The sequence below is a fragment of the Thamnophis sirtalis genome, unplaced genomic scaffold, assembly GCF_051295495.1.
Source record: "Thamnophis sirtalis isolate CommonGarterSnake01/CBP01778 unplaced genomic scaffold, rThaSir2_p1.2 scaffold_9, whole genome shotgun sequence".
In the NCBI taxonomy this organism is placed as follows: Eukaryota; Metazoa; Chordata; class Lepidosauria; order Squamata; family Natricidae; genus Thamnophis; species Thamnophis sirtalis.
In genome coordinates, this window is record NW_028261389.1 from 28,822,426 (window position 1) to 28,894,514 (window position 72,089).

At 39.0% G+C, this 72,089-nt stretch overlaps 1 protein-coding gene across 4 annotated transcripts; it reads right to left on the minus strand.

Moving 5' to 3' along the window:
- Window positions 1-7,562: 7,562 nt before the first annotated feature.
- On the minus strand, window positions 7,563-55,663 carry CARD10 (caspase recruitment domain family member 10). 4 transcript variants are annotated; one of them, XM_087723161.1, is made up of 22 exons: window positions 55,641-55,663; window positions 52,294-52,427; window positions 47,061-47,279; window positions 45,974-46,111; window positions 44,471-44,796; window positions 38,368-38,547; window positions 34,244-34,399; window positions 33,504-33,629; window positions 32,639-32,836; window positions 31,424-31,561; window positions 29,719-29,834; window positions 28,329-28,369; window positions 26,911-27,034; window positions 25,462-25,642; window positions 20,461-20,584; window positions 19,991-20,231; window positions 18,732-18,789; window positions 17,515-17,596; window positions 15,801-15,953; window positions 13,278-13,399; window positions 11,898-12,013; window positions 7,563-8,702 (listed from the first exon to the last, which is right to left on the minus strand). In XM_087723161.1, exons 2-22 carry the CDS (start codon window positions 52,346-52,348, stop codon window positions 8,495-8,497), a joined length of 3,102 nt encoding a protein of 1,033 aa, XP_087579287.1. In that variant the 5' UTR covers window positions 52,349-52,427; window positions 55,641-55,663; the 3' UTR covers window positions 7,563-8,494. The 4 variants fall into 4 exon arrangements, with proteins under 4 accessions (XP_087579287.1, XP_087579288.1, XP_087579285.1 ...); XM_087723162.1 differs by lacking the exon at window positions 55,641-55,663 and adding an exon at window positions 55,157-55,542 and having other exon boundaries at window positions 26,911-27,031; XM_087723159.1 differs by lacking the exon at window positions 55,641-55,663 and adding an exon at window positions 55,157-55,542.
- Between the last annotated feature and the right edge of the window lie 16,426 nt (window positions 55,664-72,089).

Consider the following 72,089-nt stretch of genomic DNA (forward strand, 5'->3'; position numbering starts at 1 on the left):
ACTTGAGCCATGGTGAGTGCAGTGGTTAGAATACAGTATGGCATTTGATCCTGACCGGCTCAAGGTTTGGCCCACAAAGTTCTTTATAACAACCTTCCAAGGTCGGTAAAATGAGCACTCAGATTGTTGGGTGCAATATGTTGACTCTGTAAACTGCTTAAAGAGGCTGTAGATCAGAATTGTCAAACTCGCGGCCCATAGGTCAAAAGCGTCACACACTGGCCACGCCCATGCCCAGTTTAGCAAAGTGGGGGGAAGTCCCGATATGTCATGTGACACTGCCATGACTACGTGAGTTTGACACCCCTGCTGTAGAGCACTATAAATGCTATTATTATGAGGTCATTAAGCAAGTCATACCTCATCTGATGTGATGGAATGGAATAATGTAGAAGGGAGGGGTGCATTCCAGATGAATAAGAGGCAACTCAGTCCAGATATTTGAATAGGGAAAGAGGGTGAAGACAGTCCCTCCCTAATGTAGTGTATACTTGATATAGATAGTAGAGCGTTTCAAAAAATCTGCCTATGGGTATGGAAGAATGAAGAAATCTGCTTGGAAAAATCACCATGTGCCTTTCTTGGTTTTGGGGTCTGACTTTTAATGTTTTTTCTTGTTGCAGTCATTAAGTGAATCCACCCCCACCCACTCCCAACTATGTTTGTCAGAAGCCTCCCAGGAAGGTTGTAAGTGGCATTCTCATGACCCCAGGATGCTGCAACCATTGCAAATACAGTTCCCAAGTACCTGAATTTTGAACATGTGATCATAGGGATATTGCAATGGTCGTTAAGTATGAAAACCACTCCTAAGTCATTTTGTTTCAGTGCTGAAAGACTTTGAACAGTTGCTAAATGAATGGTTATAGGTCAAGGACTCCCTGTATAGTAGTCTTTCTAAAACATGGCAGATGTGAATCTGGGGGGTTTTCCATTTTCGGAAACAATGGAACAACATTTTATTGAAAACTATGCTTACCACAACTGTTTGCAACTCTTTAAAACTCTAAGACATTGCCTTAGGACTACAAGTAAAAGAAAGGTGCATTACTGTAAAGAATAATAAAATTATTGAAAAGAAATAGCCGAGTAATTATGTTAATTATGTCCTGTCTCAAACTATTATAAACAGAAAAAGTTGGGAGCACATTTTCTGTGTTCTTCTTTAGCTTGCTCCAAATGGTTGATGGGCAACTGTTTTTTTTTTTTTTAACTTTTGCACAGCACTAATTTTATCAGTTCATATTAAGAAATGTAAAGACAACTTTGATGAAGAAATGGATGAATTGTTAAGGGGATAGCAGCAATAACTTCAGTCCTGAAAAAGTGACAAGCATGAGAAAGCAGCTCAAGGTCATACATCAAGTTAGAGAGAAGCTGGCCTTGTATTGTTCCTCTATCTCTCATGAGCTATATTTAATGTTAAATGTCTATTTATAACCAAATACTTTCCATCCTTGAGATAGTTGGATGAGTATCCAGATTCTGATTTCCTAAGTGAATCCATTTCGTCACTTTTACCCATCAGCTGGTTCTCATCTGAAGGCAGCCGTTGATGTATTCCCAGGTAACTTGTTCATTTACTTCAGGGATGCTGTTTGTATAGGGGAACTTTCTAGCCAACATGCCCTTAGGGACCTGAATCCTTTTCTTTTTCTGCCAGTTTAACATCATCAGATTGGTGAAGGCGTATTCTGCTTCTTAAACTGATTGGTCTCTGAAATTTTCTTGGTTGGCATTTGTTGACCTACCCATTGGCACATGTTTTTGGGACTTCGTTTTTCCATGATTCATCTTTACTTTATCCTGCCATCCTCCCATATGTACTGTTTTCCCAAAAATAAGACAGGGTCTTATTTTCTTTTGACCCCCTAAATAAGTAGTTGGCCTTATTTTCAGGGAAGTCTTATATTTTTTTAAATGAAGGAGGTGGCAAGCATGGTCACTTCATGGCTGCTGCTGTGTTGCAATATTTCCAGGGAGGGCTTCTTTTAGCACATGGGTTAAAATACCAATTGAGCTTATTATCCGGAGAGCTCTTATTTTCAGGGAAACAGGGTAGCTCTGTCTCTCAGCTTTAAGCATGCTTCATTTGGCAAGTATATGTAGGCCTTGCAACCAAATATTCTTTAGGTGGATTATGGTGGATTTTGTGCCACGCCATAGTTCACATAGTTTCTTTGCAGTGGCTAATTTTGTACATATATATAGCTGTCATCGTGATTTCTCTGGAGAACTGAATGAATCGGTTGGCACACCAGTATGATTCTTACCACCTGTGTCAAAAACAGGTTTTCAATGTTTTAAAAAATAAGTCTGAGAATTAAGAAAATGGCAATCACTGTGAGCCCAAAACTGGTTGATTGTGGGAACAGAAAATGCAAAAGTAAAGAACTCCAACAGCTTCCTGGAGTTTCCTGCAGTAATACGTCTTCCTCGACCAATGTAGAACATTCATAAATATGATTCAATAGTCCCCCCTCAACTGTACCCTAGGCATTTATTCCTAGGATTTGGAGAACACAGCAGTGTGCACCCTCATTCATTGACATTTGCAGATGTATGTTGTGGAGGAATTGACTGGGAGCCAGAAGCCTGCACCGGGCTACTACCAGTGCTGTTAATTTACTATATCTGCTGCCTATTTGATTTACAGACAGCAAGCCTATTGCTGGGACCATTTACTGTATTGTTCTTTATTGACTGTTCAGCATCTAGTTGTTTAAATGAGTAATAAATTATTATTATATTACTCTTCCAGCATAAAATCATCTGGATCCTTCATTCTTACTGCTACAGTAAATATCCTTCAAACCTTCCCGGTCAAACTCAACTGCTATCTTCCATGCTTTGCTAAACTCAAGGGTTGGGTGTAATGAGGTACTTTAAGAAGAGCAACACTTGGAAGACTGTCTGGAAAAGCAAATTTTTGCAGGATGCCACAGCCTGTCTCCTTGTGCAATTAAAAGAAAACTTCTGCTTATTTAGCTTGATCCAGCAAAGCCGCATGGATTCACAACATCCTGGTACCATTCGCTTTGTATTTGAGAGGCTTGAACTGAGCCTTGCATTTATCCCGTTTATCTTCCTTCTCCTTAAAAGATGTTGGCATATTAATATAATTTAATGCTCTGGACTCACTGGTCTTAAGAAGACCTGTTCAAGTAATGTTTGTTCCTTCTATGACTTCAGACTGTGGCAAGTCAGCTCTGCTATGGGTGACAATCCTCCTGTATAGTTTAATTGGGTTCCTGAACTTCTGCCTATAGTAATAGTATCACTATTAAGTTCCACTGGAAGGTAAGTAAGATCCTCTCTGCTATGGCATTGACATTCTGGCACTAATATGCCAGCATCCCTTCTTTTAAGGGATTTGTTTTATTATCCAATAGATTTTGATATTTAATCTGGATGCAATTTGCATCTTTTAAAGTAAGATCTGATTTTTATTTATACTCTTATATGATTAGCCACACTGTGTGGTAAAGAAAACAGGGATATGCATTTTTAAATGAATTAAATCTCCAACCAAGGCATTGAGATGCAGGGCTGAAACATATATGTAACCAAAAGTAGAAGACGGCCGGCATCTCTCCTCTCCAGCATGATGCAACCCAATACGACCTACAGTAACTTTACATTACTTTACATAACTTAACATTCAACAGCAGAATTACAGTTAGAACCACAAGAGGCTACTCATTCAAAACCTATGATCTGATCAATTAGAACTCCCATCATCCAAAACAGCATGGTAAATATACCTAAGCAAAGTTCAAATTGCAAAGTCCCCACCTGGAATGAATTCTGATGAGTCCTTATGCATTCTGACCCTGAATTCTTCAAATGTTGGCAAAATTTCAGGCAAAACCACAGCCAGGATTAATACCATTAAATTATTTCTAGAACGTGGAAAACGAAGCATCTCATGGAAGAGGAAGGGACAAGAGAGAGAAATCAACTGAACGATTTTATTTTTGCTATTAATGAAGATGCTTGCCTAACCATGGAAGACATTTTTTTCATGTTATCTTTAATGACTTTTATTAAATGACACTAAACTCTTATTTCAGCTGCTATATAATCAATTACGCATTCTGGAGTGTGGATGGTTAATCTTCCTTTACCTGTTTTTGCTTTCAGCCGAGAGGGACCTGAAGGATTTCTTCCTCAAGCCCTCAAATGCTGACTCGGGTTTCTTAGTCTCATAGATTTGTCAATATGGGGAAAACATATGAAATATGGTGCATATGCAAAGGTTTAGAAATGGGAAAATGCATGGATACAAAGAACACCTGCAGACAGATCTCCTTAGACAAAAAGAACTAGAGCTGTTTCACATGGTAAACCTGCAAGACAATATAGTTAACCAGCCAAAAGCAGCATTTAAGGCCTCCCTGGTCTTCTGAGTAACAGGAACCTACATGATTCCCTTTAAAATAACAATCTGCATGCTAACCGGACGTCTACATTTGAGCCCTCTTGCATCCAGGGCCCTATGGAATACTATCTTGTGTGTGTAAGACCACTGCTTCAATTTTTAACAATGGCCTACAGATAGGCAGGAACGTGAGTGTCCCATTTAAGAAATGCTGGTTTTGCCCTATGCTTCACTGGCATATGCTCCGATGACTTTGTCAAAGTAAAATCTGAAGGTAAAAATTGCACTGTCCAAATGTCGAATTTTATATTTTGCTTAAATTCTTACTCTGTTTTGTTTGCCTTCCTTTGTTGGAATGGGGCAAGGAGAGTCCCATTTCTTTTGAAGCGATTTAAGTCACTTCCTTAACCCAAAAGGTGCTTTAAACAATTTTTTACATGATTTCTATAAAGTACTTCCAGCAATTGGTCTGTTGCAGACTTAAATATTCTTAGCAGCCATGATTGTTTTTATTTTATAGCAGGCCAGAGTAAGCAATGAGTTAATATTTTTCAGAGACTTCTCTTCTGCCTCCCTCTGCACAGAGAATCGTACCGTTGACCCCGCTCAGAAATGCAACATCTCTAGTAAGTAAGTCCTAGAAGGATCTATGAAACCAATTAAAGAAAAACAGGCAATGCAACTCTTGCCCAAGAGATTATATTGAGCAGCTTTAACTTCCTTTAATCTTAGTGGTGCTATGCTTTTCCTAATTTGTACAACCATGAACAATTCATTTTCACTGCAAACGCTATTTTATTTTGCATCAGGTCATCAGAAAAAGGGAGAGCATGAATAATTTACATGCTGTAAAGCGCATAATGAAAAGACTCTCTCAAGCTTATTTTTATACCAATTGAAGGGCATTGCCTGCTCAAATGTGTGAATGCAGTGCCTATATACATGTCCTCCAGGATAACCATGCCACAATCACCTAACCATGCTGTTCTCTTGAAGTAAAGGAAGAGTTAGGAATCATAAGGAACATGGAAGATGAAAAGAAAACTTGGGGGAGTTCGAGTAGAAGCCTATAGGGCCAGCCCAAAGACTTGCAGTTCTTGGAAGGGGAGTTTCACTTTAATAGAGCTCAACAAAGCAGTTATCAGCCCCATTGGTTAACCAGACTAGGAAATCCATTCCATAGGGAGATTAAAACAATTTTATTGGGATTATTATAACAGAATTTGCAAATCTGACTGTGCTGTCTTTCTGCATAAGAATCAGGCCTGAGCTACTTCTGAATGTTTGTTGCAGCCCATTTGCCTAACAGTACCTGCATATTTCTATCAAGGTCATCTTGATCATCTTCTTTATGCTCTACAGCACCCCTTTGAAATATTCTCTGAAGCAGTTTTAATCAGTGGAACAGTCACTTTGATTCACTAGGCAACAGTGCCTTCATTCACAAGGCAGATCGGCCAAAGAAAGCCGATCAACTCTGCTTCAACTGTTCATTGAGGTGGCCCAATGTACCTCTTGCAAACATCCCTGTCACAATCTAGAAGAGATTTTGTTAGCTGAGATAATGCAACAAATGATCTCCTGATCTCCCTAAATAAAGATAGTCAAGACCTAGATTTTTTTTCTTAGACTTTGGGGGAGAAAATTTCGAGCTGATCTCAAGAGCAAAAGCGAAGGTTGTCGAGCGTGTGGTAGCACATCAGCTTCCCCAGTACCTGGATGAAGCTGCCTACCTGGATCCGTTTCAGTCGGGTTTCAGGCCCGGGTATAGCACGGAGACAACATTGGTCATGTTGGTTGATGATCTCTGGCGGGCCCGGGACAGCAGCTGCTCCTCTGTCCTGGTCCTATTAGACCTCTCAGCGGCTTTTGATACCATCAACCATGGTATTCTACTGCGACGACTCAGGGGGTTGGGAGTGGGGGGCACCGTTTTACGGTGGTTCTCCTCCTACCTGTCAGATCAGTTGCAGTTCGTGTTGACTGGAGGACAGGGATTGACCCCGAGGCGCGTCACTTGTGGGGTGCCCCAGGGGTCGGTTCTCTCACCCCTCCTGTTCAACATATATATGAAACCACTGGGTTAGATTATCTGTGGTTTTGGGGTACGGTATCATCAATATGCTGATACCCAACTTTTCATCTCTACCTCAAGCCACCCAAATGATGCCCTCGACATGATGTCCCGATGCCTGGAGGCTGTGCGGATCTGGATGGGAAGGAACAGGCTCAAGCTCAATCCCTCCAAGACTGAGTGGCTGTAGTTTCCGTCATCCCAATTTGTGCATCTTGTTCCATCTTTGATGATAGGGAGAGAAATTTTAGCCCCCTCAGAGAGGGCCCGCAATCTGGGAGTCCTCCTGGATATGCGGCTTAGTTTAGAAGAACATCTGACGGCCGTGACCAGGGGGGCCTTTTACCAGGTTCGCCTGGTATGTCAGTTGTGCCCCTTTCTGGATCGGGATGCTCTGTGCACAGTCACTCATGCCCTCGTCCTTTCTCACCTGGATCACTGCAATGCTCTCTACATGGGGCTGCCCTTGAAGAGCACCCGGAGGCTTCAGCTGGTCCAGAATGCGGCCGCATGGGTTATCATGGGGGTACCTAGGTGCTCCAATGTTACACCCTTTTTAGGCGGCCTGCACTGGTTGCGGGTTGTTTTCCGGGTGTGATTCAAGGTACTAATTATGACCTTTAAAGCGCTCCATGGCTTAGGCCCAGGGTACCTGCGAGACCACCTACTGCCACCAGTAGCCTCCCATCACCCAGTGAGATCCCACAGAGTTGGCCTCTTCAGGGTGCTGTCGGCCAGACAGTATCGGCTAGCGACCCCCAGGGGGAGAGCCTTTCTGTGGGAGCGCCTTCCCTCTGGAATGAGCTGCCCCTGGAGCTTCGTATAATCCCCGACCTCCGGTCCTTCCGACGCACCCTAAAAAGTTGGCTTTTCCAGCAAGCTGGCCTGGCCTGAACAGAATAAAATAAATAATTAATTTAATTGTTAATTTTAATCTAATTTTTAAAATTGTATTGTTATTAATTGGGTTTGTTTTTGGATACTTTATTTAATTTCCTTTTTAACTTTTGTAATATGTGTTTAATGTTGTACGCCGCCCTGAGTCCTTTGGGAGAAGAACGGCATATAAATTCAATAAACAAACAAACAAACAAACAAAACAATGAATTGAAAATTGCAATTTTATATATAGCTTGTTAGAATTCCATGATTATCTTAAACTAGATTTTTAGAAAAGTAACCCTACTCTGCCTGATGGTAGAATCAGCCCTGCTAATCAGACAATAATCTTGGAAATAGTGACAATTCTAAGTTCCCATATTAATGCAAGCTTCATTGGGCACATTTAATGCAAGATAACACAAACTTCCTGAATTGGCTCTATTGCTGGTGATTTCGTTGACATATTCAAGTGTTTTTTTCGGGAACAATACAGAAGTGGTTTGTCATTACCATCTTTCAGGATTTTTTTAAAAGAAATTGAATTCCCAGAGTAGCCTATAGCCTTAGGATTTTCTGGTACTCTTTCATCTATCTCTGCTTAGATATTCAGGATTAGCTAGTATCAGCTACATGTTGTACCAATGCAAGAATAAAAAAAACAATTATGTATTAATTTGCATGTCTCCAGATTTTTCAAAATGATTCTCCAATTTAATTACCTAATAAAACTATTAACAAAAGTGTATATAATCCACATGTAAAATATGTTGTGGAGAAGGACTAGCAAAAATATGCCTAACAAGAACATATGTGGAAAATGTTTATGTATATGTTTGTAAAGCATATTAAAATTATCAATTGATCGAAGTGGAAAAAATTAATTATAATTAAAAAATATGAAACTACACAAAATCAAAACCAATAGTTTTAGCCATAGTTTTCCTTTTATTTATATCCATTCATTCATTCATTCACCCCCAATTTTTTGGCTTAAGAAAAAAAGAAATGACCCTGATCATGAACATGCTGCATATACCAAATGTCCACTTTATGTGAGGTAAATGACAAATACAAGGCAATGTTGGTGGGTTATAGAGCCTATGCCTCTGTCCAGCAGAGGCCATTCTTCTGTGTGAGTGAACACACCATGTCATCTATCACATATCATTCTCCTCAACCCACACCATCCTGGTTTGTTCCTGGAAGATGTGAGCCCGTACCACTTTTACTAGGTCCTCTGCGCTGCTCCAGGATTGAGGATCTACCCATACCCATGAACAGGGTAAAGTATGGAGAACCCATTCATCTCTCTGACATTTCTTCAGCACCTCAGATTCTCGCGGCCCTGGCTTCCCTAATAGGCTCCTAGAAAGAACACAAAAGAGAAATGCAGCATTAATCATGTAGCTTTTTAGAGACTGATGACATTTTTGTTGATGGAGGTTTAGTAAAGCATATGTTAAGTCTAATGTTCTAACCCCAAGAACTGATGGTGTGATGTAATGTCTAATACAGGGGGCGTTAAACTCGATTTCATTGACGGCCACATCAGGGTGTTTTGACTTTTGAGGTTTGGTGGGTGCGTCGGGGAGCTAAGTTCTAAGGCAGTACTTGCCTGAGACCCTCATTCACTCTCATTATACAGATAATCCTCGAGTTATGAATGTAACAGAGCTTGCAAATTTGATTGAATCACATTAAATGAATGTAATCACCCCTGCTTTCCCCAATGCATTTGTTAATCGAATGCGTAGGTCATTAAAAGCACATGAGGTATCTCAGAGTCAGAGTTGTTCTGACCTAGGCTTCCCAAGAGCATGAAGCAAACTCCTTGTCCCAACAAAAAGCCCTTTTATTAATTTAATGTGCATTCTTCTCATTCACATAGAGCAAAGTCTTTCAGGGGAGTATTTATAGTCACAGACCTTATCTGTCGTAGAGAGCTGCCAGGCCAATATCTGCAAAACTTGGCAAGGAGTCTGGAGAGTCATGAGCCAATTAATCAAACTAATTGTCTCCTGCAAACCCCACTCCCCTTTTGCTCCTCTTTTATTTCATCTGGAAGGGGCCATTCATCATCAACCTGTGGCCTTACTCCCAAGTCAACTCCTGTTCTTCAGCTGTTCCCTTCATCTGGCAACTCTGTTCATGTGCACACTGGGAACAGGCTCCAGCTGTTCGTCTGCCTCACTGTTGTCTGCCTCTGAAGGCAGCCGATAACTGGCAAACAGCTCTGGCTCCCTCTGCCTCCGACACAGAGCTCTCATCAGAACCTTCCCCAGATTCCAGGACTGGCCCATGTTCCTCCCCAACCTCCTTACTGTCCAAATCTGCTGTCAGCTCTGCTGGCTGCTGGCAGGCCATAACAAGAGGACGCAGGGACTAGTGCTGGTGCCGGCCCCATTTTTGCTAGCAGAAGCACTGCAGCCAGTCCTTTGCTATTTCCAGGCCGGCTCTGCGGGCCAGATCTAAGCATCCAGCCTGCAGTCCTTGAGTTTGATACCCCTGGTCAAACTGATCATGAAAGTTAAGGAGGAAACAGTGTTGTTAAAGAAGCAATTCCTTAGGCCAGGAAAGAAGGAAAAGGGCATTCAGAGCAATTCCACCATAATTACACTAGGTAACTGTTGATTGGGAAAATTGCTTTGACAGGCTTTCAGGATTATGTTGCATTACTCTAATAGCAATAAAAATCTTTCCAGAAATCCCAGTAATTCTAAATTTGCAATCCTTGTACTGCTTGACAGATGGGCCACTGTACAAATTCTTTGGCTGCTATTAGCATCAATAATTATATTAGTGCAATATTACAAATTATAATATTGTTATTGAACAATAATAGCTGAGAGCAGCCTTTTGCTCTGACAAGTCAAGTCCTGAAAAAGCCAGAGGGAACCTGGTCATTCATGATATATTGGGGGAGGTGCTTGGCTAAATAGAATATATGTCCCCAAGCAAGAGTATTTAAATTTTGGGAAAGTGCTAGTAAATGTTGCCAATACCGGTACTAAGCAAGATGGATCAGTAGTCTAATTTAAAATAAAAAATAATTTTTATTTCTTATCTGGAGTGGGGTTTTTTTTTAATATAGAGATTAAAACATTTCCATATACAGAAAGAATGACAAGGAGAACTGGCAATAGGTGAGGGATATTTATATAAAGTCAATATTAATTCGTTCAGATCTCTAGCTAAGCCAACTGTTTCTTAGTGCTCCTTCCATGCAACTGTAAATAAACTATAGCAAATGCATATTGTTGAGGTGGCAATTTCCGGACAAAACAGATAAGGACAGTCATATATCATCCAAGGAAAGTTAACTGCTCTTACTCATTGGCTAGATTCATTCTTCATGCTAACTTATCAATTGCTTAACCACAATTTCTTAATTAAGCTACATGTCTGGCTTTACACTTATATTAAACTAAGCTTAAGCCAAGTGTTTTTGTACGTATTTTGTGCTGAACACAGATATCAGAACATCTCTTTCCTTGTCAGAAATATTTGGTTCCCAGCCGTTTGGATCCATCACAACACATATTGAAAATTCAACCTGTTGGCAGTAAGCTGCCTGAACATCTGAAAGTCTGTTGCTTGATGAATCATTCCAGACACTATTTGTACATTTTTGTACATTTCATGCATATTATACTCTTTTCATTCATGCATAAAATGCCATAATGCCATTTGCTATTTAAAGGACCTTTCCACATTAGTCCATGAAATTGAAGGTTTACTATACTACAAACTGTAAATGCCAGGGTATAATTGGTAGTCAAATATCGCTGTTTAGGGTTCAGTAGTAATTTTTCTTCTTGTATTTAATTATATCCAATTCATGGAGACTGCCTTGAGAAGTCCCTGCAGTTTTCTTGGCAAGGATTTTCAGAAGTGGATTGCCATTGCTTCTTTCCTAAAACTTAGGATAGGTGACTAGAGACAGATCTAGAACTCACCTCCTGCTAATATCTAGCCTGATGCCCTCACCAGTCCACCACTGAATATCCTGAGAACTGTTTCTTTTCTAATCACTTCCAAATGTACTGGCTGCAGAACATGAAAGATATCTTTGAAAATGTTGAGTTGAAAACTAGCATGGTTATCACTATGCTATACTGTATTTTTAATTCATCATATTTATTGAGAATTACTTCAACTGCAACGAATACAACCGCCATCCAAATAAGCCCTATAAATTAGTCAAGATGAGATTTGGAAGGGGTGGAGAGAATATTGATCTAAAACGAATAGATCTTTGGTGATGTACAATGCATTGATTGATCTGGGTATTTATATATTTAGGTGGCAGAATGAATTTGGCATGCAGATTTATTTCCTAGCATCCATCTAATATTCATCGTTTGTTCCAAGATCTTCTTAATGAATCTTAGGGTATTAGCAGATATAAAATAGATTCTGCAAGATTAAATTCTGCCCATCCATCCTATAACACTTGTTTGATAGCAGTTTCTCTTCTACCCTTTAGCTCTGCCTTATATTTGGGAAGACAGTTGCTCTTTCCACCCACATTCCAATTCTGAGAAGAGCTTTCATTCATACCTGACTCCTTTGATCTTTTTCTCAGTGACTTTAACATGGATAATGATGGGATATATTTCACTTTTGATTAGGTCCTTTACCAGCTGGACCTCCAGTTCCAGCAGACAGTGTTGGTTCTGTGAAGAAATCCAACAGATTTAGTGATTCAGATGGAAAAGAAATAACCTATTTCAGATTAGTTATATTAAATCAAATCCCATAGTATGAAAAATCATTGCTTTTCCAATAGTAATTCCATTAAAAGATGGCATTTACAACCAACTTACAAGGAAGAAAAAAGAACTGAAGGGCCGAGCCAATTGATATAATAGACACAGTATTGTCTATTATATCTCTACATTAAATTTGGACTCTTTCAGAGACAAAGTGTCTTCTGAGTTATCTGAAGACTAAATATTCCCACAGATGCTGTATATATGTCCCATGAGCTCAGCAAAGGTCAGAGAAAGAAAAAATTAACAAGATGAAATCATGATCTGAGCAGTGCTGGTTCTCACACAGAAATCAGTAACCAGGCACAACTTAATAGGAATTCATTGAACTTCTGCAAAGTGGTTGCCCACATTCTTATGCTTTTTATGTAATTCCATGTATCAGCCACTCAATAGGAGGATTTTAAGCAGGATAAATGTTCTCAATTGTCATCCAGAAGGCTGGGATAGCTTCATCTTAATAAATTTTGGCTTGCTGTCAGAACCATAAGATCCCTGCCACAAATAGTTACCAATCCTTTTATTTGTTACCTTCATTCTATTTTATTGACTGAATGCTGTAAGGTTGTCCAAGATTGGACCACATTTTTCTCCCATTCACACGGGGGGGGGGGGGGTCCCTCTTGTTTTTCTCTATTCTGATAAGCTTATACTAATCTTCCTGAACTGGCATCCCTCTGATGGCTGGTGGATTATATGCACTGTCGTCAGATCCGAAAAGCATACTTTGAGAAGGCTGCTTTATACCTTCCATTGTCTATTTTGCTGATCTTGCATTTTTAATCTACCAGCAAAGAGCCTATGGGCCATCAGTCTCTTCGTGACATTAAATTTGCAACATTAGCACTTAACACGAGCAGTATTATAGCAAATTATAGCCCATTTGTTTAATTTATACAGTTCCCACACTAAAGCAAGCCCATACAACGCATCAAGTCTGAGATCCCAATGCTGCACTGGTTCCAATGCACAAAGGCATGGGTGCAGGGCTAAGCCATTCTCTCACAACCCAACCTACCTCACAGGTTTGTTGTAGTGGATGGGAGGAGTATACACTAACTTGAATTCCTGAACAAAAGGGTGGATATAAATCTAACAAATATAAAATCAATTCACCACCACCACCCCACCTCTCAGTAGTGGGGACTGCTAGTCCCCGTTTCCTTACCTTTTTAATAGCTTCTTGGATCGTGTGGATCATCCCACGGTCCCTCTGAGCCTGAGAGAGCTTCTCAGCATTAACAACATTCTTGGAAGAAGCACAGAATCCTCTTTGGTTTGCAAGGTTATCTGTGAAAAGAGGTGACAAAAAAAGATGGATAATAAAACATATGGAAGGGGGAATAGCACTAAGAAGCATGGGCTGAATGCCACAAAAAGCCTCCAAGTTATAAGTTAAGACAGTCACCCTCAATCCTCCTATGCATCTTTAATCAGAATAAATGGTATTTACTTCCCATTAAGTATTCAGAGGATTAAAACCTAATCCTGCAGTCTGGAATGGAGTCTGCTGAATACTAGGATTGGGGGTGGGGGTGAAATGGGGTTAGCCCAAGACATTTTTATTGTCTTGAAACAAAAGGCAAAATGGGATCATCCCACACAAGGTCAATTGGACACATCTTAAAATATGCAACACGGATGATTGGATAATATCCCATCATATGACATACAAAGCATTCCTGTAAGATAATAGGAGCATGGAGATTCAGAAGAAATGGTTAAGGGGGTGGCATCATTACCAATACCTTTGCTATGACTGCAAAGAAATAAACTGCAGATTAGTTTATTCAGTATTTTAGTTTTTCCTCCAAAGGATGACTCCCTTTATTCTCACACATTGTCATCAGGGAAGGAAAAAAGTTTGTGTTGAGAAAGACAGCAAAAGATAGCAGCAATAAAAGAAAGCTCTTAGAAAGACTGGAATTAATAGAAGACAGGTTGTCTAGATAAAGAATTTGTACTACATCGTAATTTCCAATGTTTTTTGTAAGAAGATCTATGAAGTGAAAGCCATTTTTCTTATCCAAGACCTATCCAAGGATTCTGCTCTCAGAAGGAGTTTCCTATGTGTTCTATTGTGCATATGGTCTAAATATTATCTCAATTGTCCCCCGGCCACGGGTGGATTTCAACCTGCCATGCAAATGATTGTGTTGTGGCCTGCCTGCAGCCAGCAAAACTGGCAGCAGAGTCAGACAGTGAGGATGTTGGAGAGGAACATGGGCCAGTCCTGGGGGCTGAGGAAAGCTCAGACGAGGGCTCTGCATCAGAGGCAGAGAGTGAGCTAGACAGCAGTGAGGCAGAGGAACAGCTGGAGCCTGTTTCCAGTGTGTGCATGTGCAGAGCTGCCAGAAGACAAGAGCAAATAAGAAAGCAGGGTTGACTTGGGAGTAAAGCCACACCTTGGAGGTTATTAGCCTATCCCATAGGAAACAAAAGGGGAGCAAACAGGGAATGGGCATTTGCAGGAAACAATTTGTTCCTTTGGTTGTTTCAAGAGTGGAAAGTTTTGTTTGTGACTATAATAGACTCTGTGCCAAGTGTTGCCTTGTCCTGCATTTGGAAACTAGTTATCTGGCAGCTTGCCAAGTGAGATAGTGTTCATGTTTATAAACCTTGCTGAATTGTGAATGAAAAGAATTCACTGTCACGTAAATAAAAGAGATTTTGCGGGGACCAAGACTCTGCTTCATGCTTTTTAAGGAAGCCTAGATAAGAAAATGTAGCATTAGCAGATGAAGCTCTTAGGAAAAGAAGACCTTTTTGTTGCCAATCTCGCAGGGCATTCAAATGGGCTGATGTGGTTTCTATTTTCTATAAATGAATGCAGTGTCTCAGAATTTGATTTTTCGGGCCCAGATGGTTAACTTTTTGCACTGTGGAAACAGCAAGCATGGGCTGAAATACAAGAGGCCTCCTTTGAAAGTATGTTCTGCTTCTCTTCAAGATGCAGAATGGGGAGCCACTCTCAGAAACAAACAAACTGCTTATGTGCTTCCTAATAAGAAAGGGAAATTACAGATAGTCCTTGACTTTCAACAGTTTTGCTTAGTGACCGTTCAAAGTTACAACGGCATTGCAAAAAGTGACATGACTTTTTTCCACACTTACGACTTGTTTGGCCACATGATCAAAATTCAGACACTTGGCAACTGAATCATATTTATGACGTTGGAGTGTCCTGGAGTCATGGGATCACTTTCTGCAGCCTTCTGACAAGCCAAGTCAATGAGCAAGCCAGATTCACTTAACAACTATGTCACTAACCAAACAGCCGCAGTGATTCGCTTATCAGCTGTGGCAAGAAAGGTCATAAAATGAGGCAAAACTCACTTAACAAATGCCTCCCTTAGTGACAGAAATGTTGGGCTCAATTGTGGTCGTAAGTCGGGGGCTACCCGCATTCCACTCAGAAGTTCACATCCTGGAGTGACTCTGAGTTAGAAATCCTGATCTTCTTGTTGTTGTTGTGCCATATCTGTCATAGGATGTTGGCAATCACGTTGGCCATCCTATTTTTGTCAACAGCCACATGAAAAAATGCTGCTGAGTTCTGTCCAAACCAGTCCCTTAGATTTTGAAGCCATGATGTTCTTCTTCTGCCTGGAAACTCATTTGTCTTCAAACTTTCCCTGGAGGACTAAGTGAAGGATAATCCCGATCTAGGACACTCCGTATGTTAGCTTACCTGCTGGGCTGAAGCAGAAATCATGGCTTGAAGAAGGGAGGCCCAGAAGGTTCCTTAGGAGCAGAGGGGCTAAGCATCCAGGGGAAAGCATGACGGGGCGACGGTTCTGAACCACCACAGGACGGACCAGACTGTATGGCTTTTCAACTCCAACTGTAGGTAGAAGGCAATGATTGATGGGAGAGACTTTGCTGGTTTTCTATATACAAGTTTAGCCAGGGAAGAATCGTGATACCATATAAGGAGGATTCTTGTGTTTCTAATATAGGTAGTCCTTGACTTACAACTATTTGTTTAGTGATTGTTCAAAGTTGCAAAGTCACTGAAAAAAATGACTGATGACCAGTTTCCACACTTATGGCCATTGCAGTATTCCCATGTTTAAAGGTAAAGGTTCCCCTTGCACATATGTGCTAGTCGTTCCCAGCTCTAGGGAACTATTCCCATGGTTACGTGATCAAACTTCAAATGCTTGGTAACTGGCAAGTATTTATGGCACTATAATTATCATTTGTAACCTTCTCAGCTGGCTTTCAACAAGCAAAGTTAATGGGGGAATCCAGATTCACTTAATGACTGCATGATTTACTTAACAACTGCAATGATTTGCTTAACAACTGTCGCCAAAAAAAGCTTGTAAGATGGGGCAAAGCTCACTTAACAACTGCTTTGCTTAGCAATAGAAACCTTGGGCTCAATTATGGTCATTAAGTCGAACACTACTTCTAGTTGTATATCTATTTGCAAAGAAGGGGTGGAGCTGTTTGGGTCATGCATTACTTCAATCACTACTGTCTAAATGCTACGAATTAAAGCAGCCATGTTCCAAGATTAAAAACAAATAAGCAGCACCCTGTTCAACATACATGAAGGAATGTGTGGTACCATGAAGCAAAGATCTACACTCTGGTAGCCACTTGATATACTGAAGTACATATCTATTGTGCCCAGGCAGCAGGTCGAGAGTAACAGGATTTTCAGAATAGTATATTTGGAAAGCACTAGATTGTAGAAACCTCTGAATATGTACATGCATATAAAGACAATGTAAATTGTTCCACTGAGAAATAGTGTATTGCAAGAAAGATCCTAAACTCTCAATTACACATAGTAGTCTACGTTTCCCATGTAGTCTATCTCCCCATGCATGCACACTCACAGACAAAGGTACTATACACACTGGATTTACAACATATTCTTATTTTGGATCTTCATCGGAGCCTCTTCTCCCCAGTCATTTGTGATAGTTATTAGGAGAAAGAATTCTTCATCAACTGAGCTATAATGGCACTGAAAATACTTTCCCGGGAAGATTCACCTGCCACCTAATCCAATGTCTTTCTGGTGCCTGCTGATTTTTCTTTCTATTACCCCTTTAACTTATTTTAGGATGTTTGATACAGTGCATTATTTGTATGCTGATTTTAGAAGACTCCCTGGTTTTACATTTATTTGCGTATGTTAATTATTTACCAGGCTTTTAATATTTTATTGTAAACTGTCCTGATGGCATGATTCAAAGGCAGGCTAAGAATCTTAATAAAGCATCGATTTTTAACTTCTTATGAACGTGCAAAGGTTTAATGTCCCAAAATGTAGAGTACACCTCCTGGTAGGAGAACTGTCCCTGAGACGTTACTAATCTAAAATGGAAGTACAACTTTAAGCTTCTTCCATCTATCTGTGAACGGACATAAGAAAAATCACAGTTCACCTGGGCAAGAGTCCAACCAAGGGTTCTCATCCTGTTTCTTGAATTTCACCAGGCGAAGCTGTTTCAAGGTCCGTTTCTTCAGCTAAAAGAACCAAGAGAAAGGGAGAAGAAAGGAAAAAGAAGAAACACAAAGAATGCTTTATTCAGATGCCAGCAAAAATTACACCCGCATATTTATTATTGGAAGCTAAGTAGACTGTCGTGATGCAGCTCACTGAGAAAGGTAGGGCATAGCACTAGTTTTAGAGGAATCTAAAGAAAAAAAATGTCCATCTCTAAGGAAGATGGGCAAGTTAAGAAATACAAAAGGTAAATAAATAAAGTAGAAAAATTCATATTTTTTCAGCTCCAGAAAGAAAATACACCACAGAAATAACTACCACTAATGTACTACCATACAGAGTTCTTACTACCTCATAAAGTATTTTTACTTTACCAATATGGTAGGAAATCAGCTTTCCGGTTCCTTACTTCTTTATTTTTAACATTGATTATTAATCCAATTCTTGTTATTGAATTATAAGATAAAATAAAATATAAAATAGGAAGCAAATAGGAAAACAGTGGAATAGGAATAACAGATTATAACAGATTATTTATCAGATTCTAACAAATTGGCCCCTGCACTCAACTGAGGATGAAAATGAGTTTATTTATATAGAATAAAGACAAAGTAATAATTCTGACTTTAGTTCAACTGGACTTCATGTGTTATGATGTAATAGATAGAATACAGAACTTAGAATAAAGAAAATGGGTTCAAATCACCCACAGTTAAATAGTTCCTTTGATGACCTTGGGCCATTCAATCTTTACCTCAGCCCATTTCACAGGGCAGAATAAATTTGGATAATCACATTTATGCCAGGTTGAGACCCTTAGATGAAAGAACAGATTCAATTATGGCTAACAACAATAAGGATTTGTACCCTAATAATATGATGTAATAATAAGAAAAAAAGTCCTTCTGAACTTGTATAAAATACTCTTCTCTCGCTGTTCAGTATTCAAGCTACATTTATCTGGGTTAGTGGAAAGAAGAGCAATATTTGCAGTCACCTTTCATTGTTGGTGATGCAGAATATAGATGAGTAAAATTAACCTTCTCCACCTTGGTGGCCTCCAGATATGCTGGATGGCAATTCCAATCAATGATGAACTATTAGTTCTTTCTAGGTAACCCATCCATCGTCCCCAGTCTCTCACTTCCAGCTCACCTTATTCCTGCAGCTTTTCTGCCACATTGCTACCTGTATCTTCAAGAGCTGGTAAGCCCTGAAAGAATGACATCAGTTGAAAATCAGACCCTTGGCAGCCTAAAATGAAACAGAACAAATGCCAAGTACTCTCTAGAGATATCCCAAAACATACCAACGCCAAAAAGCTGTCATTTTTATAATCATTTGGTGACTAAAAGCTATGACTATAGCTCTCCATTTTATATAACACCAGAACAGGAGGTTGTTACTAACTCCAACCCCCATTTCTCATAATGATGTGCTAGTTCCTATTATACCTCCTGGGGAAATGCCTCTTAATAAAGAGCTATCTTGTGTCTTCCATGTAATAGTATTCCACAACAGGGTACCTTAAATTTTCATTTTCAAAACATTATATAGAAGACAGCAAAATAGTTTCATCGGCCCTCCCCTCCATCCTTAAAATGCTGCCATGCATGTCACAAAGCTGGAAGTCCTGGTCTTTTGCCAGCCTTTCTCCTTTGTCCTTTAGATCACAATGGAAACCATTGAGAATCAAGGCTGCCTCTATTTGCATAGATCTACCCTTCAGGTGAAAAGCTGAATTTTATGTTTTCCCATAATACAATGTAACACTACACTAAGATAAAGAGACAAAATCCCAAATGGGATTGGAGTAAGACAGTTACCAACAAAAGGCATCTGAGAGCAATTCCATCTTGTATTTTACACTACAGAAGGATAAAATTTGCTGGCAAATCACCATTTTTTAATCTATGCCTTGAGAGAATGGGAAGTATGACAGGGCTACATTGATTTCTTCCCACCGAATCAGAGGTGGGTTGCGAATCCCGGCGCTAGTGGTTCACTCGTGCCACTACCATTTTGCCTGATCCGGGCCGAACCAGGAGCAACCGAATGACTACCGTAGTAGAGAAATCACTACATTAATCTCGGAGTAATATGAAGTCAGATGATCAGCTGCCTATTTCTGGTATGCTCAGTTTAATGGACCATGTTTTTCCCTCACAGTGGTGGCAGAATGAAGTAGCTATACAATTTAACTTAACCTGGATCCCACCCAAATGTATGAATTGACCAATTTCCCGTTTGTTTAAAAAAATTATACAGCTGCTCATCCTGTGGTACACAATTCTGAGGAGCAAACAACAATGATAAAGGGGGGGAAGTGGTGTGGTCTGTTATTTTCCCCCTTTTGGAGCACAAAATAGTAATTGTAATGCGTGAACAAGGGGCACATGCCCCAGGATGATTACCTGTTGTAGTTGGGTACTGTGCCTTTGTCCAAGTCTCGAAGTGTGAAAGGGTCCACCCGAGCGCAGTACCATTCCAACTGCCCCTTATACAAGGTGTCAGTAACATGAAGGATCTCTCGACACTTCACACATAGAGCATAAGGGTTTGAGAGCTCCAGGAGGCTCAGGTTAGTACGCACATAAAATGAGTCACCAAGAATTTTCTTTCTGGAATCAAATGCTTCTTTGAGAGACTGATAACCTAACAAAGAGAAGAGAGTACAAGAAAGGAAGGAGTTTTTAAGGGTCCGTATAGACCAGCATCCTACCAGAAAATTAGATGCTCTTTAGAGGTGAAAAATAAATAATCAGGTGTTCATTTCTATATATTTTAATGTGGTCAACACAGATACAGAATATATTCAAGTCTGGTGTCCATATGGATCAAAGATGAATAAACACAACACAACACCATATGCTTAGCTACTTACCTCTGAGGTCATGTGAGAATAGAAGAGCAGATGGTTCCTTCCATTGCAACAAGCTTAAGTGAGCAACCTCCAGTGTGCAGTTCTCCAAAGAGAGCCCCTCTCCAGTCACCTGTGTCTCCCTAAGCTGGGAGGGAGGGAGGGAGGGAGGGAGGGAGGGAGGGAGGGAGAGAGAGAGAGAGAGAGAGAAGATTCATTAGCTTCAGAATAACATTTCTGGGCTTAAAATAAATGTTTTACCTTTTTTGTAACTGTAAACTGTACAAGAAATCAAGAGAAGATTGATGAATATAAGCTAGATAGGAGGTTTCCTTAACAGATCTTTGAAATAAGCTGTTGCTGGGTTCTTAGATCTTCCTTTAAACAAGGAATGAAAGTCTTGTAAGCTCTTAAAACAAACAACTCCTCCAAAGTTTTCTCAAACAGGCTACAAGCTGTTGTTTACTGGTGGATGTGTGCTCCGTGCTTGGTTATTTCTGCCCAATGTCATTATATGAGAAAACTACACGCAGGAGAAACTTGTGTATGCAGGCTACATTAACATCAATTTTATTTATGACCAAAAGGTCCAAAATGTTTTTAAAAATGTTTTAAAAACCTTTTGGCTGTAAATAAAATTGATGAACAGCAGTGACTAAATCAGACACATGGAATAATCTAACATCATAAACAATTCCACTTTTATTATTCTCTTATTGTGATGGAATATCTAACAGACCTTGGAAATATAGGAGGAGGAGGAAGAAAGACTATTATAGGAGAAAGATTAAAGATTTAAAACATACCCAGCAGGGCTGTTATAGATTTAGGGGAGGGGGAAATATAAGAAACAGACCCAGAGTAATCCCATCTCAATTATGCTGGGTATTAATTGAGCTGAAGAATTGCTTTGGCAGGTTTTCAAGATTCTGCTACATTATCCTACTAGAACTAAATAAAGTTTGTTCCAGAAATTCAAGTAATTATCTTTTTCTGAATTTGTCTGTCTCAAAGGGCTTGCCACCATCAGGGCATTCTTTCAGAACAACAATCCAAAACTTTGCTCAACAGAAGGTACTCAAATATTGTAGAATTGACTTGCTGTTTTTAAATGAATGAAATAATATGTATTACCATCCCGAGGGAGAGAGAAGGGGAGATAATTTAGTTCAAAATCAAAAATTACTAACTGCGCTAGGAATTCCTCAAGCTAGTATAACATACACTGAAAATCAATCGGTTGCTGAGAGACATAACTTTTAATCTGATACTCAAAGAGAAGGTCAATCAGTAAGAAACATAAGCAACTCCATTATGTTTGGTATAGTCCAATGATCAGAATCAAAAGATAGAACTTGGAAAGGAACTTGGAGAAGTTTTGTTCCCAGAATTCTGTTTTCACTTTGGGGATAAAAACCTATCTAATAAATTTTGCTTGTTTTAGTGCTTTAAAAACATAACAACAGTTGTGTTGGATAGACCAAAAATGTAGCATTCATATTTTGTAATAGTCAAATAGATGATGTTGAGCAACCAATAAGCTTATATATGCTTCATTCAATTCAATGTTGCTTTAAAGTATTAAGGAGTTATGCCTCTAAGTTATAGAATGCAGGAATAATATGCTGGTTTCCAAAGTAATCACTAGACTGAGGTTGCTAACTACCATAGAATAGTGTGATGGTTCCACCACAAAACTGCGAAGCCCTTATCCGCGCCGACATAAGTGCGGAGGCAAATCCGCGGCGTCCAAAGTGCTAAGAAAAACACGACCCTACCGCCGCGACAACAGCGCGGCGACAGAAGGGCGTTCTACATGCTTCGTTCTTTGCCTCTAAAGGTAGCCCTCCTCCTCCAGCTGACAGCGGCAGTGGGCACGGGGCAAAGCAGGCTGCCCAGCAGCAGCAGCCCGTGGGAAGGGTCCAGCTCAGTCGCAGGGGGCAGCAGGAAGCCCGCGGGGGGGCGAGCGGGGCCGACGCCGCCCGCCCTGCCTCTTCCTCGGGGGAGGCGCCGGCGGTGGTGGAGGACGCAGCAGCGGCGGCGGCTGAGGCTCTCCCGGGGCCGGCGAAGCGGGCTTGCCCGGCGGAGGCAGGCCGCCCTCTTCTGTTCTCCCTTGTTGAGGAAGAAGAGGGCGGCCTGCCTCCGCCGGGCAAGCCCGCTTCGCCAGCCCGGGGAGAGCCTCAGCCGCCACCGCTGCCGGGCCCCCCGCGGGCTTCCTGCTGCCCCCCGCGGCTGAGCTGGACCCTTCCCGCAGGCTGCTGCTGCTGGGCAGCCCACTTTGCCCCGTGCCCGCTGCCGCTGTCAGCTGGAGGAGGAGGGCTACCTTTGGAGGCAAAGAACAAAGCATGTAGAACGCCCTTCTGTCGCCATGCTGTTGTCGCGGCGGTGATGACGCGCGGTGATGACGTTGCGGCTTTAGCGACGCGGTTTAATCACCGCTATTTTATCGTGCCACATAGTGTGATTATGTTTGCGGTAAAATAGATCTGTTGTACTTATACCATATTGGCCAAAATGTGCAAAACTGATTGTTCTTATCATTAGCAAGGAAAGCTACATGTGACATAGAAAAGGCTAGCAACTTCATCTAAATTTCTTTAGATTACTAAACAATATTCAGTAAAAGCCCAAATTAACCAAATCTATGATGTGTGATGGAAGTTAGTATATTTGGGCAACTTTGCGATAACCACAGCACATAAAAGACTATGAATTAGAATATATAAAAAATAAGCATTAACATTTATATCAGAAAGTATGAATTGGTTTCATCTACAGTAGGTTGCTATGTGTGCATAGGAAGTTTGGAGTCCATAGATTGTTAATAATTTTAATGAATTGTGTTAATGTGAGAAAAGCAGAAGAAAAAGACTTTGGTGGAAATTGTGCAATATTCTGAATGAGTGTGATGCATGATAAAAATTACTGTTAGGTTTCCTGAATGGATAGACGAGAGCAAGAGGAAAGAATACAGAAAAAGAGACTGGATCTTCCAGAAATTGAAAATTAAGAATGGTGACTATATGTTGAGCACCTGCTTAGGAAATGGTCTGTTTAAAAAATGTGATTTAAACATTTATACTTATATAAATTTTTCAGAGTATAAGACACACCTTTCCCCCCCAAAAAAGAGGGTGAAAATTTAGGTGTGACTTATACAACAAATGTAGCACCAGCCACCCCCACCCAGAGGCCAGAAACATGAGACATGGAGGCAGTGATGGTCTGTGGCAATCCCTGCAGCCTAGAACAGCTGGTTGTGGGTATTCCGGCAGTCTGATTCACCCGCCAATCAGCTGTGTTGAATTAGGCTGCAATAAGTGCTGAAGCTGACCTGGCTGGTCAGTTTGCAGCAGCAATCACATTCAGAAAGCACACACAAGTAACTGATTCAGCAGAATTCAAAATAATAATAATAATATACAATACAATACCAAAAGCAGGCTTTCCATGGTAGCAGTAAATACAAGCAGTTTCACTTTCAATTCTCAGCTAAGCCAGGCTCCTTCTGGTCTCCGTGTTGCTCACACAGCAAATACTATTTCAGAGTCCAAATAGCCCTCATTGGCTGACTTAGTTGCTATTCATATTCATTGGCTGATCTTGTTACCATGTGGTCCAAATCAGGAAGCTAACCAGCTGAATACCATGGATGCTGGTAGGCAGAGGCAGGTTTTTTTTCTTATTATTTTCCTCCCCAAAAACTAAAGTGCGTCGTGTACTCTGGAGCGTCTTATACTCGGAAAAATACGGTAAGTCCCTTCATGTACATGTACCAAAGGTATTAATACAAATCTAAATTCATGATTATTTTGATCTTTTATGATGAGAATTAGTGAAGGTTATAAGAGCAATGAGCAACTCTGAATATGGGACAGATTTATTTTTGCTGTCAGGAGTAAATCTTGAGAGTAAAATTGTCATGGAATAAAAAAGAAAGCCATGAAAGATGTAAGTCTGAAGTTATAAAGTCTGGTGGAAAAGAAAGTATGAGCCCTACATGAAAAAAAGTATTAGACGATAGATTAATCTTCCAAGAGAATGAATCGAAAGTAGATATAAGTTAAGAGGATATAGAAGATGCCTGAAGCAGAGAATTATGTTACTAAGGACCATAAAAGTAGGTAAAGATACATTTAATGGGAAGTTTAGAATGGACACCTGGTTGAATGATAACCTGAAAGAGTTTGTGGACAAGGGGGGGGGGGGGAATCCATATAAGAAAATGATTGCTGCAGCAAAAATGAGAATAGAAGTATTTATGGCAAATAGTGTAATAAAAGAAAAGGAATTGTTATGAAGAAAACACAGAGCAATTTTGATGGATTTTTTTAAAAAAATTCTGGAATGGGGCAGAAAATCAAGACAAGGAGCCTCATTGATGAATGAAATCTGTGTGTGTGTGTGTGTGTGTGTGTGTGGTGTGTGTGTGTGTGTGTGTGTGTGTGTGTGTGTGTGTGTGTTTTCCAGTGTAACCATGGAACACCTTGAGCAATTTCAACCAAACTTGGTACACTGATGACTTACTCCCTGGAAAAAATACTGTGAGGGATAAGACATCCCTAACACTCCTCGGGGTGTGTGTTCTGTTAAGATACAGCCTGTTGTGCCTTAAAATGGCTTCTACTGTACAGCACAGTACCATAGAGTTGCCATGGTAACAGCTTCACAGTACTCCACAAGGGGGCTCCCTCTGGTAAGGGGGAAAATCCAACATTAGAAATTACGTTTGGTCCAGACATTTTCCCCCTATAAATAAATACCCGGGCAACACCGGGTTATCAGCTAGTTAAAAATAAAAGTGATAAAATGATTTGAGATTAACTAAAAATGTTAAGTGAAAGAGAACGTTAGAAAGAGTATTTTAAAGTTGTGTATGGGGACGGCAGACATATGTTGAAAATTGGAACTGAAATAAATGCTTCAAATATTAATGTCCCAAACTAAAGTGTTTCTCCCTTTCTTATCCAATTCTTCCTTTATAGAAATTAGCCATAATTTTGCCGAACTGAGTTCCATTCATACTTCTAGGAGCCGACATCCCTCTCGGAGTCCTGCTTTCTCAGCTTCTGAGCCCGGTTTCACCCACTGGATATAAATCCCAGTTCTGTTTCCCCCAAGGATGGAAATGTCTCCAGTCAGCCCCCTGCTCTGGGGTCCTGGAACACTCAGGGAACCTGTGTTGGGCAAATGCACCATAACCGATCTAAAAGGGAAAGCAAACAACGAGAGGGATTTAGATTCTGGTCTCTGCATAAATGGAGAGATGGATATGACTTCTGTTTTACAAAAAACAATAGAGGCACATCCAGTAAAACGTTCTAGTTTACATCAGGCATCAATCATACAATCATGAAAGGCTGGATTTTTTACAACTACTGCGGAGTTTTCATCTGAAGAGCTGTGCAATAACTAAATTCATGGCACTGCTAGGTCCTAGGGAGGCAATATATTTTTATTGTACAGCCTAAGGACACACGAATCCCAAACTTAAATTTTTGTCGTGACACAATAGTACCTTTTTTTTAATAGATCTACCTAATCTCAGCTACAGCAACATCTTGGGCAACAGCCTCCATTTCTTGTGCAAGAAAGATTGTTGCCCGATTTTAAGCTGGAAATTTTCCAGCTTTTAACAAGCTGATATTAGGATATAATGGACCACTATTCCCATCACCCCCCAGCTACTAGGCCTACTGGCAAATATGAGAGTTGCAGTGCTCATGTTAGACTGCATTTGGAATATGCCAGATTAATAAAAGTTCTATTTTAACTGTCAACAAGGTTTGCTTTGTTTTGTTGCAAATCTTTGGATCTAATATAATTTCCATGTTAACTGGGGGTGGGGGGTGCATCTTTTTTCTTTTTTAAGGTGAACTGCCCTGGAGAAGTATATTGCAGAGTGGCAAGAAAATAACTGAAAATATGAAAGATGATTGCAAATCTGAATTCCGTTTCCTAAAAAGAAAATACTATATTCTAATACTAGGGTGAGCCATTCTCATGATGTTGGTGCCTACTCATCTGAACTGGCAATTAAGTAGAAGGTGGTAGCATCGTAAATATTGCCTATAGGTTGCAACGTCAGGGGGCTGAGCAGAGGTGGTATTCAGCAGGTTCTGACCAGTTCTGGGGAACTGGTAGCGGAAATTTTGAGTAGTTTGGAGAACTGGTAAATACCAACTCTGACTGGCACCGCCTCCATCTATTCTCAGCTCCCGAGTCTCGAATGACTCAGGGATTTTGCAGTATCCTCCCCCTGGAGTGGGAGGGAATGGAGATTTTACAGTATCCTTCCCCTGCCACACCCACCAAGCCATGCTATGCCCACCAAGCCACACCACAGAACTGGTAGTAAAAAAAATTGAATCCCACCACTGGGGCTGAGCTTTGATGGTAGAGGACAATCTTATTATCTATGACACTTTTGTCAATAATGCTGTCTCTAGAAACCAAGGAGGAAGCCAAACAGACCTTCTGGCAAAGTTTTGTTGATCACCATCATCAGACAGGCAGGCTTCTGATTTTGCTCTGGTGTGTGCACTGCTGGAAGACGAAGGTGACCTGGCAGAAGAGGCTGTGGTGCTGGTGCTTCCTGCTGGGGAGAAAGATGGAGAGCAAGTTCGTATTATTTATTCTTATGTTGCATATAGAGAGCTGGGGAGGTTCAGGGGAAGAGAAACACTGACATAAATATGGGAACCAAATCCCAATGGAAGGGCTCTTTCCTTTGCAAGTCTACTGTGCCATTGGATGGGTGGAACTCAGTAAAGGACCTACACACCTACAAGCTTGGGTCACTTGGGTCAAAAGCTTGGTGTCATGCCTGCAGCCATCTTTTCTTTTGGATCTTTGGCCTGCCACACTTTCTATTATTCTACTATGCATTTTCTATTGTGGAAAAATGGGAGAGGGGATGTAGTCATAACAAAATTCTTTCTAGAAAGCCAAGGTCATCCATGGTCTTTGCATCTCTGCACCTGACCGGAATTGGATGGGTGGAACTGCCAGCATGTCAGTGGAAGATTAGACCATGTGATGGACTTGTGGGTGTGGGGGCAAGATCTTGAACTTTCAACTAGGTGGGGAAAACTGGGAAACTTTCAGATTCGGGTTTTCCCAGATGTGCCAACGTGGCTCTCTTAATCAATTGGAACTTTGGGCAATACTTTGCCTTGGACTCTGATTTACTTTTGGATGCTATTTGGAACCCTAACATTGGAACCCTGACACTTGGGTGACACCTGTCCCCCAAAGATAGCAAGTCATGGAGTAAATATGGGCTCTTTAAAGAACCCCCATATTACATTAAAATCAGGGCTGTGGATGTCCATTTGTGGAATCAACAGAGAAGCTTGAATTGAATTTAGGCATTGAACGATTGGGTTTTGGGCACACCTTTGGCATACTTAACATCTAAATGCAAAAATCCCAAGAGGATCGGGCTAAATACCAATCTTCCTGTTGGATGCCTTAGTAGTGAATGCCACAAAACTATCTGATCTCAGGATATACAGTGAGGCAGGCTCTAGAGATTTACAACCTGTCACCGATAACCAATAACAGCCAGAAGCTGAAACATTCATCTTTTCCAGTTTCTACTCTTCTGAATCTGAATCACATTCATTGTCTAACCACTCCCCCTCCCCAATAAATTAAGTACGCCAAACAGGAATAACTTTAGAGTCAAGCATGCATGCAGGACACCAGTGAGCCCCTGGATAATTAACCCACAGCTAGCAACTGAAGCATGGGGCAAGTGTGCCCCCATGTGGATGCATATCCATGCAGGTGATTTTGTAAGAGGGAAAGCTCTTCTCTGCTTGCCCCAATAATCCCTTTTGTAGTTTTCAAGATGAAAATGTTTTATAGGAAACCATGACTAGCAATACCTGTTAAGTCTTCCATGCTACCAAAGGACCCATAAGACCAACTGAAGACAGAAAAAAATACAGAACACAATGAGGAAAAACATTACTTTTTACAAAAAAAAAAAAAATCAAAATCAAATCTCTTATATTAATATTCTTTCATTTCTTCAAATAATTCATAGGACATATAAAATAGTGGGAAGATCCTTTCCAGCATTCATTAATCATCATGTTATCATATTATCTATATTGATAAAAAATTGTATCCTGAGCAGGGTAATTTCATTATCACTTTGTCTGTCTCATTAATCCTAGAGTTTTGTCATTGTTAGTTGCGAAGTTGTGTCCGACCCATTGCAACCCCATGGACAACATTCCTCCAGGCCTTCTTATCCTCTACCATTCTCCGGAGTCCATTTAAGCTAACGCCGACTCTTCGGTAACTCCACCCCAAAACCTCATTCTCTGTTGTTCCTTTCTTCTTTTGCCCTCAATCTTTCCCAGCATTAGCTCTTCTCCAGTGAGTCCTTCCTTCTCATTAGGTGGTCAAAGGATTTGAGCTTCATCTTCAGGATCTGGCCTTCTAAAGAGCAGTCAGAGTTGATCTCCAAGAAACTCACAGGAGTCTTCTCCAGCACCATAGCTCAAAGGTCTCAATTATTTGGCGCTCAGCCTTTCTTATGGTCCAACTTTCACAGCCATACATTGCAACTGGGAAAACCACAGCCTTGACTATACGCACTTTCATTGGCAGAGTATTGTCTCTGCTTTTTAATATGCTGTCTAGGTTTGCCATAGCTTTCCTTCCCAGGTAAAATCTCTTATTTGGAACAGTTAAAATCTCTGGGGAGCAGGTTAGAATTGAAAGTCCCCCTGTCTCTTGCCTGGCCTATTTTTGTTCTCTGCCATGACTTCATTCCCTTTCCAGAAGATAAAATGTTTTATTTCTCATACAGAAAACTGACAGAGAAAACCTTGAGAAAGAGGACCCTGGATTGTTCAAATTCAGCACTGAAAGAATATCTCATATGTTTCTACCAAACATTTGGCAATCTGAATTAAATAAAGTCAAAGGGAATCAATCCAGAATTCACGGTAACACTGCAGTTCTACATGTCTGAGGTAATATATTCCTCCACCAGTCATACACTAATGCATTGTTTCTCAACTTGGACAACTTAAAGATGTGTGGACTTTGACTCCTAGAATTCCCCAGCCAGTTTCGGGAATTGAAGTCCACATATATACCTTAAAATTGCAAAGGTTGAGGAAAAAATGCATTCATGTTCAAGTGTGTTCCACAGAAGGAAATATTCTTCCGAATGAACAAGTCCAAGTTCATGAGAGTAACAAGTCCAAGTTCAGGAAGGTAACCAAGAGAAACTCCTTTACAGCCTATTCTAACTGATACCTCTTGAAAGGCATTGGCCCATCTTCACGCTGCCGTCGGAGTATGGAACCTGCACATGGTGGAAAGGGAAAGATGGAGAGCCGGTTTATTTCTTTCTCTCTGTCTGGAGTCACTTCCTAAGGAAAGCAGAAAACGTATGTTGAATTTAGACCAGTTCTTACCTCTCCATCCCACATCCCCTTGTCTCAATCATTCTTTAGCTAGGCTTGATATCACCCGCTTGTGATTAATTTTAATCACAAATTACTCAACAAAAGGCACATACATATAAACAAAAATTCTGTAGACAAAACTTTTTTTCCTGATGTGGTTTCATAATGTCAGGCAGGTTATCATCTAACTGAGGCATTGAGGTACCATTGACAGAAGTGGGGTAGTATATTTTTGTTTAATTATTTCTAACCCATCTTTATATTTTTACAAATAACTCAAAGTGGAGAAAATATCCAGCACACCTCCTTCCTCTTATTTTCCCCACAACAACCCTATGAGGTAAGTTGGGCTGAGAAGGAATGACTGACCCAATGTCACGCTGGTGGCTTTTGGGACTAGAATGCATTCTTCCAGTTTCTAGCCTGGTACCTCAACTACTGGCCCTATTCTCTAACCTGATAACCTCTTAAGGCTTAGGGGTGGCATTTTCCAGAATTCTGAGTGGTCATAATGGGTGGGGATCCAGTGGACTATAAACCCAACACTTCTAAAAGATTTCAAATTGGTGAAGATTAGTCCAAGTACCAGAACTCTAATCAGAAGCTAATATATCCAGTTTGCGTAATATTTAAGACAGAGTACAAGGTTCAAGTTCTATTTATATTTATATCATCACTAGCAACATCATAGAAGATTAAAAACATTCCAATCAAAATCCATCCTGAGAGGAAGGAGACAACTTCAGGAAGTAAATGGGTTAGGTTAGCAAACTCAAAATTAGATGCTAGTGTCTCCTAAAGAAGTGGTATTGGGAACTAATGGTTCGGTCATTATACTCCACCTAATTTTCAAATCAGCTGAATTTTGTTGATTCAGATTCGCTGCACTCTCATTAACTGATGAGTATGCCTTCCTGCAATAAAGTATTTACCTAATGTAGGAGTCCAGTACATAATAGGCCAATAGTAGTGGCTGTGACAGTCTTGCCTACCTGCTGAACACAGTGCAGAATGTTATATAATTTTGATGGTTCTAGAACAGAGCTGTCATATGTTCTCGTCAAAAAACATAAAAGAGCAAGTTCCCACAGATATGCTGGGATTGGAATCCCCAATTTAAAACTCTCTAGATGTTTTGGGATCATAACAAGATTCTCAATACAACCTAGTTAGTTAGTTATAGGAACCTGACTTATAGCCTCAACTTTGCCCTTACTAAGTATATTTTCAGCTTCAGATATCAGTGTTTGCCACCTAAACAGAAAAAAAAGCAAGTTTCCAAAAACATATAAAATTATCTTATACCAGATCAGCTCTTTCCTTCAAAAAGCATCAATTGTCTTTCTTCCTTAATAGCCGCCACAAGATAGTCCTCCTCATTTTGCTGAACTACAGCTTTCAGCATCTCTCACTATCAGACAGATTTTGAAAATTATATCTCAGTAAGTCAGGACAGACTATTCTCTGCCACCTAATTCTTTGTAATTAACTGAGGTCCTCCAGCATTTAAGAATTTGCCTTTTTAGTTCATGGCTTATACAATCTCTTCTTACCATATCTGGCCCTACAGAGTCTCTTGGGAACACAATGTCCAGGATGTCTGGTGACTCTACAATCCCATCCTCCGGGGACAAGGGCTTCTCTATTATGCTCCAACTGCTGCTGTAGAGTGAATGAGAAGAGGAACATATCTTGGGGGCCAGAGGGAGAGAAAAAAGAGAGAATGAATGCAAGATACTTCAATAAAGTAACTCATCCCTTAAGGTTCATTCCTACACAGACACACATTTAATTTGCAGACACGAAGTCTTTGCATTACTTCATTTACTGCATTGATTCTATGGAGAGTAAAAAGACCATTCCTTTTCTGATTTTAAAAGTCATCCAGACTGACTCAATCATTTCAGAAGGAAATTTCACTTTTGCAGTACCAGAATGTGTTTGATTTTTTTAAAATATCAAGCTAAAATCCTATGAATGCCATGGGATTTGTTTTTGTTTCATTTTGATAAAATATCAAAGGCTTGAAGAAGAATTTGGGACAGTTTAATCCTACAGACTTTAATGTAGTTTAAAATTAGAATATCTAGCTGTCCTTTTTGCCTTCTTGATGGACAGAGGGTAGGGCTATTTTTTAAACGGGCTCCTTGTGTTCTGATTTCACACTCTTGCAATTATCTAGAAGATGAAGGCATGGAGGATAGCTTATATTACCACTCGCATATGCCCTTTTCCTCTCTAGCAAGCTTAACTGAATTCCTGTAGAAGGAATGGCAGAACCTGTGGGGGGGCAGAGTGAAAGGGGGAATCAGCCTAAAATCCCTATGTAGCCATAAGAGAATTAAATCCAATCCCTCCCCACCTTGAGTGCTGTTGGCCCTCATCTAATTCTAAACAGGTGCTGAACTTTAGTTGAGAAGATTCCTGTGCATAGGTTTTTAGCAATTAATGTGTTAATTGAATTGTGTAGTCCTGTCTTTTGTGCCTGACAAATTCCCTTCAATTCTAGTTTCCCTTCCCAACAAGACATTGGCCTTCTTGTCTTTCTTTTCAAGGATCCTTGATACTCTCTAAGTTTGTTTTTTTCCAGACAATTCACTACTCAAACTAAGCAACATCATCAGTGCCAGTGTGTGGTGTTACCTAGTTTAGGTAATGAAACGTCTGCAAGAAAACAACCAAGCTCAGAGAACACCAAGGACCTCTCATTTCAACCCTGATTTACAAATATTATTTTCTATTGTCTTTCTCCTTTCCTCCAAACATACCTTCTTGGCAAGGCCCCTGTTACACGAGCATCGCTGCAACTGTCCCTCTAGGGTGATGATCTTGCCCTCAGCCTGTGTGAGTTTGCTCAGCAAGTCATCCCTGTCTTCCTCCAAGGTCCGAACACGTTTACGATACTGGTCTTTCTCAATGAGGCTTTGGGAATACTGGAACTGAATATCATCTCGGCTCTGAATGGCCTAAAGGAAACAGTGAATAAGGGGAACTGATGGGTGAGATTATAGGCAGAACTGTGCATAGCATATGCTCTTCTTTTCTCCAAATCGCATTTTAAATAAGTTATATCCAATTTTGCACATTTCTGCTGTTTGAGTATCCATAATCAAAAAGATAAAATGCCATGGTTTATTAAAGTTCTTTTCAGCTCTCTTCTGGTATTTACCAGGCCGCTCTAAACAAAGAACTTCCTGATTGAAAGTAAAATTACAGTAAGATAGCTCTTTGAAATATAGAGAAATGAGAATGCATTGACATATAATTCAATCAGTATAAAATTACTTTTAGAGCAATAGCAATGGAACAGAGCACATTCAATAAAAATAACACAAATAACCGAGAACTGGTATAAATAAACAATCCTGATTCACTTCTAGATGTTTCTATTTGATCTAGGATCTGAGATCATATTACACAAGTTTCTATGAAGAACCACACTGAAAAACAGGACGGATTGGAAACAAGCACCATTCTTCCATCTTATCATTCTTAGATGGTTTCTGTATTTTTCTGTTACTTTTGAGTAGCATGAAATAGGGTAGCAAGAACGTTGTTTAATCTTATGGTTTAATCTTAACTGCATACCATAATTATAAACCAAGGAAATATTTCAGAGGAGAAGCAATTTACCTGATCTCTTTCCTTCTCAATCTCCTCTAGCTGAGCCAGCACAGTGTTCATTCTGTGCTTATATAGATCACAGTTCTTCTGCAGAGTATGGAATTTCAATTGTAAATCCTCCATTTCTTGCAGATACTGAGAAAGAAATTCCAAAGATGGATTATTTTCCAAGTAAATGTTCAGATCTTAAGCAAAGGCAGTTGGGGGTTTTCAATCTCTTTTCAAATGCCAGAGTTCAGAAAGAAGAAAGGGTACATCATCTGTTTTGCAGCGTTTACCCTCCCCATTTTCAATTATCATGCATAGCTTAGGACAAAGGGACTAAATTTAGAATTTCCAGACTAGAAAGCATGTATCTAATGTTTAAAAGACATTGGAAGAAGGATGGAGGAGGTTTTTCCTGCTGAGGTCCAAATTGCCTTAACCTCTATGAAGGTGTTCATTCTAATAGTAGTGAGATCCAGAAATGAATAGTATTAGAATCTTATTTTCCTTTTTTTATACCTGTTTTCAGGGGTGGAAGTGGAATTGTCTGTCTCGATTGGCAAATGATTCCTTCCATAGGTTTTGCTGGCTTTTTTCAAAAGGGTAGAACAAATTAAGGACTATCAGGGATTAGAGTCCAAAAATACCTTGACTGCCTTTAGCCCATGACACAGACATTCCCTGCTCACTAATGTCTGGATTTCATGACAGTTCCAATGCATCCCCAAGCTTAAATGTCTGGGGTTAGTGTTACAGCATCTCACCTTATCTCTCAGCTGTTCGGCACACTGCAGCTCGTTTTGTAAGGAGTTGAGCTTCTGACACAGTTCCTGTCGGTCAGCTTGTGCTTCCTTCCAATCATGTTCCAGAATGTCTAGAAGAACCCTTTCAGAACCTGGAGCCTTATCTTCCCTTGCTTTCTAAGCAGTAAAGAAGCAAAGTTACCCATCTGCTAGGACCTAATGATAATTAAGGCCTTTTTGGGGGGGGGCGTGTTAAGAGAAATCAGCATCCTTGCCTAGGGAATATTTTAAAATATCTCCACCAGCAACTCCAGAGTAGAGTTCTCTATCTATTCTTCTCTTTGATTACTTGACAACCTCCAGATGTGTTTAACACCCTTCACCCTCAGTTAACACTGGAGTGATCTTTTTTTTTAAGATTCAATATCTATATGCAGTATCTTCACCACCAACAAAAGAGAAGGGTGCATTTGTGCAACAAACTTCATAGCAGTGTCGCACCATTTTTAATTTCATGGCTGCTTTAAAATAATTCTGAGTCCTCTAGTCTAACAGGGATTCTGAAAACTGCCAATTAGCAAGCCTGCCCCTTAGTTTCTAAGCAAAGAATGACTGTTAAATCTATTTGAGACTATAAGATTGATGCAGTTTAACAGCCTTTTCATTCCCATCAAGAGTAGCCTGGGGTATTCTGCTGCCTGAGATAGAGCAATGACTGGTTGCAAAATCAAGATACATTGATTCTAAGGTCAATCAAGTTACTGTCTTCTAAAACAGAAAACCACACAAGCAGATCTCTCTCTTCCTTGTCAGTAGAGAAATGTATTCCACAATTATATGCAGGCTTCCTTTTGAAGCCTAAGATGCTTGTCTCAGTATCTCTAATAGTATTGTCAGCCCTGATGGCGCTTCCATAGGCTGATTCTGCATTAAACCAGTAAGCCACAGTAGCTGTCGAAGCCAATAATGTACAGGCAGAGCTCTAGTTTTGATTATATTTAGATGAATGATATGAGAGGATCTAAGCAGTGAAAAATACTTACGCTAAAGAGACAAGCTGTGTCAGATTGAAACCGTATAACCAAAACATCATAGCTAAGCAATGTTTTATGGATGATTATGAACATGGGCAGATGGGCTCACATCTTCCAAGATAAGAACCTTACAATTTCATGCTTTCTGGGACGAGTTCTTAAACTACTCTAGATAAAAATTACCAAGTATAATGGAAATGGCAATATTTTGCTGAGTATGTAATAGATTTATATAACTGATTGTATCCCTATGCTTCTTCCTCATGAACACTTTTCTTAAAAACTATATGGTTACTTGAACTAGAGGACCACGAATTAAGATTTGGATGGCATGGCTACTTATGGTATGATAAAAGTAAAGTTAATGTGGATTTTAATAACCATTTTGTTAGACGTGCCATACTAAGAATTTGGAATAAATATAAAACAAGGCTCTTTACGAAGTTACCTCATTGGATGTCACCACAGGAAGCCTTTTCTAGAAAAGAAATGGTAGCAAAGCCAGACTGGTTGACTTATGGTAAAATTTAATCTTTTAACTCTGGTGACCCAATACTAAAGATGAGAAAATAACTTGAATCAGAAGGTTATGTTTGCTATTGATTTACCTATCAACAACTGAAAGAAAGGTTTCAACTGGATAAAAAATGTTATGGATTTGACTTTGTTAAAAATGAATTGGAAATTTCATAATATGGTAAATGATAAACATATAAGGTCTATAAAATGTTATTGAAATTGAATTTGGAAAATGAACATGTAACACATTGTATGATTCAGTGGGCAAGGAACTTTGGATATAATGTGATGCTTGAACAATGGGAAAACATGTAGACAAAGGTTTGAAAGGTTACATTAAATTATAATCTAAAAGAAAATTTCTATAAGATGATCATCATTGGTATTTAACATCAGATACGTTATCTGAGATGTATAAAGGTATGTCAAATGAATGTTGGAAGTGTAAAAGTAAAGAGGGAACTTTTTACCATCTATGATGGAACATGTGATAAAGCAAAAATAATTGGAGTATGATTCATATTTTACTACAAAAAAAGTTTGAAAATGGAGATAAAAATGAAACCAGAACTTTTGCTCTTGGGTTTAATGAAAAAAGAATTGGGGGGGAATTGGAACTTTGTTATATATTGATCTAAGCGAGACTATTGTATGCACAAAAATAGGACACTTTGATTCCTACAATGGACGAATAGTTGCAGAAGATGATGGAGTTGGCTGAAATGGCAAAATTGACTAAAGAAAAGAACATAAGTATTTTTGTTTCCATATGGAGACCGCTTCTGAACTTTGTGCTTAATGTGGAAAGGAATGAAAATTTTACCGATCAGACTGATAGATCTTTATATAAATGGCTTGTTCATATTATGAAAAAGCAAAAAGTTGTGATTTGATGTTAATGCCTTATGGGAGTCAATGCTTCTTTTTCTTTTTCTTTTCTTATCTTTCCTCACCTCTCCTTTTCTACCCCCCTTCTGCTTTTTCTATTTACTTTGTAAATTGTATTTTATCATTATATAATTCAATGCTTCTTTTTCTTTTCTTATCTTTCCTCACCTCTCTTCCCCCCCACTCCTTCTGCTTTTTCTATTTACTTTGTAAATTGTATATTATCATTATAATTCAATAAAAAATGTTGACTGGAAAAACTATATGGTTAAAACATTAAAAGGATTTGGGGAAAAGGAAGAATTTTAAACCCAAATATACTGTACTGAAGTAACATTCACCAAAACTAAAACAAATTAGAATAAGTTATGCATCATGAGCTAACCTATGTAAATAACCAAATAACTGGACTCTATAATACAGGATAGTTTTATATATTCATATATTCCAGAGTAAAAATAGGGGTTATTTGGTAACCCAGATATAACAGGTTGTTTACATCTCTCAAACAGCTGAGAATCACAGCTGCTCATACCACCCACTGATATTATAGAAACATCTAAGCCAGTGCTAGAGGCCCTCTTTTTAAAATATTTTTTTATTTTTAGCACTCTACCGACTCAGGTTATGACCCAGCACTAGTGCAAGAATGAACACAACTCTCATGCAATACGTAGTATGTTTATCTGGGTGGCAAGTCTTACACTTATTATAAAAGACTACTTTGTACTGAAGCCACTCAAGAAGAAACGTTTGTCAATGTTGTGATGAGGTAATTTAAAAGGGAACAAAGACTGTGATTTACAAAATTACAAGGCATTGTGGGAAAGGAAAGAACAGCCTTGTTGGCATTTATTCTTTAATTGTTTAAGGTGTACATGTAAAATCACACATATAATTAGTTTAGTGTTTGTCAATCAGATTCCCTTAAAATATATTCAACTACCATCTGTATGCTTAAATTGGAACTGGAACAACAGTACTAGAAGTATAATACTAGTAGAAAAATCATCATTATCATTTTAGCCATTGCCTAGCCATTGCAAGATGCACCAACAGACTGGATTCATATATCACACCAAAATGATTTGTTTTATTTGGATGCAGCTTATTGTGTAAACACTATGGCTTGCCAAGTCTTGTCTATGACTTACATGAGATATATGAATCAATTGTTTACTTGTTGATTAAGCAAACTACATCTAAAACAAATAGACTTAGTGTGAAGTAGCAACCAAGTCACAGGCCCAGAATGAAATTCTAAAACAGAAGTTTTAATTATATGCAGATTAAATGGGTTTCCTTTAAGGTCCTCAGCAGCCTTCCCTGACATCTGAGTTCCAAACACATAAATCAATGCACAAATTACCACAAGCCTATTTAACTTTGTTACTTGAAGAATTATGTGAAGTCCAAAACTTCTCAAAGGCACCAAGTAGGAAATCTGGACTATGCAACAAAGAACCTTGGAAGGTCTATAGCTGGAGTCTCGGGGCAGACCATCAAATAATGAGGGTATAATGGCACATGATGCTATGAATTAAATATCTGGGTTTCTCTGCAACCAAATATTTTTTATAGATCAAGGCTGCTCTTTCAGAAGCTATCCCAGTTTAAATACAAAAATGACCCCATACAGAAGAAGGTTCAGAGTAGAGAATGCTTCTATTGATTCCTCTCAAATCCACACTTTCCAAAATGTACCTGCATTACGTTCTGCAACTCCTGAAGTGAAGCAATTAACCTCTGGTTCTCAGTTTGCAAATCAGAAATGTCAGTAAATCCATGATCCTCCACCTCCCGCTGAGGAGCCATTAATGTTTGTTTCTTCAATAAGGAACATTCTTCCTCCATACCAGTGATCTTGCACTTCAACTGATCTAGCTGAAATTTGGAACAGATTAAAGACTATTATAGCACTACATTGATTATACCACTAGCGAAACAAGTGGGTTACATTTATATAGGGCTTCATTTTGATCTGGAAGTTAATCAAAATTAAGTCCTACATAAAACTTTTGAACGGTTCATAGTCAATAAATATTGTAGTAAAAAGAAAGGCGTAAACTGGAGTATAGGTGAGTTCTCTTCATAAGATATGCCCTATTTCTGAATGTAATGATGGATTTGTGGAATGGACACATGTTCAAAAACATTTAAAATAATAGGTAAAAAACATCCAGAAGATCAGACATGCCTTTTCCAATTTTATTTCCTCCAGTTCAACTCTCATCATTTCTGGCCAACACATCCAACCAGGTTCACTGACACAGGATGTTGGACATTGTTATCCAACATGATTGGTAACAACTAGTTTGAGGAAGACAGAATAATGGTTTCAGAAAATTTCTAATCTAAACACATATATAGATTTAAAGTTAAAGTTTCCAGCATACAGATGAAATAGGCATGCCTAATGCTCAAAATGAAATTCAAGTAACCAAGGGGTTGTCTAATAAATTCTGTCAAGTATCTGGAGTAAAAACATTATTTAAAATTGGAACTTGACATCTATTTTATACCTCTACCTGCTTTTCAATAGCTTCAAAAGTAATCTAACCTGGGATTCAACTGAAGAATCTACCAAACTCCAGAACAAATTCTAGTGATTGGCACTTCAGATGAATCCCATGGTTGCATTTAATTTGGAACAATTTTAAGACTGCTGAAAGCAGCTAAAAGAAAGACACAAGGGTAATCTAGTTAAACCCACATCTTAGACTACCATGGACAATGTTTGGTAGTAAGAAAGTGGTAGAAAAGCCATACTAAAGTAAAATTGATGGGTTGCATCACACACATAGGCAGGGTTGAATTTTTTTCTCTTTCCTGCTTGAGTGGGAATTATGCTTTTTTAACACTGTTATCTTAGGGTTTATGCTTTCAAGTCTTTCCCATTAAAAATGGCAAAAAATTCATGCTTCCAATTTTGGAAAATTCAACAGTGTGATCAAAATGATTTTAGGAGCTACAATTTTTTAAAAAGTACTACCAATATATGTTTTAACCAATCAAGCATTTAACAATGAAGCATTCCTACACAAATGGAAAACATACAACACACTGAAACTGCAGCACACAATACTCCATCATGATAAAGTGATTGATGCTATAAGATGAGATTCTTAAATTTTTCTTTCTTTCTTTTATAAATAGAGCCAAGGTGGCACAGTGGTTAAATGCAGCACTGCAGGCTACTGCTAGATCAGCAGGTCAGCGGTTCAAATCTCACCGGCTCAGGGTTGACTCAGCCTTCCATCCTTCCGAGGTGGGTAAAATGAGGACCCAGATTGTTGGGGGCAATATGCTGACTCTCTGTAAACCGCTTAGAGAAGCCTGAAAGGCCTATGAAGCGGTATATAAGTCTACTGCTATTGCTATAAATAGTCACACACTAAAGGAATTAATGAATATATAAGAATGAGTCTGTCTTTCATTAACCATAGCTCTATTCTATCTTAGCCTGAGTTGTTCAAGGTAATTTATTTATCTAATTTATATGCCACTTATCTCATAGTACGAGGTAACAGTCAGCTACATGTAGAATTGTGAAGAACCATGAAACATATATTTCAATTTTTGACTTTACCATAAAATCAATAACTTTCAACTGCAATATAGTACAAATTTATCTGATGATTTTAAAGATTTTTGAGATAAAGTAATGAAGATGACTGTGAATTCAACTACTATATGCAAATAAATTGGTATCATACTATTACATTGGTAAGGTTATGCTTTAAACACAAAGAAAGATAAATGCTGAAATAATCAAAATCTATAGCAAATCTTGAAATAACCAGAATAATGTATATGCAGTATTTCATAGAAGATAAGTACATATAAATGCACTCTCAAAATTCAACCTATTTATCAGGGAGATACAGTTAACATGAAAAGATGCCCCACCACAATTATAACTTGTTTAATTTGTTCAAATTGCTTAAAAGAAATTAGGAATAGTTCAGCCATGGCCTATAAAATAATGGCTTCCCAGAGCAAATACAAAATCCACTTCAAGCTCAGATCTAACTAAAAAAGGCCAAGACTGCCACCATCTATCATTTTTACAGCATCATCAATATGCACAGGGCTTTGAACAGTAAAATAGCAGGTAGTGGCTTTATTCTTCAGAGACATAATATAATTGGGAAAAGGGGGGATATAATAAATATCTGACACCATATTATTAAATGCAATTATAATTTACACATATCCTTAGATAAATTATAATCTGGAGGGTCAACATAAGACCAAGCAAAAGAGACAAACAAAAGGCTCAGAATTTTATGATGTGTTAGGAAGGCAAGGAAAAACTGAATGGCATCTAGAATTGCTGCCATACCTGGAGTTCATAGGCTACTTGTAAGGGGCTTGCCTTGCATGCAATGTGATATATCCACTTAAAAAGATCAAGACCCAAGAGATATGCAAAACCCCTGCCTCAGACCCCTGACAACTACTGCCAATCAGAATAGGCAATAATGAACTAAATAGATCAATAGCCTGACCTAGAATCCAGCAGATCTTCCTGATTAAATTCTTTGTATGCAACACATCCCAAATTTAATTCTGACACCTACATATCGCCTAAATATCAGCTATGCAATGAAAATCCAGCAGATCTTCCTGGTTAAGTAAATTAATAATCTGATAGTGGAAAACAACTTATGTTCCAAACCAAACCACATTTTTCCTGGGGATACATTAAAAGAACACTATTTGTTAGGCATGAAGCTACTATTTGATTTTCATTGAGTCTCACTGTTGCAAAAGAACAATAAAAGCACAATCCAATTCCCACACAGCATAGCCATAATCTTGGGTTGTTTTGGCCTTTTTCACAAAGACTTTTTTGACTTAGTCGAAAGGATCATCTGAGGCTTAGCATTTTTATAGGAGACACTTTGCTCCCTCCCATTCATTGCGTTTGTCATAATTCTAGTATTATATGAGTTACAAAGAATTGCCAGAGTCTACAGTAAGAAAGAATCTTACATTGGGACCAAGAACTGGGCCTAGTCTTCCAACTCTGCAAGAACTGGTGACTTGAAAGTAGTCTTTGACTTACAACAGTTCATTTAGTGACCATTCAGTTACAACGGCACTTGAAATGTGACTTATGGGCATTCTTCACAGTTACGACCTTTGCAGCATCCCTATGATCATGTGATCAAAATTCAGACACTTGGCAACTGACTCATATTTATAACCGTTGTTGGGTCCCAAGGTCATGTTACCACCTTTTGCGACCTTCTGACAACCAAAGTCAATGGGGAAGGCAGATTCACTTAATAACCAGGTTACTAACCTATCAACTGCAGTGATTCACTTAGCAACTGTGGCAAGAAAGGGAAATGAGACAAAACTCACTTAACAAATGTTTCACTTAACAACATAAAATTTGGCTCAATTGTGGTCGTAGGTCGAGAATTACCTGTATTCCATCTACAAAGATTAGAATGAGAGTTTGCAACAAGACTCAGTAATACTTCAAGGAATCAAAGGATGCCCTTCAAAATGGTTAGGCAGGCTCAGATTAAATCGGCAAGGAATGTGCCTGGGTTTTATTTTAAAACTGCACATGAATAACATCTGAAATATTGCATAACAGTATTCTGGGTTGGTTTGGTTACTTCTATGTCCTCTTCTTTGTTATTTGTTAACTTGTTGGTTCTGGTTTTGGCTTTAATCCTATGTTTAGCTGCCCAAAGTTCTGATGTGTGATTTGGACAGTTCTAAAAATCAAATCAATAAATAAATGTAGATATGCTCCTATGGACCTATACATAAATTGCACTTGCTATTTAGAACAATCTTGCCCATCCTGGACCACAACTCCCAGGTAAGAAATTCGCAGAATTCTCATCCCTGGCTATACTATTGGGAAGACGGATATAGTGGGGCAGGGTCAATCCCAGAACTGAAGAAGCTTCTTAGATGAGAAGCAAAACATTTTCGAGGGAAAACAAAGTCCTGTCGCCTTTTGAAAACGCACCTTTCAGACAACCATGACCTGGATGACTGAGAATCTCCATAGATATTACATCTTTCCTATCAGAATTTACATGAGCATAAAGAATGGGGGAAAATATCTCCTAGTTTTATCCCCAGAACCGCAATTCAGTAGCACAGATTGTTGAGACTATCAGTGTCTGAGACTGAGCGTTGGTTCTTACCTGATACACTCATTCTCTGTTGAAGTGGAGACAGCAGCCAGACTGGGTTTACTCCGTCCAGTAACCAATTGGACTGAGTCTACACTTATGATGTTCGCCAACTAAAGCCACTATCATAACATTAATAAGTATTTTAATCTTATTCTTTCTCATCTCTCCCCATCTGTTGTCTTTGTGTGACTTGTTTTTTAAACAGACTATTGGTAACAGAGGTTTGAAAGTGATTTTGGGAGACAGTTTTGCTAAAGAGTAGCAAAAATGTTTTAGAGACATAAATGGTATCTTGGGAATTCCATCACCAAGGGACAAAGATTACCCTGGGAAATTAGATTTCTGTCTAAGGTGATTACAGTATTTTTCAGAGTATAAGACACACCAAGGTTTTGAAGAGGCAAATTTTTAAAAAAAACGTTTTGCACTCTGCAAACCTCCCAAAAACTGGCCCGTTTTTTTGTCAAAAAAAGGGCATGAATACCCTTTAGGAGACTTGTAGAGTGCTCCTGGGGGGTGGGAGGGGGCAAAAATGAGCAAAAAATGACCCGTTTTTCACAAAAACAGGCCTGTTTTTTATCAAAAAAAGGGCATGGATTGCCTTTAGGAAGCTTATAGAATGCTCCTGGGGGCTGAGGGGCAGTAAAATTGAGCAAAAAATGGGCCTGGTTTTTTTGCTCATTTCTTCTCTCCCCAGCCCAGGAGCACTCTGAAAGCTTCCTAGAGACTATGCACTAAGGGGGAGGGGTTTCAGGAGACAAAAAATGCTGTATTCAGTGTATAAGACGCACCCAGATTTTCAGCCTCTTTTTTGAGGGAGAAAGCTGCGTCTTGTACTCCGAAAAATATGGTAGGTATTTTGAAATTGCATGAATGCCTGCTGATCATACAACAGATCTAGCAGAAGTGCACAATTTTAAAAAAAACTGTTAGTACAGAGTAAATTTTAAAATACATTTATAAATATTGATTTTGTTACCAACATCTCTAACATAAAGATTCATAAACACAGGTGCCAAACATATTTGTTCAGTCACTGATTTTCCAAGATTCTGTTTAGATCTAAAACTATAAATCTATTTTCTCTATTTTAAAAAAAGACACCAGCAATGTCAAACTAGGAATTTCCTATCTAAGAGGGTCACAGACATAAAGGAAAGTCATGTTGAATAGGACCTGGCACAATTTTCAAATTTCAAAATTAACAGTTGGCATTTCGCAAATCCATGGAAGTGGGGGTTGGCATTTAAGAATATGATTTGGGTCATGAGTTACACGGGAGCTAAGAGTAGATTAAGTGCATTTGGGCACACTTAGGAGAAAAAACCTAGGGCAGATAGGAAGGGACAGCAGTAAACTCAGCAGAGAACAGAATTGCAAAGGGACAGGTGACTGTGAGAATGCCTCCAAATGAGCAATGTAACGAAAAACTAAGGGACAAGAGAAGCAATTTTATACCAGACATAGCAAAAAGTGCCAAGACACTGGAAGCAAAATGAACTGATTTTCTGATACTTTTTTCATAATCCTTTTTTACTTGGATTACATTTACCAAATATATTAGTAACATAATAACCTTCAATCAAGAATTGCTTTAATTTGGACATAATTCCACTGTTCTGAATTGCTCACCATACCCCAAGTTGCAGGTCCCTACTCCTTAAGACAGCAGTGTTCTTCTCTTCACATAGTTGTGCATAGCGCATGGCCAGCAAATAATTTTCATCCTTCAGCCTCAGCAGCTCCAGGCTATTGGTGTCCCAATCTTCTTGGAACCTCTGGCAACGTTCTTGCACTTTCTGTAATCCCTGGAGCTGTTGCTTCAACTGGCTACATTCCTTTTCTAAGCCTTGGTTTTTTATTTGGAGCTGGTGTTCTTTGGCCAGGTGCTCCTTTCGTTGGGCCCTCACCTTCTTCACCTCCATCATCAGGAACTGAGTCAGGCCTTCAGGACCTTCCTCATCTGGAAATGGGACAGAGGATGATCATCAAATTACTGCCACGAGTAGACAAAATGCTAGGAGTCATCAGTCAGAACACCTCATGCATAATTCAAACAATAAGCCAACTTGTCAAACATCTTCTTAATTTGCAAGCACTTAATATGTGAAATATCATGTTTATAAACATGCATGTATGCTTAAAATTTGTGGCAATCATCACTGCAAGCACACAGCAAGACACTTAGCTGCATAAGGTGCAAAGTATTGGTTATTCGTGATAAAACTGTTCTATAAGAAAGTCTTAAGTATCTGGCACTTCTGGCAAACAAAATTCCTTTGCTCAAATCCATATGAATGTAAGTGCATCTCAACTTGTATTTCCTGAGAATTGCACCAGATTCTCCGTGAGGCTTATTTATTGTTACAAACCTTTTTCTAATATGGAGATGTTTCTCTAATGCATACCTATTATGTACATATTTTGCACTCAGAAAACCCAAACTGTATAATCACATGGCAATTTATAAAAATGCAAGCAGGGTAGATTATTTTAAGAATGAGTGAATTCAAACTGTATATTTTGCTTTTATTTTGGCAAGAGAGCTGTTCAAATAAAAATAACATTTGTTCATAGATAACAGTGTTATGATAATATAGGAGTCTATTCACGTACAGTGGCAAAAGATATATCAGTGGAAGCAGCAGAGAAAAGGCAAAACAGTTAACCAATATACAAAAACATAATCTTGGTATCATGAAGAATTCTATAGTATTGTCCTGAATAGATGATAAAACCAAAGACAAACAGACAAATTTAAGCTTCCTGCTATTTTCCTGGTAAGGCAGTTCTAAAAAATATCCATGTGGCTATTTTTATATCTTCAACTCTCAAAAGAAGATTGTTTTGATGACCAATAAAAGGCCAGTTCTAGAGTATCTCATCTTCTAAATGACAACCACTTTATGTTAGGAAGGCATTCAAAACAAAATTAAAAATGACAAATGTAGAAATTTCAGTACAATACGGGCCAAGCAATCTCACATAAAATTCTCCATACCAGCAGAAAGCTCAATAAAGCATCCATTTGTGCATATATACAAACTATATATCAAGAGCTTTGAAGGCCCTCCTTCTTCCAAAGTAAAATCAACCTTCTCTAAATCTGACTGAATATCGTGTTGCTTACAATCTCTTACCCAAGATGATAGAGCAACGCTGAACAGGCTGTTTTCCTGTTAGTCGGGTGAAATGGTCAGGATAATAGAACTCCAAGGACTCTAAGAATGCCTCATAGCCTCGCTTCCCTCGCCTTCGAAGCATATCCATCAGGAGTCCTGTAGAGATTTTTTTAAAAAATCACACAGATAGGATACAAGTGATTAGAAACAGAATCCTAGTTTGGGTGACTGCATATCACATGATGCCATCTTGTGCTTAATTTTGGCTCATTAAATCAACCATGATTGAATAAATAACAATTAGCTAGGTTTACAATCACATTAAATTAGGATTTAATACAGTAGCCTATTCCCATTCTAGAAATATAAAGCCGAAAATTGTAAAAATGTCACTTGGACTAACCTTTACAAGAACAACAATGGCCTTTTAAAGCCAAGTCAACACAGCAGGATTTAGGGAAATTCCTTAGGTCTTATGTAAGTTTAAGCAAAAAAGAATCATAATCTATTCTCTAAAAAATACAGGTAATTCTCAAGTTATGACCCAAATGGAGTCTGACCAGCAATGGTTTATTATGGATGTAATTTTGCAGAAAACTAGCAGTAAATGTGGTTATTTACTTAATGATACAGCTGAAAAAAACATTGTAAATTCACTTAATGATCACAATACGTGACAACCAATTGTAGATTTAAGTCAATGACCACATTAACATACTCTTGCTATGGTCAACTGACTAATCAATAAAGTTATACAATACTATACCATTAACATGCTCCATCAACAGCAAAAGGAAATCCAAAATATCAATAATATAAATTAAAGAGAAATTAAAAATATAGGTGGATTTTGTTTTTCTTTTCGCTGGGCTTTGAGAACCTCCAAGTTAGACTTCAGTTCCATAAAGCCTTAAGGTAAAGAAACTACTGGGTTACATGGAGCTTTGGCCTGTTGTAGCATGGCTGTTTTAAGGTACCATAGAATCACTTGAACAGGCCCTTCCTTTCATGCAAGAACCAACTAACTCTCTGTATTGTACTTTAAACAAAAAAAGAGAGACTTTTCACTGATTTCTCCTCCGTGAAAATTCCAAATATCTCTCACCTGTTCGGTTACTCCTACATGGGAACCGATAGGCACTTAGCACCTCCTCTTCATCCTGCTCATCTATGACACGACATTGGCGCAAGTAGGGTGTCAGCTTTTCTGGATTCAAAGAGCGAGTTAGTTGGTGTCGCACACTCTCAATCTTCTCCCACAAAGCTTCCTCTTCTTCCTCTTCTTCAGAAAGACTTTGGGCGTGGTTGATACCATCTTCAAGCCCTATGAATACATATTGAGTAATACTGAAATTAAGGACATTAATTTCCTCGGGTGCTTTTAAACAGTTTGGAATTGGATTTTTCACATCATTTTAATATATAAAGGTAAAGGTTCCCCTCACATATACGTGCTAGTTGTTCCCGAATCTAAGGGGCGGTGCTCATCTCTGTTTCAAAGCCGAAGAGCCAGCACTGTCCAAAGATGTCTCCGTGGTCATGTGGCTGGCATGACTAAACTCCAAAGGCACATGGAACACTGTTACCTTCCCACCAAAGGTAGTTCCTATTTTTCTACTTGTATTTTTACATGCTTTAGAACTGGGACAAGTAATGGGAGCTCACTCTGTTACATGGTGATAGAGATTCGAACTGCCGAACTGCTGACCTTTCTGATTGACAAGCTCAGCATCTTAGCCACTGAGCCACCATGTCCCTATAATGTATACTGAAGATTAAAATGGGGATTTCAACTTCTATACAGAAAATGGAACCAGTCTAGGGCTGTTCTTTATTGGAGACTGAGCAGCACAAAGTATATTTATATTTAGACTTTGGGCAGTTTACAATATTCAATAAACACATTAAAAATCATAATTAGTAACAATCAAAACATCAAAACTATAGAAAATTAAGCTAAAGTAAAAAAAAAAAAGCAGATGAAGGAATGTTAATAATAGCAGAAGCACCTTACTAGCTCACCAATCCCTGGAGTTCCCAGGCCTGCTGACATAACCAAATCTTGAGAAACCCTCAGAAGCTCAGAAAAGATGAGGCCAATCTCATCTCAGGGGGCAGAAGATTCCAGAATGTGAGGGCTGCTGCAGAGAAGGCCCACTGCATAAGGTCTATTAAATGTAACTCCCTAGACTACAGAAACTGTAACAATGCCCTCTCTGCTGGATCTGGTGAGATGAGCATATGAATCAGAATCAGAATCAGAATCAGAATAAAAGTGTTGAAAGGACCTTGGAGGTCTTATAGTCCAACCCCCTGCTTAGGCAGGAAACGCTATACCAGTGATAGCGAACCATTTTTGGCTCGCGTGCCAAAAGCGGGGGGAGCGCAGGGGAGTTGTGCGTGGGCTTGCCATGCCCATAATGCTATGCACAATACCTAGCAGGCATCCGTGCACAACCAGCACTTCTCCCCCCCCCTGCTTTTGCCATGCTTTTTTCACCCTCCCCAGGCTCCAGAGGCTTTTGAGGAGCCTGGGAAGGGGGGAAACAGCCTTCCCCCCACCCCCGTAGGTGCTCCAGAGGCTTCCGGAGCTTCTCTGAAGCCTCTGGAGTGCAAAAAAACGGCCCTATGGGCAAACCAGAAATTCAGGAACGGACTTCCGGTTTGGCCATAGAACTGTTTTTCACCTTCAGGAGGCTTCCCTGAAGGCTCCGGAGCGTGAAAAATGGCCCTACAAGCAAACTGGGCTTCTGGTTAGCTGTAGTGCCATTTTTCATCCTCCGGAGCCTTCAGGGAAGCCTCCTGAAGGCTCCGGAGGATGAAAAACGGCACTACGAGCAAATCTTCAGGGAAGCCTTCAGAGGGCAAAAAACAGCCTCAAAAGAAGGCCAAAGTCAGCTGGCGAGTACACACATGCACACTGGAGCAGACAGGCAACACCTCGCGTGCCTTAACAATTGACTCCATGTTCCACTTGTGGCACATGTGCCATAGGTTTGCCATCACGGCCATATACCATTTCAGATTGGCTGTCCAATCTCTTCTTAAAAGCTTCCAGTGTTGGAGCATTCATATGAAATTGGGGCAAGGTGAGCCTTCAAATAACCCCATGCTAAGACCTACATTCTGTATGAACACGGAATTAAATTTGGGAGGGGAGTCTTGGGGAGTTTCCTTGTTTTTTAATACTATAATATTCTTATTTTAAGGCACACAAAATAATAGGGACCATACACAAGCTCAAGAAAAGATGCAACAGTTTTAACGTGTTCAAAGCATGTGCTATCTGTCTACCTATAAAATCTCTAAATCACAATTTGCCTTTCAAATGCAAATCTCTGCACAGCATAATAATAATAATACATAATGCATAATAATTTCCCTATGTTTTCCATCTCAAAATGACAAGAACTACTAAAATCAGAAATAGCTCCAAGGATTGTAAAAAGGGAAGTCAAGAGACCATAACTAGCACGGTCTGCAGGTTATGAACTCCTGCTTAAAGAGAAAATAATTATTTGTAAATAAATACTATCAACTAGGATGACAAGGACATACAGTAAAAAGAATTCCAAATTATAATGCATTTCAGATGGCTGTGTAAACTGGAGATTACGACAGTTTAATTGAAGGCATCTATTAGAATTACGAGATATATGAAGTCTTGGAAGTCCCTGACCAAACATCTAAATTTTGACACTATTTTTTTCTATTTTTAATCTATTTCAAAACCTATCTTCATGGTGGAACCTTTAGTTCTTATTTCTGTCTTAAATATGGAATAATCTAAATGCCATTTTTTGGCTCAAGTGATTCATGCAATTTTGATCCCTCAGTCTTAATGTGTGAAACTCTCAATATCATTCAAGTCTCCAAATCTAATCTTACTCACTTCTTTCTTGCACCAAGCCATGATTTGCTGGACAAACTACAATGGTAGCCTTCATACAATTTGCTACACCACATTTAACACATTGCACAACAACAGTAGAAGCAAAAGGCCAAAGTGGCATACAGAAAGAAAATAGCCATACACTCTGACAATGCTGCAATGCCAGAATGTGTTTTCAGATCTGACTCTGGTTGACTGTAGCCTTGATTGACTTTGATAGTAGCCATTTACAAAATCCTCCCAACCCCAAGATAAAGCAGAATTCTGGGAATTGAAACCCAGACCGCCTAAAGTGACCATGATTGAGAAACACTGACCTAATACATACTTATTAGAGACCGTCTTTATTTGGCCAAACCAAACAGAATGGGAGGGCATTTAAGAATCTATACAGCTCGACACAGAAGGAAAATTCAGCTACTCAATAATGTGAAGAAGGCTTCAATAAGCAAACAACAGTATTCTAATTAGGACCTGTATACTACACGAATCAAAAAGAGGGCTGTGAAAATATTTACAGACCCCTCATATCCTGGACATAAATTGTTTCAACTCCTACCCTCAAAACGAAGCTATAGGGCACTGCACACCAGAACAACTAGACACAAGGACATTTTTTTCCCAAATGCCACCACTCAGCTAAACAAATAATTTCCTCAACACAGTCAAACTATTCACTAAGTCTGCATTACTATTACTATTAATCTTCTCTAAGATTAATATCACCCATCTCCTCCCACTTATGACTGTAACTTTGTTGCATGTATCATTACGATTTATATTGTTTCCTAGTATGATTCAATTGCTTATTTGTACCCTATGACTATCATCAATTGTTGCACCTTATGATTCATGATGAATGTATCTTTTTTTTATGCACACCTTTAAGCATCAAAGACAAATTCATTGTGTGTCCAATCAGACGTGGCCAATAAAGAATTCTATTCTATTCTATTCTAATTCTTCTTTTTTATTGAAAATTTTGAAAAAAAAAACTTTTACAAATGTTTACTTCCCTCCCCCTCCCCTCCCCACCCAAACCCCCCCCCAACCTTCCCCCACCCCCACCCCCACCCCCACCCGACTTCCAAGAACCAATACAGGGTATAAATCTTTTAACAAAAATATTCTAAAATAAACTTTTAAAAAAGTTAATATCATCTTTCATTTGAGCTTTAACTCCTCTTTGCTAGGCTAGCTCTAAACATTCTATTCTAATTCTTATTTGTATTCTATTCTAATTATTCAAACAGATGTAGGCAACTTGTGGCTCTTCAAATATTGCTAAACTACAATCCCCAAAGTCCTAACTATCCCAGTCAATAAAGACAACCATGTTGGGAGCTATAAATTCCCTCTGCCCTTCCCCGCCAATATAAACCACCATCCCTAATATTAAGCAAACTGCAATTATCTCCACTAAAAAAAAAAAAACAACCTTAGACTTTACTCCAGGGGACAAAATTACTAGGAATGCATGAAGTCACTCCCTCAAAAAGGAGCAAAGCTTATAAGAACTTCCAAAGCAGCAAGATAAGCTATTTGGTTGCCTGAGCAGGACTTCCTGCTGTTCTTCTATTCTCTCTTCAAGGAGTTTCCACAGTCTTCTCTGAAGTACTGAACAGTGAAATAGAAGATTAGCATATCCAAAGTCTTCAAAGATACAGATCCAAATAGTTGCTTTTCTACCAAAACCATTTTAGCAATTTCAGTGATAGCCTGCAGAAATGGATACATTACATAAATGTGGAAACAAGGGTCATTATTTAATTCTGAAATCTAACTTTAACTGCCTTGTTCCCTTAACAAAAGGAATTGGAATTTGACAAGTTTACTGAAAACTCAACGCAAATTACCAAGAAGCCTGTAATTCAGAACAACTTTCTGAATAACCCATAACTGCTAGGTTCACATCACAGATGCAAAACCCAATTAACCACTTTTTGCCTTAGCTCAGCGTGAGAATGCATACTGTAATACTCAGAGTAAAGTTTACTAGTTTAGATACCACTAATCTTCACAAAATTTCAAGCCTAAAAACTCCAATCAAAATAAGGAAATATTGCAAAAATTTCAAATTACCACCAACAAGCAGAGATCTTAAGCTACATTTAAATGAAAAAATGCTTTTCCTGGAGTCTTAGTTTTGCAACAGCTTTCCAAATTGGCTGTCACTCATGGTGAGGGATTTATAGGAACTCTTTATTTAACACATCTGGAGAACTTCAGATTGGGGAAAAATTGGATCATACAAAGTTTAATTCTATAGCAGTGTATTTTGCTTCCATTTCTATGGCAGTTTTGTTCATCCAAATCTTGCTATAGCAATACTTTTTTTGGTAAACAGAAGCAACGGATTGAAGATAAAATAATATGGTCTACTCTGTTCATGTCACACAAGCTAAAAGGCAAGACAGCTAAAAAGATACATTCAAAGTATACAGACCAGTTTGTCCTGTGTCCGAAGTAACTGAGATGTTCCATCTCTGGGGAGAATCCATAGCTTGGAATTCTTGGGATAAACCAACTTCAATTCTGAGTAGTGGAAATGCTTGAGAGCGACCAGAAAATGGAAGTAGGCTAAAAAAATCAAGTATATGATACAACATAAGAAAGCTTCATAGGTTAAAATTGAAAGAGTATCCCTTAGTATGTCTGGCATAACAATGGTTCCCAGTAAGGTACTACATGGTAAATAAAGGGCCAAAAACAAAAATTGCTAGGTACCTATCAAATGATACCTTTCCTGTATTTATCCATCATACTCATAATGGTTTATGGATTTCATTATGGTTTGTTTTTGGCTTACTATAATGACTGAACTTACCCATCATGCTTTATTGTAAGCTAGTTCATTATGGCTTGTTTAACAAATTATATACCGTATTTTTCAGAGTATAAGATACATCTTTTTCCCTCAAAAAAAAGGATGAAAATCTGGGTGCGTCTTATACGCTGAATATAGCATTTTTGGCCTCTCGAAATCCCGCCCCCTTTGCAAAAATGGCTATCCTACTGGGGGCTGGGAAGGGCAAAAATGAGCAAAAAATGGGCCATTTTTGCTCATTTTTGCCCCCCAACCCCGAGGAGCACTCTATAAGCCTCCTAAAGGCTATTCATACCCTTTTTGACAAAAAAATGGGCCCGCTTTCATGAAAAATGGGCCGTTTCTGGGAGGTTTGCAGAGTGCAAAAACTTTTTTTTTAATTTGCCTCTTCAAAATCTTGGTGCGTCTTATACTCCGGTGCATCTTATACTCCCAAAAATACGGTAAATATAGCGATGCCACAGAGATAGTCTGGACTTGCACATCATATTAATATATGTTCAATCTTGCTATGGTTTGCTTAATCAGCTACAAAGTCCATGATGACTGGGAATTCACAATATACTACACATTGTGAATTACTCATTTCCATGTGAAATCTTTGTGCTAGTTCATATTAAGGTCACAATTTATCCAATCTCATAATGTTTGCTGCATCCTGGCACAAAATCTACAGATGGCTCAACTGATGTTTTGCTGAAATGGCAGCATTTATCAGGAGTTTTCACTGTCACTAATAAAAAAGCATCTTTTCCTATCTCCTAGCTCTCTTTCACCTACTACTTCCCTTTCTGTCACAATAGTTTTCATGTTTCAAGCTATGCAGAACTGAAGTCAATTGCAGATTACCTTCAAAACAATTAGAATGCACAATGGCATATTTGTGTAGAAGTATTCATGGCATGATCTATGAGCTAGTTACACCAAAACACAATTGGGTTCTTGGAACTTTAACAACTGTTGGCTGCTATTTACCAAATCTTCAGATTGGAAAAAAAACATTTATGCCAAACTTAGAGCAGTGAAAATGAGCTAAATATGAGCAAGTTCAGGTCTTTAATTCTCCCAAGTCTACTAAGATTAAGAGAAAAGGACCAGAATTCTAAAAAAATGTTTTGAATCATCAATCCCAGACATGCAAGCATGTTGCTGATTCATAGTGCACAGATCTCATCACATACGAATAGTTTCCTTGAGGCTATGTAGTTTCTGCATTACTAAACTGCATAAATCCTATATCCGAAAAAACTATATATCTATTCCTTGAGGGTAGAAAGTAACAGATTCAAAATCACACATGCATATAAAACTAAAACATTTAAAATAGCCATTAAGATTTAAATTATTATTACATTTAAATTATTATTTTAAATAGCCAGTAATAACCACCACATTGTCCATATTATCTTATTTGACGTGTCACAGAGAGCCAAATAGTACTAAACCAAGTTTTCTTTTGAAAACCTTTTAAGTTTACACATTCTTCTCAGTGCCAGAATAAACATCTTTTGTCCATCATATTTTAAGGGAATTTGGAGTATCCCAAGTTAGTTTGAAAAAGCACAAAATCTGGTCTCAATATTACAATACTTGCTTTTTAACTGATTTGCTAAATGCTGATGCTTTTCATCTCTATGTAGTTAAATATCCTTCCTTCCTTCCCTTGCCACACCTTTCTCTCGCTCTCTCTCTCCTGAAACTTGAATATTTAAAGTACACGTAGCTTGCACTTTGTTCACATATTATTATAAATCAATTCTAAGAGAAAGGTTATGGATAATAAAACTCTCGCCCAACCTTAAATGACTTTGTTTGTCAAATATAAACGATGATCTAATTACAACACTGTGCGGGCAGTTTAAAAAATCTGAAATCACAGTTGGGTTTAAATTAAACCATCTAAGGGTAATCCCCAGAACCAAGACCTAATGCCACAACGCAGACCTGCAGGTGTGAGAGCATTAAAATGAGGAGACAACTCTCCTAGGAACAGGAGGCCTCCTTCAGAGCAATAACTGCAGACAAATATCTCCATCTTCATTGGGGGAGGGGGGAAATATTACTTTCAGCCACTATTTGTTGAATAAATCACAATAGCTGGATTCTGCAAACTTCCTGACTTCGAGACAAAGGTAGAGCAAACTTTCCCAAACTATCTTGGGCCTCATGTCTAAGCCAGTTGAAAAATATCATATAGCGTGTGCTTATTCAAAGTTGTTGCCTATCAACACTGAAATAGCACCATTGAAATCCACGGCTCTTTTTGCAAAGAAGTGGGACACAAAGCGAGAGAAAGAGAAAATAAAAGACAAATACGCCATCACCTCAGCTTTACATCCTTGGCCTTAGTTGCTGCAGGATTTGTGGATGTCTGCTCAGCAGAAACAAAAGACCCCTAAGGCGCAGCCAGCATCGGGAAAAGGCGCAATGTTTTTCCCCCTTTTTTTTTCCTCCCTACTTAGACCCCGAGGGCTGGCGTTACCTTAAAACTTCTCATCCGACGGGCTAAATTGCAGAGATAGCAAACTCCCGAGTTGAAGGGCTCCTTTTTCTTCGCGTTTGCCAGCTTGCCTTCTCTTCCTCACTTACTCCCTCGCCCACTCATTCTGCCCGCCTCTAGCCGAGGCGCACACCTGACGGCCGCAGTCAACAGCCGCTTCCTCCCGGGCCAGAGAGGTGGGCGGAAAGGCAGGCAGAGGCAGACTGGCAACTGGATGAAGCATTCGGGGTGGCTTGAGCCCAAACAAGTCCCGGCAGCCCCTCGGCCGGCTCAGGAATGCGCGCGGCTGGATTCCATTCCCAGAGGGAGAGAAACTCACCCCCGCGGGCGGGGATGGCAAATAAAAGCCGAAAACAACTCGGGGGAGGCCAGTCGCCGCCAGCTAAGCGGCCCAGCCACCCTCAGCCTAACTCTGTTTTGTGGCAAGGGCGGGGTGGCTAGGCGGGATTTATTTATTTTATTGTACCTCCAGCGCTTTTCACGTGTTCCTTGCGTACACCTTTAGCCTCAACAGGTTAGCAGCCGTCGGCGGTTGTGGTCGCTAGCAAAGCAAAGGAGCTTCGCGTGAGGGTTTGTGGCTGGGCTGGCAGCCGCGCTCAAGTCACAAGGCAGTGGCTTTGGTTTCACGCCTGGAGGGAATCCCCCTTGTGATTTAACAGCCTTGTTTGGTGGCTTTGTGGGTTGTATAAACCTAGCCGGTTGTGCTTAGTTTAATAAACTATGGTTAAATTTTGCCCTCGCTGGATGCGTGGATTCCACGGGAGAATTTGTGTGCAGAAGCCCAGGCACCTACGGCATAGCGCATCTCGCCATCTGAAAAGCAACAAGTGATGGGGCAGAAGTGAAGAAGTTTTGTGATGTTATGATACCACCCCCTCTCCCCCTTGGCCCCACCTGTTTTGCATTTCTTTAAAAAAATACTTTATCTGCCTGAGCTGTTACACAGTTAATGATGCTCCTTTTAATATGTTTAGTTCTAAAATGTAACATATTTTCTGAAGCAAAATACAGTAGTCCTCGACTTATGATAATTGAGCCCAAAATTTATGTTGTTAAGTGAGACATTTGTTAAGTGAGCTTTGGCCCATTTTACGACTTTTCTTGCCACAGTTAAGTGAATCACTGCCATTGATAAATTAGTAACCTGGTTGTTAAGTGAAGCTGGCTTCCCCATTGATGCTGCTTGTCAAAAAATTGCAAAGGGGGAATCACATGACCTTGGGACACAGCAATGGTCATAAGTATGAACCAGTTGCCAAGCATCTGGATTTTGATTGGGGGAGTGCTACAAAAGTTGTAATTCTGAAAAATGGTTATAAGTCACTTTTTTCAATGCCGTTGTAACTCTGAACTAAATGAACTGTTGTAAGTCGAGGACTACCTGCAGTGCTTTTGACAAGTAAGCCACAGGACTATTCAAAGAAGAACTAGGGTTCCAGAAGAATTCGCTATATCATTGTTTTTAAGTAAGCACAATATACACACAGAGCAGAGTAACCCAATAACTTCAGCATAGTTTCATGATGTACGAATCATGCCCAATATAGATCAATGCCACCCTTGCATATTCCTCCAATGCCATTGGGTTTTCAAAAGTCAATGGCAGGGAGAGGTTTCAATCCAGGACAAATGTTTAAGCATTAATTAGCAGCTCTTCTTAGCAGCTTTAATAATATCTGCCATTACTTTTTCCTTCCTGAAGCCAAACCATAGTAACACCTCCACTTCCTCCTCTTGTCCTTATCTGTTGAATGGCAGAATTTTTTCCCACTCTCCTGACAGTGGCCAGCATGTCTCCCTGCTTCTCTTAATGCACAAAGTGAATACAACAATGTGAAGAATTGGGTGTGCCTTGATTGCCTCCTTGTTCTCCACTTCCATACCTGGGCACCACTTGCAATGCAGAACGCCACTGCTGTATATGTGCCAGTGTTGCAGTCAGTAACAAAAGTAGGGAAATGCCTCCAGTGACTTGAAAGAAAATGCCATTAAACCTATTTAACTCCATCTAAATTAACCAAAGATTTCTAGGTGGCTCCTATTTAAATTGCCAAAGTGAATCAAGGTTCCAGTTTACAATAAAGAAAGGTATATTTTTTGTTACATCCCTCCATCCAGAACATTGTGCTATTCTAGCACAAACTTGAGTTCAGCTTGAAAATCTTGTCCTTTGATTCTCTGGCCTGATTTAGCCTTTGGACACACACTGTTCTTATTCCTGCCCTGGAAAAATAAAATCTTGAACTGTACTCCCAAACAATGTCCTTCCATTGATTATTATCACGATATTATACATTTTGAGAAAAGAGAAATTTGCAAAAGACAACCTGAGATCTTCTCTATGCAAAGCTGAAGTATTACAGTCAGATTTTGAACTATATGCCTGTGTAGTCCACGATAGTCTCTATTCTGACTGGCGGAGGCTTTCTAGAATCTTGAGCAAAGATTCTTTGCTTTATTTCTTTATTTCTTTATTTCTTTTTTTTAACTGGGATTAATTGTGATTATCCTAGAATTGGTCCATCTTGGAATCAAGCACAAATGCAACTTAGTTTTTCTTAGCACAATCACCCCCAAAGCTGCATAACAGGAAAACAAAATCAGACTAACCAATGGAATCAATATTTTATTTTTCTGATATTATACATTTTTAATGGTTAGCATAGGCTAATTGTTAGTGTTGGCTGTAAATCTTTTTCCTATGCAAAACAAATAAAGAATTTAAAGAGCTTCTGAGTCTGCAGCTATTAGGAAATAACACAAGGAAGACAAATGCCTCCCTTGTGTACATAAGTGGGGAAAAGAAAAGAAATCTACAGTGGTTTCTAGGGAACACTTACATATCAATATGCCGCAATAGCAGTCCATGCATCCAGTTCCCCAAGGCAAAAAAATAAAATTGGTATGTATCCTAAGGCTTTTTTTTAAAAAAAAACACCTATATTTTATTAAACTAATCTTTTGTTGTATTTAATAGTGCAACGACCTCATCTTCCAAATCTGATCTATAAAATGGGACACCTCATTCCAGCAAATGGGAAAATTGGTCACAGCAGGCGTGAAAAAGTGCTACTCATTATGTTTTTTTTTTAAATTGCATTCTGGTTAACATTCAAGGCAGCCCTTAAAAAGAAAGAAAAAAACATCAAAGCAACAAAGCCAATTAAAATATTTAAAATATTAAAAGGACAATGGAAACAATAAAAGCCACCCAGTAGCATTAACTATTCATAATGTTCAAAAACTAGAACACAAGAAAACCACAAATTAACTATTAAAAATACATAGAGGGAGAGAAAAATATTTAAATTTAAATAAGCTCCAAAATGAAAATCTAGTAAAGCTTGCAGGAGACGGGCAATTGCAGAAAATGGAAGTGTGTGTGAAGCTGAGAGACATCAAACACAAGAAATGGAGTTCTTGTTTTTGAAAATGGGCCCTTGAACTTGACAAATGCTGCCTTGGATATATATGTGTGTGTGTGTGTGTGTGTGTTTGTGTGTGTGTGTGTGTGTATATATATTCCTTTCTCCTTAATAGATTCTATTAGTCACTAGTTTGAGTTTGAAATGATGTAATATTCTGTCTTTATTTTACTTCATCTAAACTCATGGTTTATTTACCTTTTCTTGTATTTGAAATTACTTGTCATGCAGCTGATCTGAATAATACTAAAAACTAGTTTTTATATTGCTTCCTAAATCTTTCATCAAATAACTTTAGTAATTTATACAAAATTGCTGTAAGACTGAGCAGTATTAGCCTTGCGTTGCAAGCGAGGCTAAATCTGGAGTCTCAGGGTATTCAGTAAAACCAAGTGGTTATAGGGCCGTGGCAGTGGTGAAATTCAAATTATTTTACTACCAGTTCTTTGTGCGTGGCTTGGTTCAAATAATTCAAATTATTTTACTACAGGTTCTTTGTGCGTGGCTAGGGCCGTGGCAGTGGTGAAATTCAAATTATTTTACTACCGGTTCTTTGTGCGTGGCAGGGGAAGGATACTGCAAAATCTCCATTCCCACCCCACTCTGGAGCCAGCCAGAGGTGGTATTTGCCGGTTCTCCAAACTACTCAAAATTTCCGCTACCAGTTCTCCAGAACCTGCTGAATTTCACCTGGGCTATGGTCTAAAAAGCCCACATGGTACCCATAAGGGTACAACAGAAGCGTCCCTTGTTCTTTATGAGTGTCACATGTGCTACAATAAGTATAACCAGCTACAAAGATTCATTTATCATGCTGCTTCTTGCTATCCTCTCCTGCAGAACTTTCCTACCATCCCTACTTTCCTTTGTCCTTTCTTTGGGCAACTATTTCCATTTCCTAATAAAACCCTGTGCTACAGTCACCTACCATGTTTATTTTCTAATCATTCTTCTGGAATCCATTGAAGGCCTTGAAGCATTCTTGAAAATAAAGGTGTTGATGGAGACTGGTGCTTTCTAGAATGCCCAATTCCCATTTCTTGCTTTCAAAATTAAAATATTATTAACATGTAAAAAAATGAAGTAAGCACATTGGTACCTCCCATTACTACATTGGGGAACTTGATACTAAGCCATCACATGGATTGATTTATTTTGGCTTAGTGAATTATGTGAATCAGGTTTACTCCCGTTCTAAGCAATTCATGGTTAAAGTGAATTTTGGGCTGCCTGTCTTAGAGTTTCTTCTTTTAACTAGGGTGCCTGCAATTTCCCCAGTTAAGAAACGAATCCCCTCTCTGCAATCTCTGGGAATGAAAAGCAGTAACATTCTTCCAGGTTGGGGAATTAAATAGTTACATCTAATCAGTCATCAGCATCTACAGAAGATACCATAATAAAGCATTAAATCAAGGTGAAGCGATGGCTGACAGCGTTGTGTATGCTTGGCATGTACAAATTATAGTAAAGATTTTCTTGAACTTAGACAGAGAATGAGAGAGAAATGTGAAATGAATGAAAGGCATGAAAGCTGGTTGGGCGACTTTGGGCCATTCACTTTCCCTCGCCCTAATGCATTTACATGGTTGTGATTGTAGAGAAAGTAAGAAGTGAAAGCAGTATATACACCACTTTGATTTATACAAAATAAAGCCAAGATATAAATCTTATTTTTATTATTTTTATCATACTGAATCAATCTACTACAAGATGAGGGCTTCTTCACTAATTATGGAATATAAATTCCATACATTATGGGATGCAATTTATCACTCCCATCCAGTACAAATTGGTAGACATGTTTTTTTTTAAACTTCCCAGTCTGCTTCAAAATCATCCTGGCAGCTTCTGTGTCTAAGGAAGGACTACAACTTACCTTAATCGCTTTACCATACTGGCATTTATAAAATACGAATTACATCATTAGTAAAGAAAAGTAAAATTAAACTTCAAATATAACTGGATAAAATAATCCCATAAATAGTATGACTCTTCATAAAAGTTTTCATTAAAAAAGTATCAGAATAACAGAATGCTTCACAGCAAAATCAACAATATATTGTATTAGATGTAAAATCTAATTTCTTCTGCCCGCCACATAAGATTGCAGAGACTGGCCCTTTATCCAGCCTTCATCCAAATATACAAAGAGGCATTGGAAATGTTAGCCTCTATAAATGGATGCCATTATTGTTTATCTTAGATATATCAAATTAATACTGTATATACATTGTGTTCTGCAGTGAAATACTAATAGAAGTTTATAAAGAATTTCTGTCATTATTTTCAGGTAAGTAAATGTAGACTTCAGTCTGGCATATTGTATGGAATCCTTTTGGGTTGATTGCTCTCATTTGCTGAATAAAATGCCCAACCAACTCACCCCCAGCGCCATCCGGGAGACAGCGAAGAGCCCCAGCCTTGCACCCCCCCCCCATTTTCACCATCGTTTCAGTGGTCGTGGCTTGGTGGGGGTGTCATGTGACTGAGTGTGCCTGACATCAAGTTGGCCATGCCCACCCCAGCCATGCCCACCGAACCGGTAGTAAAAAAAATTGAAACCCACCCCTGGACATGCTATAGATATTTGAGTATCTATCAGGTCATGTAATAATGCAAGCCATATTGTGTTTTATTTTCTATGCTTTTAGCAAGTTCCATGCTATTGAGATTATATACTATAATTTATGGTTTATCTAATCTATGACCAGGCATTTGGGGTTATTTCAGCAAATCATACTATAGTGATTTTATGCAATATGTATTCCAACCTGACCTTTAAAAAAATTATCTGCTCATGGTGCTTACAGTGGACAATTCCTGCAGAAAGGAATTATCTGAATGTGCAAATTTTCAAGTGAGAAAGGTGAAGACATTTTTCAGATGGAAATTTGTACCTATATATTTTTAAGTTCCTCATTTCTTTCTGTTTTATTTATTTTGTTTCTATGTTTGTTTGAACATTGCCAACAGATTCAGAGCATATGGGTATGCTTTGGAAGGCACTGAATTTCCGAGCTTGCCTTATCTATGTTTCCTGGAAAAATACACGGGAATATCCCACTAGGGTGAAATCCACTTAGGGGTAGGTCTGCATGAATTTGGAGAGCAAAATGGATACCACCAACCGATTCAGAATACATGCGTATGCTTAGACAGGCACTGACTTTTTGAGTCTGTCTTATCTACCCCTCTCCCCCCCTCTCCTATCTTACATTGCAAGAATTTACTGCCTTCTCTTCAGCCAGCTTCTTCTTCTTCTCCCTTCTTTAAAACATCCAGTTCCTTCCTTTATTTTGAGAAAAGATAAAGCTAAATTCACATGTTATCATACTCTACACAGAATTTCTAGTAAAAAAGAAAAAAAGAAAATGATTGTGGTGCATTTCCTGGAGGATGCAAATCCTATGGTTATGAAAAATCAAAAAATGGAAAGATTTTAGGACAAATCAGTTGATGTTTAATAAGGTGTTGAAAGGGAAGTGGGCACAAAGATCTACAGTTCCAAATATAAGTAATAGGTATTATAGTTAAGTTTCTGCATGTTTAATTCCTACCTTTCTCATTGATTGCTAAGAATATTCTGAGCACTATATGAAAAGATTGTCCTAAACAACTAAATAGATAAAATAATTGTGAACTTTCAAAGCCATTCATAATATTTCCTTGCACAAACTGCATATAATTCAAGTAATTTAGACATCCCCTCAGGTTTAGTACAAAATAGCATAAAGAAATGAGTTCTATTTCATGTATTTCTCTATCATTTCTTTGTCATTCCTAATTAACCGCACTGTTTTTTGTAATTAAACTGTAGGGGGAAAGTTATAGCAGTCATGCTAATAGTTGCTCTCTTTTGTAATAACATATTTTGATGGTTTAAACAAGTCTTCTCTGCAGATTGGCCCTTGGGTTAATATTATGCAGCTTTGAAAGCTGCACAATTTTGAGTGTTTGAAACACTGAGAAATGTTCTCTTGTAGAAGTAGGTAACTAGTTCAACAGCTGAGGTACAGTTGATTAAGGTTACCATATTTGAAAAGCTATGATTGGTAAAGTTGGAGATATTTTCCTTGAAGCCAGCTTTCTGAAATATACAGCTTGATACTAGAAATAGGTGTTGTTTACTCTTTAAAATAAAGGGTAGCAGCTGCTGTTATCAATGAGGAGCAAATAATATATGAGTTTTCCCTCACAAAATGTACATGAAGTGGGGGAAAAGACAACCTGTTTGGGCGGGGAGGGGAAATATGAATTTCCAGATCTACAACATTAGCAGCTCCAGCTGCCTTTAGGCCAGAGTAAGAAGGGTCTCATTTGCCAGGATATTATCATCACCTGGCCACAGCACCCACTCAAGATTGAGTTCAATACTGAGCCTAGATCAGGAGCAGGACTTAGAACAGAGAACACATTTTATCATCAGCTCTAACTTTTGTTCCAGCTACACCAGGACCTCGAGTCTTCATACTTCTGAGTAAAAAGGGCATTCAGAGGTGAAATGCTACCCGTTCGGACCGGTTTGCTTGAGCCAGTAGTAAAAATGCAGGATTCCTGCTTTCTAGCTAATCTAAATCGCATGGCATAGCTGATTTCCACCACACACCCCCTTGCTGTTTGCTTACCTTTGCAGGCGCGCTCTGCCCACCCATCCGGACGTCATCACGTCCATTTTTGACCCTCTGCACATGTGCAGAGGTGGCGCGCATGAGTTTCGCTCTCACACAGTGGTGAAATTTATTTATTTTTACTACTGGTTCTGTGGGCGTGGTGTGGTGGGCGTGGTGTGGCTTGTGGGTGTGGCTTGGTGGGCGGGGCAGTGGAAGGATACTACAAAATCTCCATTTCTACCCCAATCGGAGGCCAACCAGTGGTGGCATTTGCCAGTTCTCTAAACTACTCAAAATTTCTACTTTCAGAACTTGCTGGATTTCACCCCTTAGCTCACATTGCTACCAAATTGGTAGCAAAGGTAAGTGGATTTCACCCCTGGCCTCACTTGCCTGGACAGGAGATCTGCATACACAATTACTTCCTGCACTGCCAAATGGATGCGGAAAGAGATTGCATTGAGGAAGAAAAAAGAAGTGGCTTTTATCTGTAGAAAGTCAGCATCCACCCATCTCGTAGAGAATGAAATATTAGGGAATATTAAAAAGGCAGGATAGAATATTTCCCCTAAAGGAAAAATGAAAAAAAATCTTAAGGAAGGCAGAAACTTGCACCAGTGTCCCTGCTCCAAGTAGAAACTAAGGAGGCCATCTTTTAGAAATGCAGATTTGGTAATCCATTCAGAAGGACTGGGCCAGACAAAAACTCCAGATAAGCAATTAGCAATTGACAAGATTCTCAGACAAACACCTAGGATTTGCAGTTCTCCTTCTGCCAATAGAGCCAGCCATGACCCCATAAGAATCTGACAACAGAATATTAAAGCACATGCTCTTGCATAGGAACACGAAACTCAAATACAAAGCCCAAAGAAGGTATAAAAACCCACCCACTCCCAACTCCATGTTGTCAGCTGTCCCAGAACCACATGCTGCTGGGGTTCTGCTTTATCTATAAATCAACTTTCTTTCCAATCAGCCTCCATTTTATTCCTGGCTTGGAACTGGAACTGGAATTTTTCTTCCTACATATCAATTGATTTCTGCCATGAAGTCACTGTACATTCTTTGCAACCACATAATAGACCTTCTCCAGATTGAACTTCCCCCACTCTGACGGTTAAATTTCTCTTCACATATCATTGCAAGATTGAATTTGTCCACCTTGCTACTAATCATTTTCTTCTTCTCTTTCCTTCCCAGTATTATTAACTTCTCTAAAATTTGATAATATAATGAATTCCAAACTGATTTATTCTCTGATCCATTTGTTTTGTTTTCTTCTTGCCTATTCATAGTATTCTCAGGAATCTTTTCCAACACCACGGTTCATTACTACTATTTCTGTCCCATTTCTTCAAAGACTATTTTCATCTCCATCGGCTGTCACAAAGACAACTACTTCGTGCAGGATTCTGACTGTTGTAGGTACACAGTAGATATGTCATAGCACCTGGATATCTTCTTCAAAGCCTTCATTGCTACCTTACCAACTGCTAATCTGTGGTGTATTCCTTGACTGCTGGTTGTTTTATTGTTGATAGTCAATCCTAAAAGACAGACACAACTTCAACATCTTCCTTGTCAGTTCTAAGGCTAGCAATAAGTACCTGCTGTCATTGCTTAGATCTTTATATTTTACAGGGTTTTTTTTCATTGTGCTTCTTTCATCATTAGAGCTTGCAGGTCATGTAACATTTTCAGCTATCAAGAACCATATCACGGGCGCATTGCAGGTTATTTATGTATCTTCCACACTCAATTTTAAAACCACATTTACCTTTTAATGCAGCCTCCTTTAATTTGTATTTAGCATTTGACTTTAATAAATAAGAATTATATAGCCTTATATTACTTCTTTGTTGAACTAGAGCCAATTGTTTGACCATATTCTGTCTTATATAATTTATGCCTCAGAACAGCGAGACATTTTTGGATCACTATTTTCCTAAAGGCATTCTACAGCCTCAAAAGGCCAACACAATAAACACCTTTCTGCCCTCAATAAAGCACAACAACAAAGCAGCAGCAATAATGTATATTATTCTTTGGCCTTTTTCTAAACCCTTTTCTAAACCCAGAAACATCTTGAATTTCTTTCTCCTGGTTCCATATCAATAAGGCTCACAACTTCAAAACAATTCTTGTTCTTCTTGAAAATGGTGAGTATATACACAAGATCGTATAGTAGTCTTTTGGTCTTTTGCTCTAGCTTGATTTGGAAATTCATGAGTAGTTTTTGATCTGTTCCACAATTAGATCCTGACTACAACTTTGCTGTTACAAGAACTCTTCCTTGCACCAATAACATAGTCAATTTTATTTTTGTGCACTACATTGGCAGTTTCAGTGAGCTAGAGTATGCTGAGAAGGGTACAGAGAGGAAGGGGTCTGATAAGGAGGAGATGGTGCTTCCTTGGGTTGTTTGGTTGGAAATAGTTTAGGCAGATGAGATGAAAGACCAATTCCAGGAAAAATGAAGCTTATAGCCTGAGAAGAATCCCTGAGCCTATAGGTGGAGATGAAAATATAGAATCAAGTTAGTGGTACGACACAACATAGAAGCAGGAGGTCAGAAGTCAGCAAGGGGGCTGAAAATCCTGAGGAGTCCAATAACTGGAGAAGGAATGGGAAAGGAGGGCTACTGGGAGGAAGGCTGGAGAGTGCTCTGTGGACTATCCTGATGAGTACCAAGAATGGACATGGGAGTCATAGAGACTGACAGGAAGCTAGAGAGTTGGGGAGGGAGGGGATGGATTGCAATAGCAAAGAGCTGAGGAAAATATGATGGGGTGCAGGGAACAAGTCTGTATAGGAAAAGGGAGATGGGAAATTTGATCCCAATTCCCTCTGCCAGTCCTTCAGTCTCTGACAGGGTTATGAATGCCAGATCATTCAAGATCTTTGACTTATGGTGGTTCTACCAAATCCCAACTCTATCTGTAATAAGATCCTGATCCTCTGTGACTTAATACTGGAGAAGGTAACAGGCCTGGCACTTGGCAACAAAACCTCGCTGAACAAGGATGGACTGTTTCTCTGTCCAAGATTTGCCCAATTTGTGACAGGTGGTTTACAGCTTTGACATCAAGGTTGCAGAGCAGGTTAGGGCAGGAGAAGTGTTGTTTTTTTCTTTTTATGCCTTCAAGCCATTCTCAACTTCTAGTGATGATATGGACACATCCATGCAGTTTTCTTGGCAGCATTTTGCATATGTTTGTCATTGCCTTCTTCTTATGGCTAAGAGACACAGAATGACTGGCCCAAACCACCTACCCGGCTGGCTGTGTGATTAAGGCAGGACTAGAACTATGGTTTCTTATAGGAAGAAATAGTGCATGTGACAATCTATGATAATTTGATTCTGGCTAAATGTGTTGCCCTATATATGAAATTGACTGCCAAGGACAATCGATAGTTTTGCCGATGTACAACCATTGTGCCCAGCAAAACTTACTTCCCAAGCTCCTTGTCCATCACCAGGTTGTGGTGGATTCCTCAAGGCTCTACCTTGAGTGGGAAAAACTGACTACCAGGACTCATGCTCTTAATACCACTCATTTGGTCTTCTACGATGCTCTACAAGGAGCCCCATTTGAAGCCTATTTGGAAACCGCAAGTTATCCAAAATGCAGCCGCCTGCTTCTTGAGTGGCATTCATCACAAGGAGCCTGGTGGATGCAAATAGATTTCCAGGTGCAATTCAAAGTGGTAGTTTTGCTTAGCAAAGTCCTGTAGGGCTGGCACTGACTTCTCACAGGACTACCTTCTCCAATCAGTCTCAATTTGTTTAAGTCAATCCTCCATGTGCTGGTGATGTCCAATTTTGTTATAAAGTAATAGGGAGGTCTGTAAGTGAGGAGGTCTGAGAAAAGAAAATCACTTTATTTTTTATTTATGTCAGTAACACTATGGAATCATTTCCTTCTGGAAATAGGACTGGCCTTTTCACTTCCAGAAGTTGGTTAAAACAGAGCACTTCTGGAGGATTCTTTGGCCCACATTACCATTTGTCAAGGACAAGTTTAAAAACCGGAAAGAGGCTTATATACTGTAACAGAAACAAAATATGAGGAAACAGCCTAAATCTGCAAGTATGAAGTCAGGAATGTAAGACTTAGGATGAAGTGAGGTTTCCAATTTTTTTTTATTTACCTTTTTCCTGCAAGAACCAGGTCTGCTTCCCCTCCTCCTCTGGATCAACCAAGTGTTGATCCATTTCATTGGGACAGGGGAATTGACCAATCAGCTGAACCTGATTTCATGGGCTGAGAGATAGTAACTGGTTTCTGGCTGGTGCCTTAACCAATAGACCAAACTGGCTCTCAAGGCTTGTGATAAATGCAAAAAGCAATCCAAAAATGTTATGAAACATGGGTGGGGGAAAAACAAGAATGAATTTTAACAATGAAAAAATGCTAAGTTCATCAATTAGGAAACAGAAGTAAAAATGTAGGGCTATAGGAAAAGGGATACCTGGCTTGACAATGGTACCTGTAAAAAGTTATTGGGAAAAAATTTTCATTAGTAACTGAAACAGAGACTAAAAGATGTTAACCATGAGAAGACTGACAGAAGAATATGATAGTGCTCTTCAAATATCAAAAAGGGTGTCACACTGAAAAAAGGCAACTGTGTGTACTCTATAATTTCAGAAGGCAGAACAAATAACAAATTTTAGCTATAGGTTTTCTCTGTTGTTAGAGAACATTCCTGGGAGTTCAACGATCACCAGCAAAAAGGTTGCCTTTGATTAAGCATGTTTACATGCAATTTTGACTGTCATCCGTCATGGATGTTAAAATCTGAATTCCTAAATGGAGCAATGGATTGGACTTAGGTAAATAATTCTGTTACATGTGTAAATAAAGAATGTGAAGCCTTGGGCAGAGGCTTCACTCCGATCCGGCTCTTAAAGAGAAATTAATATACTGTGAGCCCATTGATCAAACTGATCGGCGGGAAAATGAAGAAACCTCAGTGGCTGGCCTGAGAGCTCCCTTTGAAAGAGGGAGCTGTCGGAGAGCCGATCTACTCAATAAAGAGCTGAAATCCCTATGCTTGTCCTGCCTCTTCATTCAACTCCCAACTTAACAAATTCTATGGTTCTATTATTCATTGTGTCATACAAGGAAAGATTTCGTCAACAAAAAACATGTCAGCCCTGGTTATGCTTAATTAGAATATTTGTATCCTATTTTCCTAGAGCTCAAAAGCACTGCCCATTGCATAGCCAAGGAGTACTGTACTGTGTGAGTGAGCTTTTGGCCCTTTGGGGTTGTTGTCCCCACTTTTCAAGAGGAAATAGAAGTAGAAGTCTCTAGAAAGCAAATTCACTCATTTTCAGCCTTAACCTTCCAAAGGTCCTTGGCTACAAATTATGCAGCTCAGAATCATTGGTAAAATTACTAAATTTTGGTAGTCCATCTTTATTAATTTTTTTTGACAATTTGTCCAAGTTCTTAAGGGTAGAAATTGAGTTACTCTTCCTTCTAGAAGCCTCCTTGCCCTTTTAATTTCTAGAAAAAATAGAACATGGAAAATTGGCCATTTCACTACGGAATTTTGTCATTGTGATAGTGAGATAGACGGGTAGAGTTCAAGAGCTGCATATAGCCAATGGAATATGACTACCCACTCTATGTTTCAGTGTCAAGCACTTTTGTTTTCTCCTTCTCTTCTTACTTTTAATTAGCCTTAAATCGTTTATAAATTATCATTAAAAAGCTCACCTTTTTCCTTGAGGAGGAATAGTAGAGAACTCAAAACTTACATATTTTTTTTACTATGTTTCCAATGGGATTCTGTTTCCTATTTCCATAGGGAAAAAACCTGCAATTAAACTTCAAAAAAAGAAACATCAAACTAGTTTGATCAGTGTTCCATCTAGCTGGGCTTAGTTCTCTGGTGAGTCCTTTAGAGTTACAACTGGATTCTCTTATCATAATATGGCATACTGTAGTTTGATTAATCCCCAGTTGATTAAGTTCATGTACCAGACAAATTCAAGCCTAGTTTATAAGCCAAAATGGCTAAATTTGCACATCACATTTAGCCATGATGGGGATGGGAAAAACATCATCTGCATCAAAACTGTTTGTTCCCAGCCTTTGGGAGTGGCTTCAAAGACACAAAAATACAGCCTGAAACCTTTGCAGGTGGATTGATTTTTTTTTCTCCATTTAAATAGTAATTAAATGTAAACTCAACTACTCCCCCATTTTTACTTTGTTTACCTTAATTCTATTTTCCTGACAAAGTTTTAAAATGACAGTCTCGGGCTCCAGCAAAAGGTAAAGACCGGAGAAAAAGTTGTGGATAGAGAAGTACATGATACTGGTTTGAATTATTGATGTTGCTCATTTCCTTTTTATTCATTTATTTTAATATTGTAATGTTTCCATAGGGACACAGTGGCTCAGTGGCTAAGACACTGAGCTTGTAGATCAGAAAGGTCGGCAGGTTGGCAATTCAAATCCCTAGCACCACGTAATGGAATTAGCTCCCGTTACTTGTCCCAGCTTTGCCAACCTAGCAGTTTAAAAGCATGTAAAAAATGCAAGTACAAAAATAGGAACCACCCTTGGTGGGAAAGTAACAGCATTCCGTGTGCCTTCGGCTTTTAGTCATGCCAGCCACAGGAACGCGGTGACGTCTTCGAACAGCGCTGGTTCTTTGGCTTTGAAACGGAGATGAGCCCTGCCCCCTAGAGTCGGGAATGACTAGCACATATGTGCGAGGGGAACCTTTACCCTTTTAATGTTTTCATAACTTTCCTTGGGGACCTCAAGGCACTGCACAAAAGGGCCTGTTTCTTACAAAACTTTGGTTAAGAGTTTGTGACAGATCTGCAGAACTCTATAATCAAATGAGAGTTGACTTCTATATCTCTCCATATGCCACACTCTTTCATACTTATTCATGATGGGCTTTTTAACAGCTATATCCCAAACAATCATTAAGGTCAATAAAATATATTAATCTGTTGGATTTCTACTTGTCTTTTCAAAGATGCCAAGTAGATTTTCAGCTAGAGTGCTTTCAACCCTTTCTCCAGTGACTTCCACAAAGATAAGAACAGGTGTTCTGGTTTTACCTTCATGCCTCTCTGCCCTATAGGAAGTGACAATAGAAAGTTACAAAACTTAAAGAAAAGGCTTTGAAGAGCAAGTAATCCTTTCTAATCCTTATATGTTCAACTATCAGTATCAGCTTTCTGGGAAGCCTACACTATGTCTACTTTTATTTTTAACTAGCCAATAACCCAGCATTGCCCAGGTATTTATTTGTAGGGGGGAAATGTCCAGACCAAACATAATTTTTAATGTTGAATTTTCCCCCTTACCAGAGGGAGACCCCTTGTAGAGTACTGTGAAACCATTACCATGGCAACTCCACTGTGCTGCACAGTAGAAGCCATTTTACGCCAACACAGTAGAGGGCATTTTAAGGCACAACAGGCTGTATCTTAACAGAACACACACCCAGTGGGGTTTTACCCCCACAGTATTTGTTTCCAGAGATTAAGTCATCTGTGTACCAAGTTTGGTTGAAATTACTCAAGGCATTCCAGAGTTATGCTGGAACATATACACACACAACTATTAGATAGATAGATGAGATAGATAGATAGATAGATAGATAGATAGATAGATAGATAGATAGATAGATAGATAGATAGATAGATAATAGATAGATAGATAGATAGATAGATAGATAGATAGATAGATAGATGATAGATAGATAGATAGATAGATAGATAGATAGATAGATAGATAGATAGATAGATAGATAGATAGATAGATAACTATTTAAATGCATAGGCTTCAGTATTCCTACATCACAATACTTTGTGATCTTCAACTGGCCACACATAATGTGAATTTAGGATATGTTCAGTGGTGGGATTCAGCCAGTTCATACCTATTCAGGAGAATTGGTTGTTAACTTTTTAAGCAGTTTGGAGAACCAGTTGTTGGAAAAAAATCTCATTTTGTTTTTTTTCACTTTACAGGACTAATCCTGTAAGGAAGGCAGGAAGGAAAAATTCTGGTGTTGTTTCTAGCCTAATCTTTATTGTCCTGCTTACAGAAACTGTCTCTCCATTAACCCTTATTACATTGTAACAGCTAAGGCAAAGTGCCCATCGACGTGAGTGACGTTGAGTTGGCCACATTCACCCAGTCACATGACCACTGAGCCCCATCTACCCAGCTAGTCATTAGGTCAGAGAACCGGTTGTTAAAATATTTGAATCTCACCACTGGATATGTTCCAATACAGTGTTTGATTTTTGTACTCTTCATGTAAGGGACCCAGTTTGGTTTTAGTACCTAAGGCATCAGGCTACAAACTAGGAAGATGTGAGTTCTAATCCCATCTTAGGCTCAAAGCCAAAGTGACCTTGGATCAGTCGTAGGAGGGAGCCAATGGCAAACCACTTGTAAAAAACCTTGCTAAGAAAACTGCAGGAACTTCTACAGGCAGTTTCCAGAAGTCAAAAACTGATTCAAAGACACAAAGTTTCCTATAAAACAGGGTATCTCAGTGCAGTTATTGTAAAACAAACAATGATGCAATGTAGGTTCTCAAAAGACAATATTCCCATAATTCCATTTTAATGCAAATTAAAATGCCAATTGAAAAAGGCATGTCAGCAAAGCAAGAAAGACCCATACCAAATAAATGAAGAGAACCGGTATGTTAAAAGCATAAGTGCAAGAGCCAGAGAAACAGTTGGCAACCTTAGGATCTCCTTAAGCCTCCAATATGTCTTCCTCTTCTACAGTCTTGTCTTCCAGCTCATGTAACATTTGGGGGGGGGGGGAGGAAAAGGGAAGGAGAATTTTCCTAAGCTGCAGAAATCAGTCTTTTCCTTTC

Bases quoted from the DNA above. Each gene is read 5' to 3' on its own strand.
- CARD10 (XM_087723161.1), bottom strand. From the start codon at position 52,348: ATGGATTCTCCCCAGAGATGGAACATCTCAGTTACTTCGGACACAGGA. The intron at 47,280-52,293 runs GTCTGTATACTT...ATGTATTCATAG, and splicing joins TTCGGACACAGGACAAACTG to GGCTTGAAGATGGTATCAAC. The intron at 25,643-26,910 runs GTCTGTTTGGCT...TTTCCCTTTTAG, and splicing joins CAACAAAACTTTGCCAGAAG to ATCGGTTATGGTGCATTTGC.